This window comes from Berghia stephanieae, chromosome 1 (genome assembly GCF_034508935.2).
Source record: "Berghia stephanieae isolate SIO BIC M18660-M18661 chromosome 1, UCSD_Bste_1.3, whole genome shotgun sequence".
Taxonomy (NCBI): domain Eukaryota; kingdom Metazoa; phylum Mollusca; class Gastropoda; order Nudibranchia; family Aeolidiidae; genus Berghia; species Berghia stephanieae.
Window position 1 is genome coordinate 64,942,157 of NC_088360.1, and position 72,089 is coordinate 65,014,245.

Genomic DNA, 72,089 nt, shown 5'->3' on the forward strand with positions numbered 1-72,089 from the left:
GTCAAGCACCCTGGTATAAGCCGTGTATTTAGTCCACCGGAAATAAAAATATTTAAAAAGGACCAATAATTATCGTCAAACTTGTTACCTTAATCGATAATGACGACATGGCTACTGAGCCTATTGTAGGTTAGGCATCATCAGAAATGGACAGGCATAACATTTGTGGCAATTTGACGGCTAATAATATCATTTACAGCGTTTTATTTACTCTCGAAAAGTCTTGATTGAGAGTTGTTCGAAATCAGGAGCCTGAAATGTAAACAAATTCTTACCATGGTTGTCAGATAGCCATTGACCTGGCCAATTTGGCCAAAATTGACCACACAGAGAATAATGTTTCTATAATTAATTTAAAATTAACATTTATATCTATTTTTAATGTTTCCTAGTCCGTTAGAATTTTTATGATTATCAAAACCGATGAGTGTTCCAAAGAGATCACAGTTTTAGTATTGTTTGCCCAAGTAATGTTCTATTTGGTCACTTTTCACATCGATCACTGGCCTCGAGCACGCCTGAGTCCTCTCTTGGCAAAATATTCTTAATTTTCAAGTTCAACACGTTGAGGCCATTCCTGGTGACTCGAGAAGTTTGATCGACCTTTATTTTTTTAAAAAAATATTTACTTTTACTCACTTTTAAGATTATTATTTTAATTTAGATCAGAGACGTCAAAATGTATTGCCTTGTGTATTTCTTGTACGTAGCAATATGAATCCGGAGAAAAACGAAACAAAAACGAACAAACAAAACAAAACCAACCAAAAGGAAAAAAAAAAAGAAGAAAAAAAAAAGAAAAAAGAAATAGAGAGAACAACTTTATAGTTATAGGGTCTTGAATGTGTTTAAGGGAGCGTCAGAGAGAGAAGGGGGGGGGGGGTGGGGTGGGAGAGATTAGAGATAGAGAGAAAGAGGGAGAGAGAGAGATAGAGTATATATATATATATATATATATATATATATATATATATATATATATATAGAGAGAGAGAGAGAGAGAGAGAGGAGGAGAGGAGAGAGAGAGAGGTTTAGGACTGCTTTGTAGCTACTTGTACTCGATTTTTCTTTTTTTTCTTTTGGTTCCTATCCTTATTTATAAGGTTACAGTTTGAAACACTTTTGGTGTAGATAATATCGGCGTGAGCAGCAAGGAAGATGACTCTACATTCTTTTAAGGACTCTTTTGTTTTTAAAGATTTGATGGCGCTTATAAAACATTGAGGTCATTTTAGGGCTAGTAGAAAGGAATAAATGTGATACCAGTCGAAAAATTTATAGTTTTACAAGATAGAGGATAAACAATAGACCAGCCCTTCAATTCAAAGGACTAGGAATGATTTTGAAAGAAAAGGATCTTGGAAGGAAGAAGAAAAGGTCAAGACTGCCCGGGGCGGAGGGGGGGGGGGGAGGCCTCGAGGCCAGTGATCGATGTGAAAAGTGACAAAATAGAACCTTACTTGGGCAAGCAATACTAAAACTCTGATCTCCTTGGAAAATTCATCGGTTTGGATAATCACAAAAAAATTCTAAAGGACTAGGAAAAATAGAAAATAGATATAAATGTTAATTTTGAATTAAATCTAGAAACATTATTCTATGTGTGACCAATTTTGGCCAAATTGGCCGGGACAATGACTATCTCGCAGCCACGGTAAGAATCTCGTCAATGTTTGATAAATCGGTTTCTAGAATTGGGATCTATTTCAGGCACCCGGTTTCGAATAACTCTCAATCAAGATATTCTGAGAGTAAATAAAACACTGTAAATGATATTATTAAGCCGTTGAATTGCTACAAATGTTATGCCTTTGCATGTCTGATGGTGCCTATAATAGGGCACAGTCGTACTCGAGGCCAGTGATCGATGTCAAAAGTGACAAAATAGAACCTTACTTGGGCAAGCAATATTAAAACTCTGATCTCCTTGGAAAATTCATCGGTTTTGATAAACACAAATAAATTCTAAAGGACTAGGAAAAATAGAAAATAAATATAAATGTTAATTTTGAATTAAATCTAGAAACATTATTCTATGTGTGACCAATTTTGGCCAAATTGGCCGGGCCAATGACTATCTCGCAGCCACGGTAAGAATCTCGTCAATGTTTGATAAATCGGTTTCGAGAATTGAGATCTATTTCAGGCACCCGGTTTCGAACAACTCTCAATCAAGATATTCCGAGAGTAAATAAAACACTGTAAATGATATTATTAAGCCGTTGAATTGCTATAAATTTTATGCCTGTGCATTTCTGATGATGCCTATTATAGGCTCAGTACCAAAGTTGTCACTATCGATTATAAGTATAGACAATAATTGGGCCTTTTAAAATATTTTTATTTCCGGTGGACTGAATACACAGCTGTGTTTTCAGTTCACTGGTGGACTGAAAACACAGTTCCCTGGTATAATACAGAAATAAAATTGACTGGTTTAGCCAGGAGGCGGACAGAAAGAAAATGGCTCAAGTCCAGAGACGCTGTGGATAAGAAAGTGTACATCGCTGCTATAAATAATGCGAAAGCCGTCAATTTCAGGACCAAAAAAAAATTCTATGATGACAGCCTGAAAAACGTCAGACGTTCAAGACAATTCTTTGTTTTAACCAAGGGACAACAGACACAATCATCTCTCCCATCATTAATCGATCGGGCAGATCTACCAACTCGCTTTGGTCAATATTTCAAAGTCTGGGTTTAACCTCAACGTTAGCAAGGTACAGTAATCAGTACATCTACCGCCGAACAACCCTTTCGTATCAAATCAAAACATCGCTTGGGAACAGGGGCGGTTCTAGCCTATTTACAGTGGTGGGGCAAAGATGATTCGGTCATATATATATATATATATATATATATATATATATATATATATATATATATATATATATATATATATATATATATATATTTATATATATATTATTTTTTTTTTTTTTTTTAAATTTTATTTTATTTTTTTTTATTATTATTTTTAAAAAAAAAATTTTTTTAAATTATTTTTTTTTAATTTATTTATTCATATATTTATTTTTTATTTATTTATTTATTTTTAAATTTATCTTTTTATTTTTTAAAAAGTTATTTATTTATTTATTTATTTTTTAATTAATTTTTTTAAAATTATTTTTTTTTTCACCTTTAAAAAATAATATTTCAACCACAAATAATCACATTCACAATGAAATGACAATACCAGTAGATTTTAATTATTCCAAACGTAATCAAAAATGAATCACGAAAGAGAATACAACTAAAAAATAAAGCGACGAGACATAATGCGACAACACCTTGACAATACAAGTCCATTTCGTTCACTCGAAATATTAAAGATTTGCTTTAATCCCTCAACGGCGAGATTAATATTTCTGTTACATTACTGGTTTTCAGTAGTATGTAGTAACCTTAAAGTTTTAATCGAGCAGCAACAACAGCGATATGACTCGAGTTTCATTCAGAGCTCAAATTGCATTTCACTGCTGTCTTGATGATTAGAATGATTGTGCCGGTGGTGTTAGTGGTTGGAATAGTGGTAGCGGTGGTGGTGGTGGAGGAGGATGTAAATATGGTAGTGGTTTTGGTGGTGCTGTTGGTTAGAAAGATAGTTGTGGAGACGATGGCGGAAATTTTATGATGATGTTGATATTGTTTTTATTGTTACTGTAGTACTTGTTGTTAATATTGTTGTTGTTGTTAATGATGAAGATGATGGTGATGATGATAATGATGATGATGATGATGATGATGATAATGATGATTATGATGACAACGACGATGTTGTCGACAATGATGGTTACCATACAATATTACAAAGTTTATTCAATCTTAGCTTTCGACAATAAATCATACAATTTGATGACCACATATTTGAAAGTGGAAAAAAAAATGGTAAATGGAACCAAACAAGAAACTGATACCATTAATAACCACACAAAAAAATACATAGTAATACCACCAATACGTACAACAATAATAATAATAATAATAATAATAATAATAATAATAATAATAATAATAATAATAATAATAATAATAATAGCAACAATAACAATAATAATAATAGCAACAATAACAATAATAATAATAGCAACAACAACAATAATAATAATAAATAATAATAATAATAATAATAATAATAATAATAATAATAATAATAATAATAATAATAATAATAATAATAATAACAATAACAATAATAATATTACCATCATCATTACTACCACCACCATCATTACTACTACCACCACCGCTACCACTATCACTACCACCATCACCATCATTAGTACGTTTCCAATCATTTTTTCTTTTCATTTGATATCTATCAAAACAGACGAAATTCCGGTCATTTTTTTAAAGGGTAGTTAAAATATCTACGATTTTATTAGCCCTGAAAACTACGATTTTTATTTTCCTATTTCAAGTAGGCAGGTCTGCTATGACAAGTATCAGTATCAGTTCCATAATCAAAATAAGACAAACAAAAACAAAGTTTATTTAATCTTAGGCTTTCGCCAATACTTCATACAATACAATTAAGACAAAATAATGATACCAATCTCTCCTCATGCATTCGTTAGACTATAACAATAACGACCGTGTTATCTTTACTCCTTACCCAACCAACCCCGAGCTTCCCGCCTCTTCATCGCGAACTATCTTCTTCAGGACGGGCAAGTACGGAATCTGCCCACCCTTCCGTATTTCCTCTATAACTTAGTTAGAATTCAATTCTCTCCTTTCTCAGAAGAGTATTTCTCGTATACTAATTCAATTGTTGAGAAAACCAAAAATGGTGGTTGTATTTTATATATTTATTTAGTCGTGACTTTTGAATAAAAATGTTTTGTTTTATTAGACGGAATACAATAGAAAATGACATTGTTTTGCAAAATTATTTTGTCTGGCAATAAAAATACAGCGGTTATTACTTTAAAAATTAAAAAAAAAAAGAACTAACAAATTAATTTGTTAAAAAACAAAACAAAACAAAAAAACCCAAAACAACAACAACAACAACAACAACAAAAAACAAATAAGAAAACAATTTAAATAAATGAGTTTTGAGAAGCACGAGAAAAAAAGAAAAGTTTAAATGGATAAATAAATATATAAAAACAACACAAATTAATACTAAATTGATATAAAATTAGTAAATAAATAAATTTAATTCAATACTGGAACCTTCCCAAAGTCATTACATCAATGGTACCAGCACAAGTAAGGCAATAAATAAGAAAAAGTTCGTTTGCCAAAATCTCTATTTAGTTTTCACTGGTTAATAAGGTGGGCTCATTTGAATTAGCCCGACCTAGTACTAGAGAGGCCAGACAGCAAAAATCGGAGTTCACCGTCAGGCGACGTGACGATGAGATGACGATGTGGGCGGAGTGGAGTGGTTGGGGGGGGGGGGTGATAAAAAAGAACAGGAGCGTATCCTGGTTTATGCATTCAGGGGTGCAATCTATCAAAAATACACACAAATTGATTTCAGTACGAAGTATAAAGTTTAAGTAGTATCTTTTGAAATTATCTAATTTAAATTTGATTATTTCAGACCTGGTAATACAGCATATAACTTAAAAAAACAGGCTGGTATTTGCCCACCCTGCCCATTATTACCAGCCGTCCCTGCTTGGGAAGCAACATAGAAACCGTATTCATCTTCGTCATCGGAATGTCAACGAATAAACTACAGCTCCTACAATACTAAAACCAAATGATATCGTCGTTATTCCTAGGCGAACGGATGAATGTGAACCATCTTTCTCAGCAGGCCAATCTAGTTTCGAATATGGAGCAAATCGCCCGACAGCAATCATCGATAACGACAACAATGCTTTGGCTACATCACCGCCCTCTCCTCCAACATATGATCACGAGACATAGGAGAATGATCGTTCGACCTGCCCGTTATAGGGATTGTTAGTTTAAATCATGGCCATTAGGTTTGAATAGCAAACCGATCTGGGCCCGTTCTAATGAACGCGTAGCGCTTAGTCCCGGACTATCTCTGACTTTAGTAAATGACTAGAAAAAATCGGATTTAATGTGAGCTGACTAAGCTAGTCCCAGACTAAAATCACGTCACCTTCGGACTAAGTTTGGCCAAGATTTAGTCACTTGCTCGAGTCGGACTTGATCGTTTAGTCTCTGACTAGTAACTAAGAAACGGCGTCAACAAAGATGGCGGCCAATGTTAGACGACTCGGTTCGCGAGAAAAAAATACATAGAAAAAGAATTATAACGAAAAAAGTAACCTGTTGATATTTGTCAATGCTAATGGAAACGGTTTAAAAGGTCACAGATCGTCGAAAGCACACATTTTTGTCCGGGAAACTAATCTGATGAAGTTGAGTGATTCAGTGAGTCTGAGTCTGAGATTTCAGCTTCGCTTGGTTAGAAGTTTAGATTTAGATATTTAGAGAATAACAAACACACAACTAGAGAGGTGGGCCTTTGGCCTACCAACCTCCGCTGCACGTCCAACTCGCCTTGAGCATGCTTTTACGTAAAATATAAAGATTTTTTTTAAAAACCTACCTCTGTTTCAAAAACTAGCATCTTTCAACTTTCTAAGAAACATTTTGATTTTTCAGAACTTTAGTTCGTTAAAAAATACCGGCCAATCTGACCCGTTGAGTCGAATGAAAACGAAATTTTGTTGTTTACACGGTTCAAAGGAAATGCCGTAAATAAGCTTTCATGGACTTCCTGTGTTGTTTTTATAGTGTCACGTGACCGTTTTGAGAAATTTGTCGTCTGCTACAAATAATTAGACCGGTAGGGGGTAGATATTTTCGTTGGAGCAGAGAAAAAGTGAGTATTATTTCTTGGACTTGTAGAGAGGCCTAGGGTCCACCAGCAGACCAGTTGATTGAATGAAAGAGAAAAAGGCCTTTTTTATCCGCCGCCACCACCACCTTGAAAGAGTGGATGGGGGGGGGGGGGGGGGGGTGCATGCCGACGAGAGGGAGACGTGTCGATTGGTGACCTTGGTGACGTCGAGCATCTCAAGGATGCTGGCAGTTGCAGTTGCAGGTGTTCTTAACCCCTTAACAGCGAAGCTAATTTTTTGCTTTTAGATAGTAGTTTGCTTTTATCTTTATTATTGTTAACGGGGAATACAGCGTTTCCACCAAGAGAGTAGTCAGACTATCGCAACTCGGACTTCAATTGTCTATAATAGTTTTGCCGTTACTTGTCTTTTGATGATAGAAGATTTGGTGTTAGGTCAAAGATCGAATTTCGCCGCTAAAAGGTTGCATTGCTACTGGGTTTGCTCTCCCCCCCCCCCCCCCCCCCCCACCCACTTTTTTTTCTTCTTTTTTTTTCACCTTAGTATTGTTGATTGCTGCTATTTCCTTTTTTATGATTAGCAAGTGCCGTAGGAGTCTCACAGGATGCAGGAGTACTGCAATTAACCCTTTGCCAGTGACACTGATTTTTTTTTGTTTTTCAAATAATAGTCTTCATTTATATTATTTTTTAACGCAGAAAAAAAACCGTTTCCACCATAAGAGCAGTAAGAATATTGATAAAAAGCGCTTTGAGCACGTTGGGTGGATATTGCTCTATATAAAAGCTCAAGTTTTTAAATTGTAATTTGTTTTTTGTCTTTTGATGAAAACGGTAAGATTTTATTTTTGGTCCAAGTAAGATTGATATTCGCCTTTAAAAGGTTAAGTTGTTTTGTTTTTTCAGTTTTTTTGTTTTTTGTTTTGTTTTTCAAATGCGGATACGCTGCTTCTTCCTTTTTTTTTCCTCAACTGGCAAGCTATCGCTGTACTTACCCGCATGGCTTGCACACACAAAAGGATACAAAAGTCACAAAACCTTACATCTAGGTCACAAAATCAGACAACTAGGCCACACATCAAGACATCTCTGTTTCGTTTGTTCCAAGATAGCAAAACAAACCAGACGTCTTGGAGTTCGAAAGAGCTTTCCATAAAATATTTGGTATTTGCAAGACCCCCGAAACCAATTCCCTATACAGCTCTTGTGCACCGTTACTTATGACCTTGATTTCTTTCGTACCCACCCCCAAAATCCCACTTATTGTGTGGTATAGGCAGAACATACAAATAGCTGGACTGCCACATGCGTGACTAAATTGGCCAAAGAGAGAATCTATACTTTGGCATTAGACACCCATTACCTGATGTCTTGGTTTTTAATCCTAGCCTAGTGAGAGAGAGAAAACAAAACAATCATACATGTATCTGCAAACAACAGAACGTTTTCATTTTACATTGAGATGGGAAGGGGAAGGGATAACATTATGACAAGAGAGAGAGAGAGAGAGAGAGAGAGAGAGAGAGAGAGAGAGAGAGAGAGAGAGAGAGAGAGAGAGAGAGAGAGAGATGGGCGGGGGGATGGGGGGGATAGTAAGGGGGAATGGGAAAAGATGAAAGAAACAATGGGTTGCCTGATGACGTAGATCAAAGAATTGTTACAGCGGTGTTCACGGAGCGTACTTCGTGAATTTTTAACCTTTTACAGTGACACTGATTTTTTTTCTCCAGATTGCTTATGCAGAATAAATCGTTTCCACCAAGAGAGCAGTAGTAAGAGTATATTTCGACTCGGGCTTCAATTAAACTATAAATCGCAAAGCTTGTCTTTTAATGATAACATTAAGACTAAGATCTGGAGTTTGGGGAGTGTAAGATGGAATCTCGCCATTAATGGTTAAAATTGTTTTGATTAAACAAAAACAACTCACACACACACACACACACACACACACACACACACACGAGCGCGCGCGGTCACGACAGCGAGGAACATCACTGACAGAATGTTGCAACGGTAAACCGTTTTACGTGTACATAGATCCTGAGGCTAGATGCCCCGTTACCGTGTACGTAGGCACTCCCAAAAAAAAAAAGGAAGAAAGAAAGAGACACACACACACATACTCACACACACACACACCACACACACCACACACACACAGTCTCGCATCCTCTACGAACTAATTTTGCGCACCAATTTTTACTGCACTTATGCACCAAATTGCATACCTATCTAGGGACACTTTTTTCCGTATCTTTTTCTCAATAAACTTTTAAAAAAACCTTTGTTTTGCGCGGCAGGCGGCAGGCACCAACTTGGCACCAACTTGGCACCAACCATTGAACAGACGAAAAACACACACGATTTAGCGAGGAATGAATCATGAAAATATTTAGGATATAATTTCAAACACAACTTTTGATATTCATCAAGGATTGTCTAGTACCGAATGTTTTTTTATAGAAAACAAATGTATCTTCAAATCTAAACTGCTTTTGACGGTAAGCGGTAAGTTTTTTATTTATTTTTCTGTCCAAACGAATGATTTGTCCTGGTATAGAAGTAGAAGCTAAGTATTGGTAACACCGGCGCAGCTCTCTAGCTTATTTCTTAATATGAAAATTATGTTGTTTAGCTAAAACACTCCCACCCACTTTTATTTTCTTTATTTTTGTGCCAAGCAAAGCAATGCGAAGTTACTCGATCACATGACGTTGTAGAAATAGTCAGTAATGATACAATAAAGTAATAACAAAATCCGTGTATAGATTATTGCTAACGTTTAATAGTGGATAGAACTTTGATTGATTGTATGGATCAGAGGTAGTGTTGGGTTATTCGATCGCTTTTACTCGATCGACATCCGAGCGCGAAGCCACGAGTCACCGTCCGATCTCAATTCCGGAAGAGCGAGTTGATAAAACGATCATTCGAGTTGACGAGTAGAGACGAGCTTGAGACGATCTTGAGACTTGAGACGAGCTTGAGACGATCTTGAGACTTGAGACGATCACGATCCGAGCGAGTTGAGGGGTAACGAGTAACGAGTGTTTCGAATCATATCAAACGATCACAGTTTGCCATCCGATACCAATCGCCAACGTTTGCACACGGTAGTCTGTGGTTCTTCCACAGCCCTCATTTCTTGTCAGATGTTAGTGTGTCTGGGTGGCAGGGAAATTCGTGTAGGTGTATCACGCGTGTGTGACAAGACTTCATTAAACCTACTAAAGGTTGAATATCACACACACACACACACACACACACACACACACAGACAGACAGACAGACAGACACTATGGCTATTTCTATGACACACACGCATCCATCTATCAATGAACACTACCCTACAGTAAAGTAAAACGTTAGCTTTGAATATGGAATGTTTCAATGTTAGATGCCTGTGTAATTTGTTAGTTCCCATCATCATCATCATCATCATCATCATCATCATCATCATCATCATCATCATCATTAGGGGCAGCGTGGCTCAGCGGTTCGGTCTTTGGTTCGCACCCCAAAGGTACCGAGTTCGATCACCCGCCGCTGCACTGTGTGGCCTTGAGCAAGTCACCTCGTCCTAGCTCAATTTGCGGCGCTGCACTGTGGCTGACGCCTGGGTTATTCCAGTCTTCCCTTAGAATAGACCGTAGAGAAAAACCTCCCCTATGGGATGAATAACGGGAATTTTATTTATCATTATTTTTATAATTTATTTATCTTCACCATCATTATCAGCAGGAGCAGCAGCCCAGCATCATCATCACCTTAATAAAATAAATATCAACACATGTTAATGTAATCATCAATCAAAACAGCTCGCAGAATTCACAAATTGCTCCTAAAAGACCATACCTAGGAAGAAAAAAACAAAACAAATACTATTGCTAACTTATCTGAAAAGGAATAGTTTCAAAAGAATCCTAAAATTATTAAAGCTCGGGAGCGTCTTTGATTTCTTTGTCTAATTTATTCCATACTTTTGGGGACCCGACAGAGAAAGATTTTCAGCTAACTATAGTTTATAATATGGGAACATTAATCAGTCGTTTATATTGGAATCGGAGTGGTCAAGCAGGTGTATGAATTCAAAGCTCATTTCCACGGATCAATGAACTTCATAATAATTCAATTTTCCCCTAGCAGGCCATACAAACCTACATCCATTTCATAAAGTACCAGTCGCCTGTTTCGGGTCTTTTTTGTACTAAAACTCTTAATAGTATCCGTCACTGCTTATAGATAGTTATACATTCACACCTGAGTCGAGTAAAGTAATGTGTGGTAAGTGCCTTACACAAGGACTTAACTTCGGGATCAGAATTTTCCAGGATCACTGTCACCCACTCGACCACTTACAACGCTTAACATCGCTTGATTTATGACAAGAAGAGACACCTTACCGCTGAGCCACAGAACAACTAATAATCACAACATTAAGGATCGCAACAAATGCATGCTTTTAATCTTTTTTTTAAAAAGTACTTCTTCAGAGCTATTGGGCCCGATGAAGCCGGAGTTCAGTCCGGTTTCCATATCGGAAAACTTACGAAAGCAATTGCCCATTAGTCTATCGCAAGGAACTTTCCGCCAGATTTAACAGACTTTGCTTCCCAATCACTACTAGGTAGACAAGGGGTCAGAATATATGTATCTACTTCACCCGGAATCGAGCCCGGTTCCCTTGCATGTTAAGCGAGTGCACTACCTACTGAGCTATTGGGACCCCAAACTTTTAATAGGATGCTAGTAAATCGAAAAGTGCTTTCCGTTGATCTAAAATAGCGTCCACCCAGCTACATACCTACTTCCACTTTAATGGACTGAGCAATAAAAAAAATTAAAAACAAATTGACTGAACTCAGAAACGACGCCGATCCCTATTGTGCGTTCCAAGTTAGGTAATCCCATACATCTTTTAAAAAGACTAAGGATAAAACTACCCCTTCTTCCCATTCCCAAAAAAAGGAAACAAAAACAAACAAAACAAAAAAAAAAAAAAAAACACCAAAAAAAAAAAAAAAACAAAATGAAGAGAAAAAAAAAGAAACCAAACAAAGTAACTAAATGTAAATAAATAAATAGTCTCGGGTTTGGTGTTTGGATGTCAGAAAAGCACCCCCCCCCCCCCCAAAAAAAAAAAAAACCCAAAACAAAAAAACCCCCCAAAACTCAACAAAACAACAACAGCCACAACAACAACAACAGCACACACACACACACACACACACACACACACACACACACACACATACATACATACACAAAGAAAAACTAAACAGGAAGTAACAATGTTAAATATTCATATTCCTGCCCAAATTTTAAAGCAACCTAACTAAGCCGAGAGCAGGAAAGGCAACAACCGTAATATCACCTGTTTAAATAAAATTAATAGCAGTAGTAAATAGGCTATAAGATAAAGATTTGAACATGTGTGATGAAAGGTAACCGACAAAGCAAGAAAGCGCGCGCCTCGATGACGACCAGTGACAAATGTGAGGTGGGGGCGGTTATGTAGGTTACACCCGACAACTTTTGGCGCGACATAAATATGAAATATGTCAAGGTGAATATCGCTGTATTCCTTCTCTGATTAGGGGGGGGGGGGGGGGGGGGGGTTGACGTGCCACCCCATCACCAAATCAACAACTGATGCAGTTTTGATGGCGTGTGTGTGTGTGTGTGTGTGTGTGTGTGTGCCTGTGTGTGCGTGCGTGTGTGGGTGTGTGCGTGTGATGCGACGAACGATCATAAAAAAAATTAATCAAAATAAATAAAATCAAGGCTTCCAAACAGCCAGATTTTTTCTTGGCCAAATAGTCAAATAGAACCTCACATTATCAAACACCACAATCATCCTGACTCCCTTGAAAAACTCATTGATTTTAATTAATAAAACAATCGACTACAGTTGGATAAAACTTATCTTTTCATTTTTTTTTTAAATAAAAGATTTTTTTTTAAAAATGAATAATAATAGAAAAACATTTCTTAGTAACCAATTTTGAACTTGGCCATCTGGCAGCCCCCATCATAACCAGCTGCAGTCAAGCCAGCCACAGACATAAGAGAGGGAGGGGACTGTGAAGTTTCCTGTGGCAACCGAGATGCTCGTGTTTTTTTTTTTTTCAAACGAATCACTGCTCGATGACGTCACTGACTCGAAACCCGCCCGAAACCGACTCGATTTTAGAGGACTCGATCGAAAACCCGCTCGATTTGATCGTTTCAAACTCGACCCAGCACTAATCAGAGGACGAACCGTACAAGACTAAGAAAACGGAAGTAAACATTGAATACAATAGAAGTGCGTCGTAGTGCTTAAAATGTAAGACAAATGTTCGTGCGAAGCACCGACATAACTGGTCGCCACACTACCCCTCCCCCAGCGGGGCGCAACAGTTGTTCAGCGGAATCTTGGTGGTAGCCGAGATTCTCGACCTGATCGAGTTGTTGTCGCCAGGCGTCCCGTGACAGGGGTCGAATTCACGCGTTTCAGTTGCGTGTCATCTGAATGAGGTAATGTCAATGGTTTTGGGTTGGCTGTTGTGTGGCTAATGTTAGTGTCTGAGTGTGAGAGGTGTGCAGTTTTTAGTCGATCGATGGAAATCTTTTCAGAGCGACCTTTCATGTCCAAAATGAAATATTTGTCCCTTTTGTCAATAATCCGATAAGGGCCGTCGTATGGACGCTGGAGCGGATGTCTGTGCGAGTCAATTCTCACATAAACGTAACCAGTAGATGCCAGGTTGGATGGCACATATGTGGACTGTTGGCCGTGAAACTTGGGGGGTGGTGGTTTCATGGAACGTATTGTGTTTTGTAGCCGCTGAACGAATTCTGACTTTTGTGTAGATGTTTCAGGACCAGTCGACGACAAAAACTCTCCTGGAAGACGAAGGGTTGAACCGTAGACTAAATCAGCGGGGGAACAGCCAGAGTCCTCTCGCCAGGATGTACGAATCCCCAGCAACACAATGGGTATCTCCGAATACCAGTTTGTGCCTGTGGTCCGGGCTTTCAGTGCTGCCTTCAGTTGGCGATGGAATCGTTCAATCATCCCATTTGCTTGAGGGTGATATGCGGTTGTTCGGTTGACGTTGATGCCCAAACACCTGTTGCACTCTGTCCAAAGTGCCGATGTGAATTGTGCGCCACGGTCGGAAGTAATGTTTTCAGGAACACCAAATCGGGAAATCCAATGGTGTATCAAAGCTTGAGCACAGGTAGAAGCATGAGCATCTGGAAGAGGAATTGCCTCTGGCCACCCCGTGAAGCGATCGATGACTGTAAACAAGTAAGTCATACCTTGGCTGATGGGTAGTGGTCCAACGAGATCAACATGGAGGCTACTAAATCGATTCGTTGGTAGTGGCCGGTCGACAAGTGGTGCTCGGGTGTGCTTATGCACTTTGGAAGATTGACAATGATGACACTCTTTACACCATTTACGTATGTCTCTTTTCATCCCATGCCAAACGAAACGTTGACTGAAGGCGCGTTGTGTGGGCCGTGCGCCGGCGTGGGAGAGACCGTGAATCTGGTCAAAAATTTGTCGAGTCCATGACGTTGGAAGAATGGGGCGTGTTCTCAAGTGTAAGACCTGTGGTAGATTTGCGATAAGATTTCATTTCCTGTGAGTGAACCTGGTCATATGCAAGTTTAGTGAAATCAGTAATGGAACAAATGGCTGAGTCTGTGGGCGTCATAATATTAAAACGCGAGAAGGCATCAGCTACCACGTTAAATTGACCTGTGATATGCTGAATATCAGTGGTGAATTCGGCGATGTAAGACAAGTGTCTTGTTTGTCGAGGCGAGCGGTCAGTTTGACTGAAGAGAGCGGAGACAAGTGGTTTGTGGTCTGTGAATAATGTAAATGCCCTACCTTCCAGGAAATGCCTGAAGTGTTTGACAGCGCTGTAAGCGGCGAGCAGTTCGCGGTCAAACGCACTGTATTTTTTTTCTGTGGCTGAGAGCTTCCTAGAAAAGAAGGCAAGCGGGACCCAGTTATGACCTTGCTTTTGTTCAAGTTGTGCACCGACAGCTGAGTTGGAAGCGTCAACTGTAAGACTTGTTGGGGCATTTGGTAGGGGATGGTGAAGGAGAACAGCGTGTTTCAAAGCCTCCTTGGCCTTTTCAAACGCCGTATTGCAGTCATCAGACCACACGATGGATTGTCCTTTGCCACTTGCCTGAGAATGTAGTGGGGCAAGGAAGTCTGCCACGTGTGGGATAAATCTGTGGTAATAGTTTAGCAAGCCAAGGAATCGCTGAAGGCCGGCACGGTCAGTGGGAGGGGCACTGTCACGTAGAGAAGCCACCCTGTCCGGTAGTGGAAGAATCCCTTCAGCAGTCACACGGTGGCCAAGAAAATCCAACTCGCTAACACCGAAAACGCATTTCGCCTTGTTGATCACAAGTCCGTTTGTAGAGAGGAGTTGAAAAAGTTCCCGTAAGTGTTCAATATGTTCTTTATGTGAATGACTGGCAACCAAAATGTCGTCAACATAGACGAAAGTGAAAGGTATGTCTCTCAAAATGCCATCCATGAGTCTTTGAAATGCTTGGGCAGCGTTCTTCAAGCCAAATGGCATCCGCACGAATTCCCACAACCCAAATGGCGTAATGATTGCTGTTTTTGGAATTGACGACTCTGCCATGGGAATTTGATGATAGCCCCTAATCAGGTCGATCTTGGAAAAGGTGTTGCATCCAGAAAGGCGGCTATTGAAGTCGTGAATATGAGGTAGAGGATACCGATCATCTTTGGTCACAACATTGAGGTGTCTGTAGTCACCGCAAGGCCTCAGTTGGCCATCCGATTTGGAAACTACATGTAGAGGGGATGCCCATGCTGATTTAGAGCGACGGATGATTCCCATCTGCTCCATCTTGAAGAATTCAGCCTTTGCTGCAGTCAGTTTTTCTGGATTGAGACGGCGCGCTCGAGCGTGGACGGGTGGCCCATTGGTGATTATGTGATGCTCCACGCCGTGTTTGTTGCGAGATGAGTTAAACTGGGGAATGACAAGGTCTGGAAACTGTTGAAGGAGGTCAGAGTATGCAGTACTTGGGTGCACTGAGAGGCCGGCAAGGCTTATGGGTGAATTAGTATATTTAAGTGGAACAGAAATGTTGTCCATAGACAAGAGTCGTTTTCCTTTTAGATCAATTATCAGGGCGTTAGAAACAAAGAAATCCGCACCCAGGATGGGACGTGTCACATCTGCCAGGTAAAATTCGTGATTGAGGACTTGATTAGATTTTATTTCGAAAGTGATGGTGCGTTTACCCCAGGTTTTGATTGATGTTCCGTTTGCAGCAGAGAGTGTAATAGAAGGTGTTAATGTTCTGCGGTCTTGAGTTGAGAAACATCAGCACCAGTATCGATCAAGAAAGATTGTCCCAAACGTCTATCATAAATGGAAAACGTGTTTGAATTTGGATTGCTGACCGATTCCACGTTCATCGGCCAGCCGAAGCGTTTCCCGAAGAAGGCAAGTTTTGTTTGTTTCCTTTGAGTTTGAGTAAACTGGAAAATTTACAACCATCTTGGCAGCGACGGGCGTCTGGTCCAAATCGTTGATGATAATAGCAAATAGAGTTGGGCATGCTATGTTGAAGAGGCTGTCCACGTTGGCGGACTGTCTTAATTGCAGCAACAGTCTCCTCTGACTGTGGTCGTGTGGTTGTTACATCCTGCTGAGGGTAAGTCAGGAATGGTGATGAGGAAATATGTTGCACACCGGACATGCGTGTCTCCCAGATCCTGTCAGCTGCCTCAGCCAATTCTTCTGTGTCTGTAAGATTGTGCCCGGCTAAAATGCCTCGAATGTCCGGGGGAAGGTTCATGAGAAATAATGCACGTTTCAGAGTGACAGGGTCATCATTCAGTGCATTTATCTTGCGCAGTCGAGCAGTTGGGCGTTTGTCACCAAGACCATTAAGATTAAGGAGTTCTGTGTCTTTCTGGGTCTGGGATTTGCCGAAGGTCTTGATCAAGGCTTTTTTTAAGCTGCTATATTTATCAAGATGTGGTGGGTTTACTAGCAGTGACTGAATTTCTTCTGCAGTATTTATGTCAACTGGGACCCTGGTCAACAGCAACATTTAACATGTAGGACGAGACATGCGCCTGTTAGGCGATATTACAATTTTTCGGACAAAGGCACGGCTGCTAACGGCCAGGTACTCATTTTACACATGAGTACAGTGAGAGAATGTGAGTAAAGAGCCTTTTCCAAGGACTCAAGTATGTGCCGAGCGCGACGCTCGAACCCAGGACCTTCCGATCCGAAAGCGAGTGTCATAGTCATATCACTAGACCACATCCGCACAAAGACATCATGCTGAAAGTAATCGCATCAAATAGTTCTTCCTTCAGAGCTGCAAGGCTGGTGTTGCGGGATTTTATCTCTGTTTCTTTAGTGTGAAACGGACAATAGTAATTGCTTGCTACCCCTTGGATAGGACACAGGTTTATTGTAAAGTACTTTCCACCAGATCTAACAAATACAGATTCCCCATCATTCCTGGGTGGTCAGTGGGGTCAAATAAAAATCTCTACTTTGCCCTTAGCATGTAAAGCGAATACCCTAATAATTGAGCTAGAGGGACCAACTTCACATCAAAGACCGTTTAAATATCTTTAAATATTTGAAATGAAAAAAAAAATAAAAATTTAATGAATAACAGTCCTTCAGAGGCATGAAGCCCAAAGAGCCAGGGTTTATCCCGGTTTCTATGGCATGAAACAGACAATAACAATTGCTTGCTACCCTTTGGATAGGAAGGTAGTCTATCACAAAGTACTTTCATGAGATCTGACAGACTTAGCTACCCAATCACAACCCTCCGACTATCACTATCCTCCCCCCCCCCCTTTCTACCACTTACATTACATCAGAAAAAGGGGCAAGTTGGAACAATGCAATGGTTTATTCCTCTGTTTCCCTCTCCTCTGCCTCCATCCATTCTAACCCCACCACTCTCAGCCGCTACCACTACTAAATGCTCTTCAAAACCAAGTAATAATAAAGCACCGTCCCAATGATAAGAAAAGACATCATCAGGCTTCACATAAACGTTCATTACCCAATCAGTTTTCATCAGGCACAGTTACTCAATCAGTCAGTTGTCACACATCATTCGCTTTATTAGGCATAGGTCTATCAACATATTGATCAGTCAGTCACTTGCCTCCCACTAGCCTTTTGTTGAGTCGTCATGGTATGTTACACAAAGTACATGGTTGTTAAAAGGTCACCCAATGACTACTACTCCCCCACCCTCATCCCATCTCCATTCCCTGACGCCTGGGTTATTCCATTCTTCCCTTGGAATAGACCCTGAGACAAATTTCTCCTATGGGATGAATAAAGGGAATTTTATTCTTTTTATTTATTATTTTATACGAGGCCATTGTGCGAGAGCTGTACTGTACGTAAGTTGACTACACTTCCTGATTTAGATTTTATTGCAGGTTTTATTATATGCAAAATTTTCCTTCTCCCATTTTTAGGTCGTCTCTGATGCAAATTTATAAGTTACAAACTTGGTTCCTAAGTGGCCTGGTTCAGTGCATGATGCAAATTTTTTTTAGGAAATCTGGGCTATTCTTTGCATTTGAGAATCCACATCGCAGGGCTTTGGATGGTGTGATCCTCGGAGACAGTGGTTATATGTTAAGAAATTGGCTAATGACCCCAATACCAAAACCCCCAAAATAGAGGAGAAGAGGCATTTAACGCCCATCGTGTCACAAAATGCACAATTGAAAGGTAAGTTTTACCAGTCATATAATCCCACCCTCCAGGAAACAATAACATTTTGATAATTTTTTAAATTTAATATTTCAGGTTTATTTTTATATCCACTTTACAATACAATTTGCAAATGATCAATGAAAATGAAAGAAAATTAACCCAAAAAAAAGTTGTAATTGTCATTAGATTAACCATTATAATTCTTCGCCTTCTAATTCTAATTAAATGACTGAGAAAAAAAAAAAAAGAGGGGAGAGAGAAAAGAAGAGAGAGAGAGAGAGAGAGAGAGAGAGAGGAGAGAGAGAGAGAGAGAGAGAGAGAGAGAGAGAGAGAGAGAGAGAGAGGAGAGAGAGAGAGAGAGAGAGGAGAGAGAGAGAGAGAGAGAGAGAGAGAGGAGAGAGAGAGAGAGGGAGAGAGAGAGAGAGGTCCATTTAATTTTAATTGGTTTTAAGTGTACATGTACAAGCAATTATTGTCATTTCAACAGAGTCATTGGAGGGGTTAAAAGAAGATGGAATTGTCTCCATGACGAGCTCAGAATGACGCCTGACAGAGCCTGCAAGGTTATTTATGTGTGTTTTTGGCTCCACAACTTTGCTGTTGATGCTGGCCTACCCATGGAAGAAAACAACCGTAATGATGATGATGACAGCAATCATAACTTTTCTCCTATTGGGACTCAGAAAGGAGCATCTGAACAGAACGTCTTGCTGCTGGCAAGGCAGCCTGGCTGACTTTGATTAATAGTGCTTTTAGAAATATCGTTGAACCTCTCTAATCAGGAAATAAATGTAATCAGTGATGTAGTACATCAATACAAGTATACTGTGTGCAGTATTCTTTTTGTGATGAGCTACATAAATGTCATACTGTTTTAAATATTGTTCAAGCATATGGAAACATATTTCTATATCATATAACTACAAGTCGCCTATCAGGTATCTAGTACTCTTTGACTATCCCATTTTACTCCTTTTTACTGGCGCTGATGTGTTGCAAGTGCTGTAAAACCCTTAAAAACAAAAACAAACCTGTTTTGCAGGAAGTATTAAAGTGCATTCACTGTAATTTTTTCTGGAATTGGTCTGATATAAATTGGAAAACTAAACAAGAATTCTCATGCCTGAGTCGGTTATCAAACAGAAGACAAAGGGGCATTAAAATTTTCTTTTTTTTTAAGGCAATCAAATTTTAACTGCTCTATTGTCATAAGACAATTACATATTGTAAGACCTTTTGTATAAATCATTATACCAGCCGCTTAGCCAATGCCCAGGATAGTCCCAAGTCACATTTGTGATAAGGGTCTTAAATCGCCATGCCACTGTACAAGTTTGTGACAATAGGCCAAAATAACAATCTGTATTTATTCCAGAGGATTTGTTCTACCAATAACATAAGGAACAATGGAGTGATTGTAGTAAAAAAAGGTCTTAAACACTGCACGCATGCGATTTTAAGTAAATTTTAACAAAAACATATCAGCTATATCAAAAGTACAGATTGAGATAAATACAGGACTAAAACCCCTCTAAATAACAATTAAAAAATCTCAAGAACCATTTTAAAAAATGGTTTAAGGCAATTCATAAGACATGTTTTAACTGCGATTTTCTAAGATATTATGAGGCCAATTTTTTCTACACTACGGACAAATGTATTGCAACATGTCTCCATGGATTGCTTTAAACCATTTTTAAAATTGAATCAAAATACATGTGATTGAATTAATATTCAAATTCAAGACATTAGAAACCAATTGGGTCATAGATAAAAACTAAATGATGACGTCATTTGTGAACGCTCCCAGGTGTGATTTTCATACATGAATTAATTTCCTATAACTGTCATCTGCATTTTTTGCGGCCGCAAATAAGGGCGATCCGCACATTTCCCAAAATTGGCAAATCGTGGAAAATTTTGGGGAAATTGGCAAATCGTGTGGCAAATTTTGGGGAAAAAAAGAAGCGAAAACAAAATAACGAAAAAAAGGTGCGAAACTTGAGAAATGATGCAGCTTTGCCTGGCCCCTAACCAAGGGAAGCTATTCTCTACGGATAATGGTCTCGTGCTCGCAGTGTATCTGCATACACTGCAATTCCCAATTTTTGTGACATTCCTCAGCATGAGTTCACGAGGTATATTGAGAAACTGGGGCCCAGTGCTGTGAGAGAGTCTGATACTGGAATTATAGATCTGACCCTATTTTGGAAGTCTGTGGCAGATTATGTTCTAGCTCTCGCTGCATTGGCGTCCCGGTATGCCTTCTCATCATGCTCGTCAGCTGATGCTGAGCAAAGCTTTTCTCTTTACAATCTTGTCTTGTCTTCCAGAAGGCGTAGACTCACAGAAAACAACATCAAAGGACTAGTTTTCCTTTACTACAATAAGTTTATCGATGCCTCTTTTTTTGAGTAGTAAAAGAAAACTAGGCCTTTGATGAGTCTGACTGAAAGTGTACGTTTGTGTGTGTGTGTGTGTGTGTGTGTGTGTGTGCGTGTGTGTGTGTGTGTGAATACACGTATGTGTGTGTGTGTGTGTGTCTGTGTGTGTGTGATTGTCTGAAAGTTTGGGCGCATAAATCACTTTACATTGTGTAAATTAATAAATGTAGCCTCCTTAAATGTAATAAATTGTCTTTTATATATATATTTTTTCTGTATCGCATGTTAATTTTTACTGAAACGCTTAGTTCTCCTCGGCAAATTTTGGTCTTTTTGGCAAATTTCTTGGCAAATTTTGGGTTTTTTGGGGGCAAATTTTAGGTCCCAATTTGGCAAAAAATGCAGATGACAGCTATAATATCAAAACATATAAAAAGAATAATTTAATTATAAGTAGTGTCATAATTAATATGCCTCATCTTTAAATTTCATGTATTCAATTTTTAGGGTATTTTGTTCAACAATGGAGTTGTTTTTTTTTTTATAATGGAGTTGTTTTTCAAAATTTCTGACTGCAGCCATTGATCCACTAATGGATTGTCAGTGATCTGTCATCTCCTCTTGGGGCCAGCTTGCCGTAATCTTTGGCTGATGCCATCTGAGGCATTCCACTCCTCTGGTGTATGGGGAAGAGTTTCTGTTGTCTCCTTTTGAAACTGATTTGACAAATCATCTACTACAACTACTGACTCCACCACAGAGCAATCAACAAAACTGATTTCATTAATCTCATTCATATCCATCTGTCTGGCTAGTGTTGAAGCTGTGGAGGAAAAATAATCTTTAGAACATCTTTTTCACTTCATTGAAACAAAACAACATTTATATCTGTGAATTATGAAACTGGCCACATTATGAAATCAAGTGGTGCTGAAATAAAAAACGTCATTTCATTTTGAAACTTTTCTGATACCACATTGTCTTCAGGTCAAAGTCAGAATTTGGAATGATAAAAACTTTTGAACAATGTTATCTCCTTAAGCAACATGAATTGCTGGCCATTTAATTAAGATGATTTTAGAACTACATCCCACTTTTTAAACAAATCCTTATAAACTGTTCGTCAGTGCTTAAAAGTGTTAATATAAATATATTTGAGAAGACGATGGACTCAGCAACAGTAAACATTTTTGTTTTATTTCCTTGTAAATCATCTTTTTGTTTGAGTATTTTTCTCTAAGGGGGAACCAGTATTTTTTTTTACATATGTAATATGTGATAAGTAAGCATTTGAGTGTGTTCCTCTTAATGGGGATCTGTGCTTGTGCCTGGACGACACTTTTAGGTGACTTCAAACTAAGTACACCGATGGCATGCTCTTGGAATCTACATCCATTCCATATAAGAACCATTCCCTTTTTGTTTTACTTATTAGTGCTTTGAATTGTTAATCTAGAATTGTTTGACTATCCATTTGCATCCTTTTTACTGGTGCTGAAATGACCTAAATGTGTCGCAAGCAATTAAAAACAGAAGAGAATTTATAATTCTAGAACATTTTTCTATCCCATTTTCTTCCTTTTTACTGGCACTGATATGACCTTAATGTGTTGCAAGCGCCGTAAAACCATTAAAAACAAACAAATAAAGAACGTTGATTAAACAAAATCACACAAACACACTTATGTTATACTTCGTGGTCCCACTGTCACTTCCATGTCCCCCATTTTGACCAACTTGTTACCCGTGATAGTCCTTTCAGTACTGTTGTCAATGTTAAATACACTGTTAGTGACTATGTGGTCTTGTGGTATGACACTCGCTTTTGGATCGGAAGGTCCTGGCCCTGAGCCTCGCTCGGCGCATAGTTGAGTCCTTGGAAAAGACTCTTTACTCACATTCTCTCACCGTACTCAGGTGTAAAACGAGTACCTGACCGTTAACAGTGTTGTCTCTGTCCGAAAAATTGTAATATCGCCTAACAGACGTCATGTCCCGTTCTAAATGTTGCTGTTCGTCATGGACCCCTTGTAAAGCGCTTTGAGCATTAGTGTTGCATTATAAAGCTCTTTAAGATTTTCTTTAGTTTCGTGAATTCTATTATAATTAAATGATCATTTTAGAAAGAATTATGTCTTTAGTCTGTTATGGTGTAATTCTATTAATAATTAAGACTTTGTACAAAAATTTGGCTTACTGATTAGGTAACCCAGATTACGAGATGTCAATAAATTTGCTGGCGATTCGGAACAAACTCTCAGTGCCCATTACTGTAAAGAAAATTGTTGATAAATTTGAATTAATGAAGTATAGAATTCACAAGTTGCACTTCAAGTCCAGATTACCCATTACAAACTTAATGAGAAGGAACACAGTGGTGTTTTTTTTAAAAGGTGAATTGTTATGAAATTATAATGATTTTAATTCTATTTATATCAATTTTAATATGATACGATATCAATCGATTTTTAATGTAAAATTTGCATCATATAATTACGGGTCTCTGGCTCTTTTTTTTTTAAACCATGAAATGAATCCAAGTGTAATCTTATTTTCTGATCTTGAGACCCATGAATCCCAGAAATAACAAATCTGCTGGGAATAGAACCCATGACACTTTGATTCATATGCAAGCATGATAACTCGCTGTGCCATTGGCTTGCCCTATATAAAACACTAAATGAAACAAAATAAATCTTTACAGGACCCAATTCCAAAGTGGAATTTCAATACAATGTTGCGTGATGCCACTTTGACGATTTGTGATCAAAAATACATGGCAATCCCTTATGACACAAAAGCTCTTGCTCCATCACTTATTTCAAATTTGAAATATTCATATAGTTTTGTCTGCTACTTCAGGATTGATGGTGTAAAGTAAATTTCAAGATTTTAACTACCATTGAATTATTAAATGTGAATAATCTTGTTTTGATACTCGACTTCAGTCTTCATTTATTGTTTTAATGTTTTTAAAATTGATAAAAAATCAAGAGGAAACGTGTCCCACATGCAGTTGTTAGATATGCAATAGAGGTGATATACTTTTGAGACTTAACTACCAAAAGAGGATAGTTATGTTAGAGAAAAATATTGTTCAATGAATCTGTGCATAGGCAATTGTAAGGATGAGTCAATATTAGACGATCACAAAAGATGCATGCAAACATAGTACAAATTACTTGTTTAAAATATTGTAAGGTACTATCTTTATTCATGTCAGGCAGCCCCAGAGACCAGCGATCACATCGTCCTCCACTCTCCAGTCACTAAACTTGAAGGTGGCCACGAAACCGTCCTTAGGGCAGAGGAAGACTTTAGAAGCTGGGTTGACGAAAAAAATTTGGAGGTGTAGCCATATGCTACTACTACTACTTTATTCATGGAATGCCTAGATGACAGCCTTTTACATTTGTATACAGAACAATGTATGGAACTATTATAATTGCAGAAATTTACCTTGAATACCATCAACAATGGTACTACACTCGCCAAAAATGACGAGTACCGGTACTTGTTCAGTAAAGATTGAAGAGGGTCCTGGTTTCCCCCTCCAGTCTGCTTTACAGAATCAACATGACTTTGGACTATTCTTTTCTTGTCCTTGAATTTTTTTTTAGCTCCATCACCGAACGGTTTTTGAGAATTCCGCATTGATTCTCATTCTGATCTTTTCCCCGACCTGAAAATGAAAAAGGAGAAAAAAAATATGTAAATCAATGATTATGTAATGAGATTGGTGAGGACATTCATTTTGCACTGGAATCAGTTCTATTGATTGCTTTTTGTTGCCATAAAATCTTTATTTATTATTTTGGTTGTAGCAAACTTTACTCGTATAATTAGTCTGTATCCTTTAAATTATTTGCATAAAAAATGTCATGCTTTTGAGTGTAGATTATTATCAGTCATACCTCTTAAATTGGCATTTTATCATTAAATATTTGTAGGGTCTGACTGGAGAGGGTGAAGATTTATTTCTTGCTTATCAAATGTACTAGGGTAGGTCGCCCTAAATCTGTATGCTTTTCTATACCTCAAATTCCAACAGCTCTAACTGCAGATTGGTTAAACTAAACTCTCAACTGTTTGAGAAACTCAATTATTTGACATCTTTTGTTAGTTTGATGTAAATACATATGAGGTATTATCAGTTAACCTTGCTTAAAAACCGAAAATAGATACCAAACCCCCTCACCCCAAATATGTATGCTCATGCCCCAAACCTGTAAACGGCTTGCCCTAAACCAGAACAGTATTAAATTAGTCTACTAATTTTTCAAAAGTTCATAATTTTTTTTAAATATGATAATGTTGTGGTAGAATTTCATTTATTATTAGTTTTTAAAAATATTTTCTAAAAGACAAAAAAAATAATTGAGCATATATAAAGAGCATTATCCTAGCATTTATGTTGTTGCGGTTATAACTTTTGACGCGTCAGCGATTTTCTGTTATTTTTTGCACTGAAAAAAAAGAAAGAATAAATAAAGACACCGCTTGGGGATTTATTTTAAAAAGAAAAAAAAACAACCTTTTACTTTTAGAAAGAAGTTTATTTTCACTTCCACTTCATTTCGAATTTTTCTGGTTGTTGACTTGTTCTAAATATTCAAGTGAGTTGAAAGCTTAAAACTTTTGTCATTTTTTGTAGCAACTGACACAGATGCTAGATTGTATACTGCTAAACATGCTAAAAGCTCTGTAAGGGGCTCCAAGCCAATAGCAATACAGCAATATCACAACTTTTCCCCGACAGAGTCATTACTTTTAATGGCCAATTACTCAATAAGGAGCCTTTTTCAATGACTCGACTTTGAACCACTCAGGAAGGGACTTGAATCTTGGGCCTACTGGTCCAAATGCAAGTGTCATACTACAAGACAACAAAGCCCCACTTAGTAGGGGCAAAGAGGTAGGGTGAAATTTATTGCCTAACATCCGCACTACAGTACATCTATTTATATTGTTTATTGATAAATTATGGGTGCCATGTCGGCTATTATGATGCTTTAAAATTTTCATTGAACATGCCAACCTGCTTTTTTTTTTTTTTTTTCATTAATTTTCTTCTTTTTTTTTTAGAAATCCGAGACCGGGTTGCCACCTTGCCTGTTCTTGCCAAGTAGTAAAAGGGTGGATTAGAGAGCAGAGCAGGGAGATAGGAAGTAGATAAACACAATCCAAAGTAGTCTAGAGGTATACAAATACAAAGCAACATTGTGAGTGGCAGGGACCTACAGTAGGCACGCAAGAATTTTTCAAAATAGTGGCTATGGGTATTAATTTAGCGTAGAATAATAAAGGGGAGTGAAACATTAACTAGAGTGAAAAAATATCGCTCTATCTTAACTGGTTAAAAAGTTATGACTGTTTATGTGGTGGAAAATCTCTATATAGCTTAATAGGAAAAAATGTGACCAAAGCACAGCATCCCAATGGATAATCAAGTATAATTAGGAAACAGCTTCAGATACAACTTTGAAATTTTTACATGTGGTAAATCAACATCTCTGTAATACATTGCAAACAGAAAATGAATTATTTATTGAGAAAGAAAAGTATAGTTGAGAGCTGAGACAGCTGAAATCAAGGAAAAATAGATCACGACATACAAATGAATGACCTATTGGAATTTTGGAAAAGTCAATAATAAAATATTTATTCATATGAAGATAGACCAAATACACCACTGAATCGGCGTCATTTAGTTGTTCACTTTGAACTTTTCAAAATGAAAATAGACCTCATAGAAGCAAAGATGTGAACTGACAAATGTTTGAGGTGGTGTATTAGCCTACAGATGCCCAGTGTCAGTGACCGTGCTGTAGCCTATTTTTATTTAATTTCATGATAGACCAAATACACCACTGAATCGGCGTCATTTAGTTGTTCACTTTGAACTTTTCAAAATGAAAATAGACCTCATAAAAGCAAAGATATGGACTGACAAATGTTTGAGGTGGTGTATTAGCCTACAGTCCTACAGATGCCCAATGTCAGTGACCTTGCTATAGCCTATTTTTCTTTCATTTCATTAGTGACAAAGAAAAAATATATGTACTTCTCTTTTTTTCGCACTGTCACGGAGTGCTGCAATCTCGACATAATTGTATTTTCCAGGAGGGCTGCAGTTTCAGGGTTTGAAAAGTTATAGTTTTTCTCTTGTTGAGCTCCATTTTCGTCAATGAATTTCAAAAGGAAATAGAATATAAACAAAACGAAAGCGGATGTGGTGCTGATTACATCTTTTGCGTCAGAAGAACCCATACAGCAGCACAAAACAACCGATAGAGTCAAGGGCTAGGTCAGGACTTGCCACGCCCATTTCTAGGCTAAAGCCCAGCTAGTCCGAGACTAAATAATGCTCATTGAATCCGATTTTTTTAGACACTTACTAAGCTTGGGCTAAAGACTAGCTAGTCATTTACTAGACTAGTAAATTACTAAAGTTAGTCCGCGTTCATTAGAACGGGCCCTGATCTGATGCTAGGGACCGTCTGATTAACAGACTGAGCTTGTCATGGTATTTCAGGATAGTATTTAGCTGATCAACTTTCAGGTAAACGCAATTTATTTACCCGTATTACTAGTGCTGAAGAAAATTTATCAAAATCGAAATGAAGACATATCCTGGTCAAGAAACAATTACAACTAATAAGTTTAATCAGTGCATACATTTGAATAATTGAAAGTCAAAGAGGCTGTTAGGTAGGAATTCTTTGGATTATACCAGATGCAAGTTCCAGATACAAGAACAATTTAATATGAACAATTTAAATGGTTTAAAAGCTAATAGAGAATGTAAAAACTTAGTATAAATTAAGCGGGGATAATTGGAAAGTAAGGAACAGTTGAAATATCTCTATCATTTAATATATTATACATGTACTTAATTAGACTTTTGTAATATTATTGCATATTGTTCAATTTAATGATGTAAACACAGGGCTTACAAATTTAACTTAAAACTTAAAGTAAGGTGGAGGTAGTGATATGAAACTACATTTATGTACTGTAACACTTCACTTATATTGAGTCTTTGACTTTGTTTGCATGCGATTTCTGTTACGGTTGACTTGGGTTCTTGGCATTAAAATTGCTACAACCTCATCAAATTAATGTGACTTATTGAATCGTACTATTATACCCACTGACAACCTCATTATAACACTACAGTTACCAATGTATCTCACTTCATGTGTAGGAAAGATTGCTGAGAGCATGGTCAATAACGGTTGTATTGGTGGCTGGAGACATGTAGCCTACTAAACTTGCTATTTAGCTGGTAGGCTTTAGGGTATGACAACGAACAGAAGACCAATTCTTTAGATTAAGTCAAAAAATCATAGATGGCTTCCATGATGGTACTGTTGCCGTATTTGTTGATCTCGAACAAGCCTATGATAAAGTATGGAAGAAAAGGTTGTTATAAAAAATGATGCGACTACGGAAATGATGGAAAACTCCATTTCTGGATTAATCAATATTTTACGTAAGAGAATAATCCAAACAAAAATTAATAATGAACTGTAGAACAGAGAAGTATTAGAGGAAGGTCTCCCACAAGGATCCTGCCTCAGCTGTAGTCTTTCTTATTTTCATAAATGATCTACCAGAAATATTACAGTTACAGACAGAAAAGGCCCTATGTCCTGATGATTTCGTAATGTGGTACACTAATAAACACATATCAAGAGCTTCATAAAGAATAAAGACTAATGAAGCTTTAGAAAGCTTAAACACCGTCTGTTTTTGTTATGTTTTTTTTTAGGGTTTTATGGCGCTTGCAACACATTTAGGTCATATCAGCGCCAGTAAAAAGAAAGATAATCGGATAGTAAAAACATTCCAGATGTACAGTTAAAAGGGCTTGAGGAAAAAGTAAGACAAAGGGGAATGGTTCAAATAGGAAACATTTAGATTTTAAGAGAACACTATCAGTGTACTTGGTTTGAGAGCACCTAAAAGTCTCACCTTGACAAGCACAAGATCCCACTTAGAGGAATATACTCAAATGTTGACAAATCACAGGTTAAACATTAAAAAATAACTAATGATTTACAAGGAAAAATATCATCTCCCAATCTATACATTCGACTGTTTTCCTCCCAGGCAAGAACTCCGACCAGGGTCAGGACAAAACCAATTCCAAGAAAAAGACAGAAAGCATGTTGGAAAACAGATAGAAGGGATAGAAGATACAGAAGTGCCTTCCTGACCATTATGGGAGGCCAGGAAATCACCTTCTGTGATAAGCGAAAGTTAAAAAGTAAATTGCAATAAGACAATCTATTCTATATTAACAAAAGGCCATCTTATTTCCAAGAAAGAAATAATACTCTCCATCCAAGGCCATTAACCCGAGAAAAAAGAAAACCCCACATATCAAGGCATACAGTTCGACAGACATCTTTCTTTGAACAAACACATACAATGTAAAACCCGAAGCCAAAAATAGACTCCAGATACTGAAAAGGCTAGCCACTACGAATACTCTTCAACAGTCGTAACGTCACTTCCTTCCTAATGACGCATGGTAACTAAGTAACACTGGCTCTAAACTATCGGAACAATCAATGGCGGACGCCCGTATGAAATAGTTCTCCAGAGGGGAAAAAACCCCATAAATTTGATCATGTTTTGACTTTTACACATTCTGATAACAAGGCATATGAAAGGTTCTAGCCAGCATGAAAAATAAAAAGTAATGATTTTCTTTGTTTAGAACCAAGATGGCCACCGTTGCCGGGCGGCGTGACATCAGACTATTGAATCGTATTGAGGAGCAGACAAAAAGACGCTTCGACGACTTTATTTAGGCTACGTCTGTTCCGTCATAGTCATAGACTACAATTTAGCCCTCCAAAATATAAGACAACTAAAAACACATCAGAGACCCCCCAAAAAAAAAAAAAAACCAAAAAAAAAAAACCCCAAAAAAACAAAACAAAAACAACAAAAAAAAAAACCCCAAACAAACAAACAAACAAAAAACAAAAAACAAACAAACAAACAAACAAACAAACAAACAAAACAAAACAGAACAAAGCAACAAAACAAAAAACAAACAAACAAACCAACCCCCCCCCCCCCCAAAAAAAAAAAAATAAAAATAAATAAAAAATAAAAAAAAAAATTAAAAAAAGAAAAGAAAAAAAACGACAAGAAATAAACAAACAAAAAACAACAAATCTTGGATGAAGTACAAAATCAAGACCTTCACTTCCATCTCCGGTGCATTGAGATCAACATCCTCAGCAGTATGTCAAATACACACGGATGTGGAACCTCTTGGACAGTGCAGCGAATCAGCAGTGCTAGAACTGGAGACATACACAGAGATGGCTCATCATAACCCAAGAAAGAGGAGAGCTAACAAAATAACTTTGCTCGTGTCACCGGAGACAGCTACATACATGTAGTTCTCTTGTTTTGGCTTGTTTACCATGCTTCAAATTGATTACAGTATCTTATAAAAATTTATCGTATATTTCTTGAATTGATTATTTTGTTGTTTGTTATTTTAATTTTTTAAAGCAATATGGAATCAAATACTGCTGAGGAAAAACAACAGCGATCGATTGTAAGAATGCACGATACAATCGTCCTGATCTTTCAATTTTTAAGGTTTTCTCTCTTCTAACCTTAATGAATATATATATATATATATATATATATATATATATATATATATATATATATATATATATATATATATATATATATATATACAGAAAATACACACTTCAGTATCGTATGATCCTTTACGAATGAATAAAATTGATTTTGTCCAGAAATAGTAAAAAAAAATTATAATTAATTATCGGAGCTTCCAAACAATGAACTGATTACTTGAAAGACGCACGCGAAAAGTGATCACGTGAGCGCATCGCGTCCTCCAAATGGCTCCATTCGGCATTGAAGTCGACGGAATAATTCATCTTGATAATGTCATCCCCTATATCGCGGGTTATATTGTTCACAAAATCCGTAAATTTATATGAATTGATTGTATTAAAATTTTGTATTTAAAAAGTAATCTAACGTGAAGCAATGCCATTTAATTTTTTTTTTTTTTTTTTGCATCCACATCGACGTGTACAAAGAAAGAAAAGAGAGATCGAGTGGGGGGATAGGCGAAGGAGGAACGATGAAGAGAGAGATAGAGAAGGGGGGTGGTCTTCTTCTTCTTCTTCTTCTTCTTCTTCTTCTTCTCTCTCTCTCTCTCTCTCTCTCTCTCTCTCTCTCTCTCTCTCTCTCTCTCTACCTCCACGATTTCCACCACCACCGCCTCTAGATCTCTAATCATTATCATACTTGCCATAGCAAGCTCACTACGAAAATGTTTTTAGGTCTTCTGAATGTATTTTAATTCTTCGGTGGATGGCAACTCTAAGTTGTAGAGGCGGCCAGGAAGTGCTTTTTTAAAGGGGGGTGGTGATGGAGGGAGAGGGATTGGTTATAATTTATGATGTTGCAGTCGCGGACTGAGTATATCTGTGTCGTTGTCCCCTTTTGTTATTTTTTCTTTTCTTATCCTTTAAAAAAAAAACAAACAAAAAAAAAAAAACACAATAATGTATCAGAAAAGGTGCAAGGAGAGAGAATATTTGACACCGTATCCCAGATGAAACGCGTTTGAGACCACCCATACATAGAGAAAGATAGATAGAGAGAGAGAGAGAGAGAGAGAGAGAGAGAGAGAGAGACAGAGAGAGAGAGAGAGAGAGAGAGAGAGAGAGAGAGAGAGAGAGAGAGAGAGAGAGAGAGAGAGAGAAGGAGAGAGAGAGAGAGAGAAGAGAGAGAGAGAGAGAGAGAGAGAGAGAGAGAGAGAGAGAGAGAGAGGCAGACAAAGGGAGAAAGTGAGAGGGTGCCAGAATAAAAGAGGAGGATAGCAAGATAATTAGGGGCGGTTGCTGGCTGTTTATATAAGGCGGCATTGATCGAAAACATTCTCTCACCGTACTCTGGTGTAAAATGAGTACCTGACCGGAAGCAGAGTTGTCTGTGTTGGAGGAAAATGTTATCTCGCCCAACAGGCATCATGTCTCGTCTTCAAGTTTTTTAAATGTCATGAGCTTACTCAGTCGAAATTGCGCGATATCAATGTTCTAGTGGGTTTATTTTTTTTTTAGAATGTGTGTATTTTGTGTATAAAAATAAGAGGTGGGGTTATGTGTGGTTTGAATTTTAAAGAGATGTACTCATGTAACCAGCATTTACGATGGGCATATATTATGTAAAAGAGGTCCATTCGTCGATTTTCCTCTAGAGAAAAAATTCTATATCACTATCACCCGATCATTGAAGTCTATGGATCCTTTCATAGTTGTTTCGGTATGGATTGCGATACACTATCATTGAGATTTGTCAATATCATTTTTGGGTAGACCTATTCGTCCTTAAGGTCGAATAGCATCAACCGCTATTGCCGTACGTAAGGACAAATAATGTTGCTTGCACTATTCGTACTTCACACTAAAGCTGGGCAATATTCCGTTTCTGTTTTTACCGAGCTAGATTCGATTCCACGTAATTACATGATATATCGGGTGTGTCTTTTTTACGAAACCCGCCGAAACCCGCCGAAACCCGCCGAAACCCTGCGAAACCCGCCGAAACCCGCCGAAACCCGCCGAAACCCGACGAAACCCGACGAATCCCGACAAAGTTATGGGAAGTAGGTGGCTGTGGGGAGTGAACCTAGAACTCAGGGAAGTGTACACCATTGGGGAGTGAACCTGGACTGGGTTTCGACGGGTTTCGTAAAAAAGAACCAGTGCTATTTTATGAAACCCGCCGAAACCCGCCGAAACCCGGCGAAACCCGACAATATCCAGCAAAGTTATGGGAAGTAGACAACTGTGGGGAGTGAACCCGAGACTCAGGGAAGTGTACACCAGTCGGGAGTGAACCTGAGACTAAGGTTATCGGCCGGTTTCGGCGGGTTTCGTAAAAAAGAATTAGTGCTTTATTACGAAACCCGCCGAAACCCGCCGAAACCCGCCGAAACCCGACAATATCCGGCAAAGTTATGGGAGTTTGGCAACAGTGGGGGGTGATCCTGGGAGTCAGGGAATTGCACACCAGTGGGGAGTTAACCTGGGACTGTGTAAAAAGGATATCAGTGGGAAATAAACCTGGGACTAAAGGGAGATGGATACCATTGAAAGTTGAAGCCGGATATGGGAGTTGATTACCAGAGGAGAATGAACCTGACACTATAGAAGGTGGGCGCCAGTGGGGAGTGAACCTGGGACTATGTAAAAAGGATATCAGTGGGAAATAAACCTGGGACTAAAGCAGATGGATACCATTGAAAGTTGAAGCCGGATATGAGAGCTTGGTACCAGAGGAGAATGAACCTGACACTATAGGGGGTGGGCGCCAGTGGGGAGTGAACATGGGACTATGTAAAAAAGGATATCAGTGGGAAATAAATCTAGGACTAAAGGGAGATGGATACCATTGGGAGTTGAAGCCGGATTTGGGAGTTGGGTACCAGAGGAGAGAGAAACCTGACACTATAGGAGGTAGGCGCCAGTGGGGAGTGAACCTGGGACTATGTAAAAAGGATATCAGTGGGAAATAAACCTGGGACTAAAGCAGATGGATACCATTGAAAGTTGAAGCCGGATATGAGAGCTTGGTACCAGAGGAGAATGAACCTGACACTATAGGGGGTGGGCGCCAGTGGGGAGTGAACATGGGACTATGTAAAAAGGATATCAGTGGGAAATAAACCTGGGACTAAAGGGAGATGGACACCATTGAAAGTTGAAGCTGGATATGGGAGTTGAGTACCAGAGGAGAATGAACCTGACACTATAGGGGGTGGGCGCCAATGGGGAGTGAACCTGGGACTATGTAAAAAGGATATCAGTGGGAAATAAACCTGGGACTAAAGGGAGATGGACACCATTGAAAGTTGAAGCTGGATATGGGAGTTGAGTACCAGAGGAGAAAGAACCTGACACTATAGGAGGTGGGCGCCAGTGTGGAGTGAACCTGGGACTCAGGGAAGTGCACACCAATTTGGAGTTAACCTGGGACTGTGGGAGATGGATAACTGTGGGTATCCGAGCCGAACTATAGGAGTTGGGTACCAGAGGAGAATGAACCTGACACTATAAAAGGTGGGCGCCAGTGGGGAGTGAACCTGGGAGTCAGGGAATTGCACACCAGTGGGGAGTTAACCTGTGAATATCTAAAAAAGGATATCAGTGGGAAATAAATTCGGCTTCAACTCCCAATGGTATCCATCTCCCTTTAGTCCCAGATTTATTTCCTACTGATATCCTTTATACATATTCTCAGGTTAACTCCCCACTGGTGTGCAATTCCCTGAGTCACAGGTTCACTCTCCACTGGCGCCCACCTCCGATTGTGTCACGTTCATTCTCCTCTGGTACCAGACTTTCATATCCGGTTTCAACTTTCAATGGTATCCATGTCCCTTTAGTCCAAGGTTTATTTCCCACTGATATCCTGTTTACATAGTCCCAGGTTCACTCCCCACTGGCGCCCACCCCCTATAGTGTCAGGTTCATTCTCCTCTGGTACCAAGCTCTCATATCGACTTCAACTTTCAATGGTATCCATCTCCCTTTAGTCCCAGGTTTATTTCCCACTGATATCCTGTTTACATAGTCCCAGGTTCACTCCCCACTGGCGCCCACCTCCTATAGTGTCAGGTTCATTCTCCTCTGGTACCAAACTCTCATATCCGGCTTCAACTTTCAATGGTATTCATCTCCCTTTAGTCCCAGGTTTATTTCCCACTGATATCCTGTTTACATACTCCCAGGTTCACTCCCCACTGCGCCCACCTCCTATAGTGTCAGGTTTCTCTCTCCTCTGGTACCCAACTCTCAATCCGGCTTCAACTTTCAATGGTATTCATCTCCCTTTAGTCCCAGGTTTATTTCCCACTGATATCCTTTTTACATAGTCCCAGGTTCACTCCCGCTGGCGCCCACCTCCTATAGTGTCAGGTTACTCTCTCCTCTGGTACCCAACTCCCAAATCCGCTTCAACTTCCCAATGGTATCCACCTCCCTTTAGTCTTAGGTTTATTTCCCACTGATATCCTGTTTACATAGTCCCAGGTTCACTCCCCATTGGCGCCCACCCCCTATAGTGTCAGGTTCATTCTCCTCTGGTACCAAGCTCTCATATCCGACTTCAACTTTCAATGGTATCCATCTCCCTTTAGTCCCAGGTTTATTTCCCACTGATATCCTGTTTACATAGTCCCAGGTTCACTCCCCACTGGCGCCCACCTCCTATAGTGTCAGGTTCATTCTCCTCTGGTACCAAACTCTCATATCCGGCTTCAACTTTCAATGGTATTCATCTCCCTTTAGTCCCAGGTTTATTTCCCACTGTTATCCTGTTTACATAGTCCCAGGTTCACTTCCCACTGGCGCCCACCTCCTATAGTGTCAGGTTCATTCTCCTCTGGTACCAAACTCTCATATCCGGCTTCAACTTTCAATGGTATCCATCTCCCTTTAGTCCCAGGTTTATTTCCCACTGATATCCTTTTTACACAGTCCCAGGTTAACTCCCCACTGGTGTGAAATTCCCTGAGCCCCTGGTTCACTCCCCACTGGCGCCCACCTTCTATAGTGTCAGGTTCATTCTCCTCTGGTAATCAACTCCCATATCCGGCTTCAACTTTCAATGGTATCCATCTCCCTTTAGTCCCAGGTTTATTTCCCACTGATATCCTTTTTACCCAGTCCCAGGTTAACTCCCCACTGGTGTGCAATTCCCTGACTCCCAGGATCACCCCCCACTGTTGCCAAACTCCCATAACTTTGCCGGATATTGTCGGGTTTCGGCGGGTTTCGTAATTAAGCACTAATTCTTTATTACGAAACCCGCCGAAACCGGCCGATAACCTTAGTCTCAGGTTCACTCCCGACTGGTGTACACTTCCCTGAGTCTCGGGTTCACTCCCCACAGTTGTCTACTTCCCATAACTTTGCTGGATATTGTCGGGTTTCGCCGGGTTTCGGCGGGTTTCGTAAAAAAGCACTGGTTCTTTTTTACGAAACCCGCCGAAACCCAGTCCCAGGTTCACTCCCCAATGGTGTACACTTCCCTGAGTTCTAGGTTCACTCCCCACAGCCACCTACTTCCCATAACTTTGTCGGGATTCGGCAGGTTTCGGCGGGTTTCGGCGGGTTTCGCAGGTTTTCGGCGGGTTTCGGCGGGTTTCGTAAAAAAAGACACACCGTGATATATCCGTATCGTCTTAAATTTTTGACAAACCCTACCTCCTCTGTTACTGAGTCAAATAATCAGTTGAGTGTGTATGTGTATGTGTGTGTGTGTGTGTGTGTGTGTGTGTGTGTGTGTGTTAATTTCGAGGGGTTTGTATTTTTTGTTTGCTTTTTGTTTTCTTCTGGGATATAATTTTTTTCCAGAATGGTGATCGTTTTCTTATTAGGAACTATTTTCGTGTTCTCCTTTAGCAAGTATCCCATTCAAATGCCTGCTAGTTAGAGAGTTTGGGTTGGCTGGGCACAGAGGAAGATTCGTCAAGTTTTCTTTTCTTTTGTTGTTTTTTTTAGGGGGGGGGTTGATTTTTTGTATTTTTTTCTTCTTCTTCTTCTTCTTCTTCTTCTTCTTCTTCTTCTTCTTCTTCTTCTTCTTCTTCTTCTTCTTCTTCTTCTTCTTCTTCTTCTTCTTCTTCTTCTTCTTCTTCTTTGTGTGTGTGTGTGTGTGTGTGTGTGTGTGTGTGTGTGTGTGTGTGTTTCGTCTTTATTACATGTTTTTCCTATCTATGATAGTGGTTTAACACTCAATAACTATTTGTTTTAAATGACTAGTATTAAAATTGTCAAAAATATTATATTAGTCGTAATAATACAAGCAGCCCAAAAGACATCAACGTTTTGTATCTCTTAAGAAGCAGTTAAAAAAAAAAATAATCTTGATAATTCAATGAGTGCCATCAATATTGGCTTGAATTTAGTCAAAAATTTTCATTTATTTGAACGATGTCGATACATGTCCTTTAACTTCAGAAAATTTTGTTATAAGTTGTACCGTCTTGAGCATAACAGAATAACAGTATAACAGAGCTGTATAACAGATGGTAAATTTAATTCATGGAGAATTCAATGCGTTATTAAAGTGGCAGTAATGGTATAGACGGTATGGGATTTGGCGACTTTACAACACGCAAATTAATTCCAAAGCCGAAGGCACAACGTTGCATTTAATCTAATCTACATATACGATGTCAAATATATTAAAGATTAATAAAGGACACTAATGTCAAGTCCTCAATATTTTCAGTACTTCATTCGTTAGCTAATACTATTAAGTATTTGGTATCCACTTTTGCCCTGACGAGAAGTTAGAATGTCAACGGGCTGGGATTTGAAATGTCTACGGGTTGAAACTGGGTGAATTAGAATGATACAGAACATAAAAGCCCAGTTCGGCCTAAGAACAATAACTCGCCTATGTTCTTAAACTCAGAACAAGGGGTAATGTTGTCAGGGGTGTTGGGATTGTTATTTTGATCTGGGTATGGGTATATGGATAACAACATCAATATTAGAAACGTCTCTAACGTCTGATAAAGCTAAGATTACTGGCCACATATTTCTACCTTAAGTTAAACTTTGAAAAATAAAAACACGGAAATATATACATAATAAGCTTTATATATTTTAAACAATGGTTACAAGAAAAAATACACGATTTTTCTCAATAATTCTGTACTCAAACAACTTTGTATGCAAATGTTGTATTCCAGATGTGTAATTTGGCTTATCACCACTCAAGGTGGTAACTCAATAGATCTTACTACAACTAACGTGTGATACGCAGTGTTACAGACCTGCCAAGCATTCGACTTATTGTATTATAGTGGGATGGCAGAATACCATTTCGAAAGGGATTTGTGCTGCGTTGTAGGTTAACAAATCATCCCCATCGACGTGTACAAATACGCAGGTCTGACATCCGAACCCACTTTTCAACCTAGTTTAACATTGTTGTATAATGGACAGTATTTTGCGTCTTTTTTTATTTAGATTTCCATTACAACAATGAGCCCATAAGGAAATGGGTTATCAGACCTGAATAAAAGTGCACGTCGATCCACATCAATATAAAAAAAAAACATCACCATCACAGACAATGATCACTACCACAAACACTTTTACAACAGCATCATTACCATCAGAATCGCTACCACCATAATTTGCACAATATCATACGTATCAGCACCCCCATCAACATCATTACCACAGCATTATACCTACCATTACCATGGTCATATCAACTATTGCCACCACTAGCAAAAGCATAAACATCATCTCAGCCACCACCACTCCAGAAAACAATCGTTTTAAATACCGGTATCACAGGCGTACACTATAGCGTCACCATTGCCTTCAATTTTATCACTTCAGCTTCTTGATCATTGACTGCAAATAAATTACGGTCATTATCGTCTCCGCCACTTTATTCTTATTATAACTATCAACATCACCAATGCATCAGCTTTATAACTACTACCACCACCACCCTCACCACCACCATCATCATCATCATTTCAATCACGACCATCACAACAACAACAAAATTAACAGCATCATCACTGCTACCACCACCACTAGCACTACTAACTACTATCACCACAACATCGACTACAACCACCAGGGCCCAATTTTATGTAAGCGGACTAGATTTAGTTATTTACTAGTCTAGTAACTGAGTTGCTGGTCTTAAGCTTAAGCGGAGCAAATGACTAAAATGTGGGATTTCATGAACGTTTTCTAGTCTCTGACTAGCGAGGCTTGCCGAGAAGTGGGCGTTGTTAGGATAGTGACCATGGAGCTCTTACATACCGGACGTAGAATACGCAGTGAAACCTCGTTTTGTCAAGGCTCAAGATTTCTACTTTCTCTTTCTCATCCAATGTTATCAGGCACGGCGTGTCTTGATGAGAGTCTGCTAAATTTGATTTTTTTCCCTTTTTAGAATGATTTTTATGAAGTGATTCTTATTTCCACAGCATTCTAACATTTCAGGATTAATTTGTTTGTGATTTCCAACAGGATTTAATATAAAATGGGGAGGAAGTGCTCAGTCGTAAATTGTCGAAGTGGATATCGTCCCACTCGCGATAATCCACCATCGGCATCAGATGAAAAGATTTCTGTTTATCGTTTTCCAACTGACGATGAAACAAAAAGGCTTTGGATTTCACGTCTGCCTAATGTATTGAAATTTGAGGATGTGACTGATAACATGGGCGTGTGTTCTTTACATTGGCCGAAAGACACTGAAATGATTCGAACCGTCGGAAGAGCCTTTCGACCTGCTAATCCACCTTCTATTTTCCCTAACGTTCCAAAATCTTGTATCCCTCTACAGGCTGGCAGACATACTTGTCGTACTACAGACAGAGCAACAGCAGAGTCAAGAGCTGTTGTTATTGATGAAATGGCTGAATTTCGTGCAAGAGATTCGCTTGATGGAAAGGATTTTCATGAACGCTTTATTAACATGCTTCTTGGCCATCCTGTAGGAGGTGTTATTGGATTTGAAAAGGCAAGAGGGCTCTACACTTTCTGTAGTATACGTAGAGATGGTCCAATCTGTGATTTTTCTATGTTTTTAAATATATTATCTTCCTCAGGTTCTCTGGCTTTATCATTTGAATGCTACAAGGGCGTCAGAAAAATAAAGAATTATCCAGACTTTATTTCTAGTGACAAGCAAGTGAAATGTTGGAGTGGGCTTGATGCATTGATTAAGTATGTCATTTCCAATGATGAAGATGTTCCACAGGTGAAATTTCTACAACGTAATGTTCACATTCCTAATGCCTCTAAAAATAAACGCATTTACTCCACAGAGGACCTTTTTACTGCTTTTAGTTGGTATTCATTGTCTCGTTCTCTTTATTCACAGCTTAGGAATTATTTACAATTACCATCCATTTCTACTTTACAGAAAATTACTGCTGTCAGCAAAAATATGAGTGATGCAGCTTTATTTACCTCTATTTTCAGGAGCATCAGTGAGCGCAGCCGGGGATGTATATTGATTGTGGATGAAATTTACATCGAAGCCTCTTTGTCATATCGTGGTGGTGAAGTCTTTGGTTATGCTCATGATTATCCTGACAGAACAGCTACAACAATGCTTGGTATTATGGTGAAATGTTTTTTTGGTTCAAAATCTTTCCTTGCCAGACTTGTTCCGTGTCATTCATTAACTTCTGAATTTCAATTTCAACAGGTTGCTGAAGTCATTACAACTGTGGAGGAATGTGGAGGAAATGTTGTCGCCATTGTATGTGATAATAATAGAGTAAATCAGTCTTTTTTTTCAGAAATTTGACAGAGATGATGAGCAAAAGCCTTGGATTGCTAAATCCCCAGTCTCAACTAATCACAAACCTCTTTTTTTGATTTATGATCCAGTTCACCTGTTAAAGAAACATACGTAATAATTGGATTTCAGAAAGAACTGGTACCATTGCTTTTTCACCTTTAGATAGTCCTGACCCCACAGACAAGAAAATGGCTAAATGGTCTGATTTGATCGCACTATATGATCATGAAACATCTGAATTTTCACTGCGCATGTCTAAATTAAATAATGTTTGTCTTAGGCCTTCTAACATCGAAAATCAGAAAGTTTCTCTTGTTCTTGATGTCTTTTCAGAAAAAAACAAGTGCAGCCCTCAAGTCTTCATCAGCTTCGACACAGTCATGGAAAGGTACGGCTATATTCATTGATATTGTGATATGTTTATGGAAAGTTTTCAATACAAAAGATCCTCTCCGACAGACTCGACTTCGAGATCCTGATATGGCAGTAATCAGGGATGAGGAGCATCACCAGCTGGATATTCTGAACTCATGGGCAGATATTGCATTACATCTTACTCCACTTTCTAATCCTCGTATGCATTCTCTTACAGCAGATACAGCCAAAGCTCTCTTCTGGACCTGCAAGTGCTTTATTGATTTGGCACATTTTCTCTTGTCCTCAGATAACACTCTCCATCATAATTATGTCGCTCTTGGTTTTTTTCAACAGGATGATATTGAAAGCCATTTTGGTCACTTACGCAGATCAGCAGGGTGTAACTATTACATTTCAGTAGAGAATGCCTCACATACCAATACCATTGATCGTGCCAAGCTCATGCTGGAGAGCATGACAACAGATGTTGATTACAGTGGAGCACCGCATGCTTGTAATTTATGTGACCTTCCATTTTCTGACAATGATATTTTGCTTTTAGATTCACTTCCAGACTTTCCTAGTAAACTGTTAACTGATGAGACAATGCCTCTTTTTTATATTGCATCAAAACACCCGGATCTCCAAGGTAACATGTCATCGTTTCCCACTGAGACTACTTCTTTTACAGCAACGCTTTCTCGTGGTGGTTTGAGCTGTCCTTCAGAAGGACTTTTTCAATTTGTTCTCTTGTGTTTTGGATTTTTCAGACAGACAGTGGAGCTATCATGTACGCGTAGATATCTCAATTTATTCAAAGAATTTCCTCGTTTTTTCAGATTGGACTGTTCCATACCAGACGCTGCAATTTCAAGACTCGTTAATATTTTGCTAAAGAATTATTGCAGGGAAAATGTGGAGGAAAGAAATGTTGAGCGGAGTGCAAGGAAGATATAAAAGCTGACATCAACATAAGACATCATTATCAAGCATCCTTTCTCCCCCCCCCCCCCCCCCCCCCCCCCCCCCATGCCCCAATGTTAAATTTTTATGTCCATGAATGTGAATATTAATTCTCGAATTTCAGAGACACTCTCAAATAATTTTCTTCTTATATCCTCAGAATTGCCAATATTACTTACAGGGCCATGCATGTATTTCTATGTATCTATTTATTAAAGAAAAAAAATAAAAAACAGACAAAAAAAAAATTAAAAAAAAAAAACAACCTTAATGCGGCCACATTTTGATTGTGACGGTCACAAGCCCGTTAAACGCAGAGTGAGGTACAAATTGTATCATGAAATGGAATCATCTGGATTATTCTTCCAATGGATTAAGATTAAGGTGTATTTCTTATTTGGATAAATATTTCTGAGGATTAATTTGTGGTTGTGATATTCATGACATGTAAGTAGACACCCTTAGATTTGGATATTTTTCACTTTCTTTTTCTTGCTTGACTACTTGTCAAGTTGTATTCCAACAATGTGAATAATAGCATTTCTATCCCTCACTACTATTACTCTTAATTCAGAAAAGCGAGTGGAGCAGGCACCCATGTTGGTAACAACAAGACACGAAGTGAATAGAAAAGTGCCAGAAGACAATAGAGAATAAAAATTTTTCGCGGCGGTGGTGGGGTTTGAACCTGCGACCTTATTGGTACGACAACTCCGCCTGGCAGGTGAGAGCGTGGCTCTACCGTGTGAGCTATCCACGAACACAAAAAATATTCGTTTCAAACTCAAAGTCATTACTAGATCCCTCTCTCACCCACTTCTTGAGACCGCCGATTCGTTCGTACACCACCATCGCGAACAATTTTGACCAGCCGTTAAGCTTAATAGCCAACATTCTCAACACAAACATATAACATAGAAACAATTGAGACATTGAGCATGCTCCGGTGCATGGGGCGAATTTTTAATTCAGAAAAGCGAGTGGAGCAGGCACCCATGTTGGTAACAACAAGACACGAAGTGAATAGAAAAGTGCCAGAAGACAATAGAGAATAAAAATTTTTCGCGGCGGTGGTGGGGTTTGAACCTGCGACCTTATTGGTACGACAACTCCGCCTGGCAGGTGAGAGCGTGGCTCTACCGTGTGAGCTATCCACGAACACAAAAAATATTCGTTTCAAACTCAAAGTCATTACTAGATCCCTCTCTCACCCACTTCTTGAGACCGCCGATTCGTTCGTACACCACCATCGCGAACAATTTTGACCAGCAGTTAAGCTTAATAGCCAACATTCTCAACACAAACATATAACATAGAAACGATTGAGACATTGAGCATGCTCCGGTGCATGGGGCGAATTTTTAATTCAGAAAAGCGAGTGGAGCAGGCACCCATGTTGGTAACAACAAGACACGAAGTGAATAGAAAAGTGCCAGAAGACAATAGAGAATAAAAATTTTTCGCGGCGGTGGTGGGGTTTGAACCTGCGACCTTATTGGTACGACAACTCCGCCTGGCAGGTGAGAGCGTGGCTCTACCGTGTGAGCTATCCACGAACACTAAATATTCGTTTCAAACTCAAAGTCATTACTAGATCCCTCTCTCACCCACTTCTTGAGACCGCCGATTCGTTCGTACGAAAAATTTTATTCTCTATTGTCTTCTGGCACTTTTCTATTCACTTCATATCTTGTTGTTACCAACATAGGTGCCTGCTCCACTCGCTTTTCTGAATTAAAAATTCGCCCCATGCACCGGAGCATGCTCAATGTCTCAATCGTTTCTATGTTATATGTTTGTGTTGAGAATGTTGGCTATTAAGCTTAACTGCTGGTCAAAATTGTTCGCGATGGTGGTGTACGAACGAATCGGCGGTCTCAAGAAGTGGGTGAGAGAGGGATCTAGTAATGACTTTGAGTTTGAAACGAATATTTTTTGTGTTCGTGGATAGCTCACACGGTAGAGCCACGCTCTCACCTGCCAGGCGGAGTTGTCGTACCAATAAGGTCGCAGGTTCAAACCCCACCACCGCCGCGAAAAATTTTTATTCTCTATTGTCTTCTGGCACTTTTCTATTCACTTCGTGTCTTGTTGTTACTATTACTCTTAAGTTAATAGACTTAGATTAAAAGTAAATGTCAATGCTAATGGAGAATATGAACTAACAACTAATAACAATGAAATATGAAATAGATATAGTCTTCTTAGTAATAGGCAGTAATCATGTCATGATAATCATCCTTATTATTATTATTATTATTATTATTATTATTATATTATTATTATTATTATTATTATTATTATTATTATTATTATTATTATTATTATTATTATCTTATTATCATAATAATAATAATAATAATAATAATAATAATAATAATAATAATAATAATAATAATAATAATAATAATAATAATAATAATAATAATAATAATAATAATAATAATAGTAGATCTTTATTGTCCATAAATATGGCAATGTGTCATAGAACTAGAAATATTCAGATTTTATGGGGTTTCTTCTTGATATTTCGTACTGTTTACAAAATAATAACTATCAATTTGAATTGCCCTTAATTAACCCATCTGTGATTTAAGCAATTATAATCAAGGTTAGCTATCATCAGAGTAATATGTATTTAAACTAGAATCATGAAAAATATAATTTCTCAATAAAAATAGTTGTAGAGAGGCACTTTTAAAAAGCGTTTTAAACGTTTCGTAATTCGTACAGATTCATTGAGGCCCAGTTTTTAGGCCCCCAATAGAATCGATTCTCTTCCGGGCTATGTGACCTACTGTCTGTTCACCTAGATAGTGACTAATTCAGATATTTTGTGCTTGTAACATCAAGCTCTCTAGTACAATGGTAAGTAAGACACCAGCCTTCATATTTTCAACGCAAAAGATTCCCAAAGAAGAAATTAGCAACACCTCCGTTCCGTTTCATATTTGAACTTAATTTTCCGTGATTAATGAAATCACGTGATATTGACTGTCGACTGATCAGTCAACAATGATGTCCATGGTCGACTGTCAATTCTATATTTAGGCCAATGAAAGTTTCAGTGAAAATCAAACGAATTGAACTTTAAAAACAACAACAAAAGAGAACGGAAAATATGTTTTGACGAATCACAGTATTTCAGTCAGTTGCAATGCCAACAGAATAATTTTTGTCTCCACTATACTCTAATCGTTATGTTTTTGTTTTTTTGTTTTTAGGTTTTTCTTTGAAGCGAACCCTTCCACTTCCGAGTCTCCGTTCATTCGCAATCTGCGAACCGATTAGAATCCGGCTTTTCCCCCTAGTTTTTACTCACAAAAATTAGTACTTTCGACGGTCTGCGCCTATCTTACATTTAAAAAAAAAAAAGTAGTGTCAATACCAGCAGGACCCCTTTTGCCTCTGTCATTCGTAACCGAAGTATTTTCCTTCCGAATCGAAGATCTCTCAATCTAAAAATAGCTTGTCGACGATATGACGTATCCTAGTAACTAGTCTCAGACTAAGCTTGAAGTCCGGCCTCAGCAATAAATGACTAAAACTTGATCAAACTTAGTCTGAAGGTGACGTGATTTTAGTCTGGGACATACTTGGTCAGCTCGCATATAATTCGATTTTTTCAAGTCCTTGGCTAAAATCAAAGACTAAGCGCTAGTCCACGTTCATGAAAACGAGCCCAGAGCTTCATTATCGCCATCATCACAATAAGTAACAAGGTCACCACCATCACAGATTTTTTGAATTGCAAATTTCCGAATATTTTTTTTTAATTCGTGGAAGTTGGCAGTTCTATAATTTACAGGCGGCTTAGACTTACGGACGAATAATTTTTGCGAAGGGGAATGACGGATATTGTGACCCATTTATTATTGAAAAACTCGATGCTGCTATTTGATTTATTTTTTTTTCTCTTCGTCTTGCCATAGGTTAAAAAAAATAAAGAAAAGAAGATATCGGATAGACCGTAGACTATACAGCTTGGGTAAGAGGGGGGGGGGGGGGGGGTTGACAAGACTTGATAATGAGCGTGAACTAAAACATCGTGATCATTAATCATTGTCACAGTCACAGGGTGAGAGCATTTAACGAACGGGGTGGTTGTGGTTTCTGTAGGTGGAGAGAGAGAGAGAGAGAGAGAGAGAGAGAGAGAGAGAGAGAGAGAGAGGAGAGAGAGAGAGAGAGAGGAGGGGTGGGGGGGGGGTGATGGATAAAAGAATTTAACTTTGTAATATTATTTAAGTTTCTATCTTTAGCAGCAGCTAAAGTACAGAAAAGTTGATAATGATAATAATGATAATAATAATAATAATAATAATAATAATAATAATAATAATACTAATAATAATAATAATAATAATAATAATAATAATAATAATAATAATAATAATAATAATAATATAATAATAATAATAATAATAATAAATTAAGTGAGAGAGAGAGAGAGAGAGAGAGAGAGAGAGAGAGAGAGAGAGAGAGAGTGTGTGTGTGTGTGTGTGAGTGTGTGCGTGTGAGTGTGTTCGTGTGTTCACAATTTCAGAAATTTTATCTCATTGTATTTCATGAAAAAAATTTATTTTATGAATCGGCTGAATATAGATATGTGGAACGTTAAATATTACAAGAGGTCTGTGTGTTTATAAAAATGAAAGAAGTGTCATTTTGTTACATCACATTCTGTCGATTATACTTTCATAATTTATTTAGCTTTCCTATTTATGAAATTAAAATTAAACCAAATTTGATCTGGATACCTGATTTCTACTCTGATCTATGTTTCTCATAGATTTAAGATTTTAATCCAAATGAGAGCGATCTATAATCAAGTTTTAGTCCAACTGAGTCACGTGATTTAGTTCTGTCTAACGGTTGATCATTTCTTAATAAAAGTAAAAACGCTGCTCTGTCTATGAAAGTTGTAAACATACTCATGGTCAAATTGGGAAAGTAACATATTGTGACGTTGGATATTTCAAGAACTGTGAACGCTTTATTATCGAGGCCATTTTGAGCACATCTGCAATGTGACCATTGACTCGGGCACGTGGAAAATTAATGTAGGTCGTCCCCATTGAAAAAGAAAAAGAAAGATTACAGAGTACAGAGTGGTGAGGATGTTGGGTGGGGGAGGAAGTTGGGTGGTTCAATCCTTTGGCGTGTCCAACCCTCCCTATTTAATTGTGTCTACCAGGAACCCGAGACAGGTGTTGCTGTCTCGAAAGGACGTTCCCCCCACTGGGATCAAGGTTAGTTTACCAGCGCTTATAGTGTCATTAGGTTATTTCATGGAAATTTGTAAAATCTGAATTGACCGTTCCAACACTTGTGGTGCTTCGTTTTACAAAGAGATGAAAAAAAAAGTTGAATGAAATATTGTTGATGTCCCGTTCCAAATATTGCGTAGATCTGACTTTAAAAGCTAATCAAGAGTGGAAGTTATTAATATTTTGATCAATATTATTGACAAGCAGAAATTATTGTGTTTTCTTAGATTGAAAGGAAGATTCAATTTAGGATTTGATACTAAAAATGTATAAAACAGACAAGATACAGTCTGACTTATGCCCTTAAGTTTTTGGTTTGGTGTATTTGTGTGTTTTTTTTTCTCTCTCTCAGTTCCTTTTTTTCTTTAAACGTAGCTAGTAGGCTACGAGTTTACATCTTCTGTAATCGTGCCATAATTATACATAGAACATACGAAAACATACACGCACATACAAACATAAATACGTACATACACATAGATACAAATATAACGGCGATTGCGACACATATATTTAGGTCATATCAGCGACAGTAAAAAAGAAGAAAATAGTTGAGTCCTTGGAAAAGGCTCTTTACTCACTTCTCACCGTACTCGGGTGTAAAATGATTTAACAGCGTTGTCAGAAAAAAAATATAATAACGCCTAACAGGCGTCATGTTTCGTTCTACATGTTGTTTCTGTTGATCAGGGACCCCATGTAAAGCGCTTTGAGCACATTTAGTGGCTATTGCGCTATACAAACAAAGAAAGAAAGAAAGAGAGAGAGAGAGAGAGAGAGAGAGAGAGAGAGAGAGAGAGAGAGAGAGAGAGAGAGAGAGAAGACGACGACGAAATAGAGGAATAGACAGAAAAGGAGCGAGGGACAACCCGACATAGGGAACATTAGAGATTTATGGGGGAAAATATGAGAGAGAAAGAAAGAGAAAGGAAGAAGAATGAGATACAAGGAGAAAAGAAATGTGACAGAAGTCAAGAAAGAAAGAGGGAGGGTGGGAGGGGGGGGGGGGGAAATAAAATTTAGAGATAGATAAAGAGAGAGAGAAAGGTTTTTAGAGAACAAAAGAGGAAGAAATTAGAAGAGATAGACAGATATATAGAGAGAGAGAGAGAGAGAGAGAGAGAGAGAGAGAGAGAGAGAGAGAGAGAGAGAGAGAGAGAGAGAGAGAGAGAAGAAATTAAAGCGGATGATAGCGAGATAAAGAGAGGAAAATACAAAGGAAGAGACAGGTGGAGGGATAGAAGAAATTAGAGATAAAAGGGGGAAAATATGACAGAGGAGAGAGAGGAGAGAGAGAGAGAGAGAGAGAGAGAGAGAGAGAGGGAAGAGAGTATGGAGAGAAGAGAGATAGTGAGAAAAGAAAGGGAAAGAAAAACAGAGAGAGAGAGAGAGAGAGAGAGAGAGGAGGGTGGGAGAGAGAGAAGAGAGTATGTGAGAGAAAGAGAAATACAGAGGGAAAGAAAGACAGACAGAGCGAGAGAGAGAGAGAGAGAAAGAGAGAGAGAGAGACGGAGAGAGAGAAAGAGATAGAGAGTGTGAAGAAATGAAAGCGGATTATAGCGAGATAAAGAGAGGAAAATATAAAGGAAGAGAGGTGGAGGGAGAGAAGAAATTAGAGATAAAAGGGGGAAAATATGACAGAGAGAGAGAGAGAGAGAGAGAGAGAGAGAGAGAGAGAGAGTGTGTGTGTGTGTGTGTGTGTGTGAAGAAATGAAAGCGGATGATAGCGAGATAAAGAGAGGAAAATACAAAGGAAGAGACAGGTGGAGGGAAAGAAGAAATTAGAGATAAAATGGGGAAAATAGAGAGAGAGAGAGAGAGAGAGAGAGAGAGAGAGAGAGAGAGAGAGAGAGAGAGAGTGTGTGTGTGAAGAAATGAAAGCGGATGATAGCGAGATAAAGAGATGAAAATACAAAGGAAGAGACAGGTGGAGGGAGAGAAGAAATTAGAGATAAAAGGGGGAAAATGAGAGAGAGAGAGAGAGAGAGGAGAGAGAGAGAGAGAGAGAGAGAGAGAGAGAGAGAGAGAGAGAGAGAGAGAGAGAATAATATGCTTTTTTTCTACTCATACTCATAACGATGCTTACGTTTCAAACGTCGTTAAAAAAATGAAGACGTGAAGGACTGAACACTCCGATTTTGTAATTCCAGTTAATTACATAGATAACATGGGCGCACACAAAAAGCCACGGAAGCAGTGACATATATATTTATTGACATTTTCTTCATCCGTATCGTTTGATTACAACAAACCTGTTCTTCCAATGATAAAACTGATATAGTTTTGATATCTCCCAAGTCAGACCCCAAGGTGTGCAAAACTAAATTTGCCGGCCTGACCTAGTTATTTTAGCAGTAAAGAGTATCCGTTGTTTGTGGTGGGAGGTGGATAACCGTGGTTTTAAAACAGAAGAAAACAGTCTTTTATATAAAATACTTGGGCGGCCTGTTGACTTTTTGGCTCATGGTAGCCCCATACCCCACACTCAGCTCATTGTCGCATGTCATCTCGCCTCGCCTGGGGCAACAAGAAAAAGAGAGCCGTCTGTGATGACGCACAACCTTCGTACAGTAGGTACAGGTACTATCATGGTTAGTAAGGCAGGAGAGATGCGCGAGTGTTAACGAAAAGCAGCATATTATGTAAAAAATTGAGACGCAAAGCAGTATCTGCTAAATTTGAAAAATATAGGGCGGCACAAAACAACTTCGCTCAATAGACCGACCGCTAGTGAAGATAATGATAAGGAGAAGGAAAAGACTGGGGTGAGACATGAAATTGAAGAACAAAGAGGGAGGGGGGAAGAAAGAAGAAGAAGAAGAAGAAGAAGAAGAAGAAGAAGAAGAAGAAGAAGAAGAAGAAGAAGAAGAAGAAGAAGAAGAAGAAGAAGTGAGAGAGAGAGAGAGAGAGAGAGAAGAGGAGAAGAGAGAGAGAGAGAGAGAGAGAGAGAGAGAGAGAGATTGTGAAGAAAAATAAAGAAAAGAGAGATCGAGTTGGGGGGAGGGGAAGGGGATAGGCGAAGGAGTAACGATGAAGAGAGAGAGAGAGAGAGAGAGAGAGAGAGAGAGAGAGAGAGAGAGAGAGAGAGAGAGAGAGAGAGAGAGAGAGAGAGGGGGGGGGCAAAGGGAGAAAGAGAGGGTGACGGAATGAAAGAGAAGAGGAAGATAGAGAGATAAAGAGAGGAAAAGACGGGGAGTGAGAGAGAAAATTAGAGAGTGCGCCTAAAGGAAAAATGAAAGAATATAATATATTATATATATATATATATATATATATATATATATATATATATATTATATATATATATATATATATATATATATATTAGTAGTAGGCATCCTTCCGTCTCAAGAGACGATTGTTTGCGCCCTGTATGGCTTTGGCCATGTCAGTCTTGTTGAGAGCAGCGACGGGTGTGACTCAGCAGACCAATCCTTGCATGGCAGTGTCTACCGCAGTTGTTGCACATGTAGTTTGACTGTGTGTTTGGTGTTTGGATCTGCTGCCTCTCTTTCCTCCTTGCTCTCCTCTCCTCAAACTTCTTTTTTCTCCTCTCCTCACCTCTCTTCACTTCCTCCATCACCGCATATCTCCAGCCGCTGCGGTCGTCAGCAAGCGATTCCCATGTGTTAGAGTCGACGCCTGTCAGATTCATGTCTCGTTTGCAGACATCTTAGAAGCGGCAGAGCTGGCGGCCAGTTGGTCGCCGTCCAGAAGCTAGTTCACCGTACATGATGTCTTTGGGTATGTGTCCATCGTCCATACTTTGTACGTGACCAAGCCATCGCAAACGTCGCTGGCAGAGCATGAGATGCGTACTGAGGGAGTTCGCTCTTTCTAGCACTGCATTGTATGAGTCTGTCCTGATGCCGAGAATTCGTCGTAGACAGCGAATGTGGAAGTTTTCCAGGCGGTTCTCCTGTCGGGCATATGTTGTCAAGGATTCACTGCCATACAGTAGGCTACTGAGTAGACTTTGAGTTTGGTGTTCAATGTGAGTTGGTTGTTGGTCCACACTCTCTTGCTCAGTTGTGCCATGACAGCGGCAGCTTTGGCGATGCGCTTGTCTAATTCTGCATCAAATGAGAGGTTGCTGGTGATGGTTGTGCCCAGGTATGTGAAGTGATCAGTGACTTCTTGCTCCTCGTTGTCAATGCGAATTGCTGGTATAGAGGGGACATCCTGACACATTACATTTGTTTTCTTGATGCTGATCGTCAGCCCGAATTCCCTGCATGCCCACGCATTCCCACGAAAACCTGTCCATCAGCCACTGGAGGTCTTCCTCGGTATGCGCGCATAGAGCTGCATCATCTGCAAATAGCAATTCCTTTATGAGGTCTGCGGACCTTGTTCTTTGCTCTCAGCCGTGCCATGTTGAACAGCTTTCCATCACTTCTGGTGTGTAAGTGGACTCCTTCCGGGGACTCTTTGAATGCAAACTTCAGCAGTAAGGAGAAAAATATACCAAACAAAGTCGGTGCAAGGAGTAGCTGATTGTGCCCTTCATGTCGTCGTGGAAGGAGGCAATGATGCTAAGCTGCTGTGGAGGACAGCCAATCTTCTTTAGCAGCTGGAAAAAGCCCTTCCTGCTAACAAGTTCAATAAATGCAATGTAGATGCAATATATAATACGCTGACTGAGGACGTGGAATAAGCCCACAGAAACGAACGTCTCGGCCATATAATGTGAGTGACAATTTGTATTATATATATATATATATATATATTATATATATATATATATATATATATTATGTTGTGTGTGTGTGTGTGTGTGTGTGTGTGTGTGTGGAGAGAGAGAGAGAGAGAGAGAGAGAGAGAGAGAGAGAGAGAGAGAGAGAGAGAGAGAGAGAGAGAGAGAGAGAGTGTGTGTGTATGTGTGTGTAAAATATGTATATCGAAAGGTAAAGAAAATGAGAGAGGACGACGGAAAGAGAATGAGGAGATAAATGGATAGAGATATACATGACATTCGTTTTTAGATCGGAAGGTCCTGAGTCCGACCCTCGCTCGATGCATAGTTGAGTTCTTGGAAAAGGCTCTTTACTCACATTTTCTCACCGTACTCAGGTTTAAAATGAGTTGTAGCATTGTCATAAAAAAATAATATCGCCTAACAGGCGTCATGTTTCGTTCTACATGTTGTTGCTGTTGGTCAGGGACCCTTGTAAAGCGCTTTGGGCACATTTAGTGGCTATTGCTCAATATAAAAGCTCAATTCTTTTATATATAGAAAGAGACAGAGAGATAGATAGATAGATAGATAGATAGAGAGAGAGAGAGAGAGAGAGAGAGAGAGAGAGAGAGAGAAGGGGGGGGGGGGGGAAGAGAAAGACAGTGTGTGAAGAAATGAAAGAGGAAGGATAGGGATAAAGAGAGGAAAATGCAAAGGAAGAGACAGAAGGAAGGAGAGAGGAAATTAGAGATAAATGGGGAACAATATGAGGTAGAAAGAAAGAAAGAGAGGAAGAAGAATGAGAGACAAGGAGAAAAGAAATGTGACAGAATTCAAGAAAGAAAGAGGGAGGGGGGGGGGGGGAGGGGAGAATAAAATTGAGAGATAGATCAATCTTTTCTCTCTCTCTCTCTTTTTTTTTTTTCTTTTTTCATTTTCACTCACTCTCTCGTTATATTCGTTATAGGACCATTAGTTCGGTGATTAGTTCTCATCGCAGTCCCTCATACTTCTTAAAATAAACTTTTAAGGTTACACTTATTTTTGGCATGGCGAGAATTCATTTGACCAACAGGAAAGATGTGTAAGTTATCAAAATACAATAGCATTGTATTAATTAGTTTTCAAAAATAAAGCGATGGTGTAGAAATAGTCAGTGATGATACAATAAAGTAATAACAAAATCCGTGTATAGATTATTGCTAACGTTTAATAGTGGATAGAACTTGGATTGATTGTATGGATCAGAGGACGAACCGTACAAGACTAAAAAAACGGAAGTAAACATTGAATACAATAGAAGTGCGTCGTAGTGCTTAAAATGTAAGACAAATGTTCGTGCGAAGCACCGACAGAACTGGTCGCAACACTACCCCTCCCCCAGCGGGCCCCCTCGTGGATCTTTACCTTGCAGTGGTGAGGGGGCTTGAGGCACACGGGAGGGCAAAGGTGTAAATCCCGGTCGACCGTCACGAGACCATCCCGGGTATCGAGCCAACGAGCCACATGAGCTGCTCGCCCCGGTGTGTGACTAAATTTGATCCAAACCCGGTGCCCGAATAGCAGCCCTATCCCGGGCGCCACACTATTATCCTTATGTCGAGTCCCAATCAGTCCCGTCAATGGCGAAGCGTTCATGTCTCCAGGGTCGTCGGCACGTCCGAGAAAAAAGCAAACGTCCCATGCATCAATCGATTCGCGGCCTGCCGATCGGAAAATGCGACGGCGGGGACGGCGAACTGACGCACATATTGTCCCTGAACGTCGAGAGCCAGAGTATGGCAAAAAATGAGCTTTTATCAAAGCTATTGGCCGTTCACTGCGTAGATATCCTCCTGTTACAGGAGACCCACCTTTATTCAGGCGCGCAATCTTCCCGATTCCAGATCCCAGGCTATACGGTGGTCCAACGCGAGGACACTTCGAGGCTCAAAGGAGGGGTTAGCGTTTACGCTAAAGAGCCATCGAAGGTAAGGGTCATTGAGAGCGTAACGGACAGCAATGGGGTGAACCGAATTTCCGTGGAAGTAGGTGGACTGTGTTTGCATAATATTTACAAACCACCTAGAGCGACTTGGACTACACCACCGGTACCGGTGGTCAGCCATCCTTCCATCTGTCTGGGAGACTTTAATAGCCACCATCACGAATGGGGCTACCGAGACTGCAACGAGGCAGGAAGACAACTCCGCTCATGGATGGACTGTAATGATCTACACCTAGTGTACGATCCTACAGCCAAGGGTACCTTCCGGGGTACCCGCCATAAGAAGGAGTATACTCCAGACCTCACCCTCGTAACGAAAGGCGCGAACCGTGAACCGCTGCAGGTGAAGCGGACAGTCCTCGGGGACTTTCCGCATAGCCAGCACAGGCCGGTTCTTGTCACAGCTGGGGTGACAATACCGAGGTGCAGTCTCTCCCACTTTGCAGATGGAATTTCAGGAAGGCTGACTGGGAGGAATTCAGTTATTATATCGAGCAGGTCTGCCCTGCCATTCCTCCCAAGTCCAAGAATATACCCAGATTTAGTAGGCTACTGGTTAAAAGCTCTCAACGCTCTATTCCACGGGGCAAACGGAAATTCTACACCCCTTGCTGGACAGCAGAGTCGGAAGAGCTGTACCGAGAGTACCAGCAGACCCAGTCCCAGGACGCAGCCGATAGACTACTTCAGTCTCTGGCAGAGGGAAGGAAGCAACGGTGGCAGGAGACCGTGGAAAGTCTCGACTTTACACACTCCAGCCGCCACGCTTGGCGTTTGATAAAGAAATTGGACCCAGATCGGAATTTGGCGAAGGCTGCACCGGAATGCGAGGCAGACACAATTGCCAAGAACATTAAGAACCGTAGTAAGCGGGTCCCTAATCAGGCTTTTGAGCGCGGTGTCCGCAAGGCGTACCGTACGATTTTGGACTCGCTACCTGCGGAGGAGTCGGACTGGACGGCCCCGTTCAGTCCCCGAGAAGTGGGTGCAGCCATTAGCGAAGTGAAGAACGGCAAAGCAGCAGGGATAGATGGTGTATATCCCGATATGGTGACGCATCTGGGCCCCAGGGCACGGGCCTGGCTAGCAGAGGCAATGTCTGACATCCTTGCAAAAGCACGCGAAGATAGTTGCCATCCTGAAGCCAGGGAAGCCGGCGAAGGAGGCAGACAGTTACAGACCCATATCGCTGCTGAGCTGTCTTTACAAATTGTTGGAGCGTGTTCTATTAAACCGATGGGGGCCGGTCCTAGACGCTGCCCTGCCACCTGAGCAGGCAGGCTTCAGGGAAGGGAGGTGCACCACGGAGCAGGTCATTGCCCTTACAGAGCATATTGAGCACGGGTTCGAGAGAAAACAGCAAACAGGTGCTGTGTTTATAGACCTATCAGCGGCGTACGATACGGTCTGGTGCGATGGGTTAATGCTCAAACTTGCAAAAATCATAAGGTGCAAAAAGACCTTGAAGTTGTTCTCTTCGATCTTAAGGGAAAGGCAATTCCACGTCGCGCTGGGAGACGTCACGAGCAAAGTAAGGAAATTGAAGAATGGGGTCCCTCAGAGGTCGGTACTAGCGCCAATGTTGTTTAACGTTTACATTAGCGATATGCCGAACACTTCCTCCCTGAGGCTGGGATACGCAGACGACTGGGCACTCGTTACTCAGAGTAAAGTGTGGACCCGTCTCGAGAGCGTACTCAGCGAGGACGTCACCAGACTCAAATCCTACTTTGACAAGTGGTACCTGAAGATGAACACTTCAAAACCGTGGTCACTGCATTTCACTTATGCAGTGGTTGGCACACCCGTAAACTGAATGTCCTAGTCGGGGACCAGCCACTCCCATATGAGCCGCGTCCAAAATATTTAGGGGTGACGTTGGATCGCAGCCTTACCTATCGGGTTCATCTCGAAGGGGTTGCCCGGAATATAGAGAAACGCAACAGTCTTCTGAGGAAGCTGGCGGGATCGACTTGGGGCGCTAGCCAAGCGCTCCTGAGAACATCCGCCCTGGCACTATGCTATTCCCCCGCGGAGTATTGCGCTCCAGTGTGGGGTAGAAGCAGAAACGTTGAGAAGGTGGATGTAAAACTTCGCAAGTCGATGCACATAGTGTCGGGAACGCTAGCAACAACCCCAAGAGAATGGGGCCCGATAATGGCAGCGATCCAGCCCCCCGATGTCCGGAGGGAGACCATTACGGGAAACTGGCTGAGTAAGATCAAAGAGAGAGGGAATGGGGATACCCCTCTCATGCGCATAATGAACGGTGCCCCCGTTTCGAGCCGAAATAAGTCCCGGCAACCCTTGTACGCAGAATCCCTGACTACGGACAGAGCTGCACATACGAGATGGAAGTCGGTTTGGACGAATTCAATCCCTCGTGGGGGCGGGGACCTACACTCCTCTAAGCTTGGTGAGAAGTTGCCAGGCTTTGATACCAGTAAGAGGAGACACTGGGTAGCTGCGAATCGGCTTCGGTCGAGGAGCTGCCTAACGGCCGGTGCGTTACATCAGTGGGGTCTAACTTCCTGTCCAATATGTCCACGCTGTGGGCAAGAACCCGAAACGGCAGAGCATCTAGTCGAAAGGTGTGTTGTGACGATGCTACCAGGCGGGTTCGCGACGGTGCACGAATGCGGACCGGACTTTGCTGATTGGGTCGATCGTCATAACATAATAGTGTGAACCATAAGAAGCAGCAGCCCCCAGCGGGGCGCAACAGTTGTTCAGCGGAATCTTGGTGGTAGCCGAGATTCTCGACCTGATCGAGTTGTTGTCGCCAGGCGTCCCGTGACAGGGGTCGAATTCACGCAATTCAGTTGCGTGTCATCTGAATGAGGTAATGTCAATGGTTTTGGGTTGGCTGTTGTGTGGCTGATGTTAGTGTCTGAGTGTGAGAGGTGTGCAGTTTTTAGTCGATCGATGGACATCTTTTCAGAGCGACCTTTCATGTCCAAAATGAAATATTTGTCCCTTTTGTCAATAATCCGATAAGGGCCGTCGTATGGACGCTGGAGCGGATGTCTGTGCGAATAAATTCTCACATAAACGTAACCAGTAGATGCCAGGTTGGATGGCACATATGTGGACTGCTGGCCGTGAAACTTTGGGGGTGGTGGTTTCATGGAACGTATTGTGTTTTGTAGCCGCTGAACGAATTCTGACTTTGGTGTAGATGTTTCAGGACCAGTCGACGACAAAAACTCTCCTGGAAGACGAAGGGTTGAACCGTAGACTAAATCAGCGGGGGAACAGCCAGAGTCCTCTCGCCAGGATGTACGAATCCCCAGCAACACAATGGGTATCTCCGAATACCAGTTAGTACTGCCTTCAGTTGGCGATGGAATCGTTCAATCATCCCATTTGCTTGAGGGTGATATGCGGTTGTTCGGTTGACGTTGATGCCCAAACACCTGTTGCACTCCGTCCAAAGTGCCGTTGTGAATTGTGCGCCACGGTCGGAAGTAATGTTTTCAGGAACACCAAATCGGGAAATCCAATGGTGTATCAAAGCTTGAGCACAGGTAGAAGCATGAGCATCTGGAAGAGGAATTGCCTCTGGCCACCTCGTGAAGCGATCGATGACTGTAAACAAGTAAGTCATACCTTGGCTGATGGGTAGTGGTCCAACGAGATCAACATGGAGGCTACTAAATCGATTCGTTGGTAGTGGCCGGTCGACAAGTGGTGCTCGGGTGTGGCCTATGCACTTTGGAAGATTGAAAATGATGACACTCTTTACACCATTTACGTATGTCTCTTTTCATCCATGCCAAACGAAACGTTGACTGATGGCGCGTTGTGTGGGCCGTGCGCCGGCGTGGGAGAGACCGTGAATCTGGTCAAAAATTTGTCGAGTCCATGACGTTGGAAGAATGGGGCGTGTTGCGCCTGTTGAAGTGTCACACAAGACTGTGGATGAACCAAATGGAATGTTCTCAAGTGTAAGACCTGTGGTAGATTTGCGATAAGATTCCATTTCCTGTGAGTGAACCTGGTCATATGCAAGTTTAGTGAAATCAGTAATGGAACAGATGCCTGGGTCTGTGGGCGTCATAATATTAAAACGCGAGAAGGCATCAGCTACCACGTTAAATTGACCTGTGATATGCTGAATATCAGTGGTGAATTCAGCGATGTAAGACAAGTGTCTTGTTTGTCGAGGCGAGCGGTCAGTTTGACTGATGAGAGCGGAGACAAGTGGTTTGTGGTCTGTGAATAATGTAAATGCCCTACCTTCCAGGAAATGCCTGAAGTGTTTGACAGCGCTGTAAGCGGCGAGCAGTTCGCGGTCAAACGCACTGTATTTTTTTTCTGTGGCTGAGAGCTTCCTAGAAAAGAAGGCAAGCGGGACCCAGTTATGACCTTGCTTTTGTTCAAGTTGTGCACCGACAGCTGAGTTGGAAGCGTCAACTGTAAGACTTGTTGGGGCATTTGGTAGGGGATGGTGAAGGAGAACAGCGTGTTTCAAAGCCTCCTTGGCCTTTTCAAACGCCGTATTGCAGTCATCAGACCACACGATGGATTGTCCTTTGCCACTTGCCTGAGAATGTAGTGGGGCAAGGAAGTCTGCCACGTGTGGGATAAATCTGTGGTAATAGTTTAGCAAGCCAAGGAATCGCTGAAGGCCAGCACGGTCAGTGGGAGGGGCACTGTCACGTAGAGAGGCCACCCTGTAAGGTAGTGGAAGAATCCCTTCAGCAGTCACACGGTGGCCAAGAAAATCCAACTCGCTAACACCGAAAACGCATTTCGCCTTGTTGATCACAAGTCCGTTTGTAGAGAGGAGTTGAAAAAGTTCCCGTAAGTGTTCAATATGTTCTTTATGTGAATGACTGGCAACCAAAATGTCGTCAACATAGACGAAAGCGAAAGCTATGTCTCTCAAAATGCCATCCATGAGTCTTTGAAATGCTTGGGCAGCGTTCTTCAAGCCAAATGGCATCCGCACGAATTCCCACAACCCAAATGGCCTAATGATTGCTGTTTTTGGAATTGACGACTCTGTCATGGGAATTTGATGAGAGCCCTTAATCAGGTCGATCTTGGAAAAGGTGTTGCATCCAGAAAGGCGGCTATTGAAGTCGTGAATATGAGGTAGAGGATACCGATCATCTTTGGTCACAACATTGAGGTGTCTGTAGTCACCGCAAGGCCTCAGTTGGCCATCCGATTTGGAAACTACATGTAGAGGGGATGCCCATGCTGATTTAGAGCGACGGATGATTCCCATCTGCTCCATCTTGAAGAATTCAGCCTTTGCTGCAGTCAATTATTCTGGATTGAGACGGCGCGCTCGAGCGTGGACGGGCGGCCCATTGGTGATTATGTGATGCTCCACGCCGTGTTTGTTGCGAGATGAGTTAAACTGGGGAATGACAAGGTCTGGAAACTGTTGAAGGAGGTCAGAGTATGCAGTACTTGGGTGCACTGAGAGGCCGGCAAGGCTTATGGGTGAATTAGTATATTTAAGTGGAACAGAAATGTTGTCCATAGACAAGAGTCGTTTTCCTTTTAGATCAATTATCAGGGCGTTAGAAACAAAGAAATCCGCACCCAGGATGGGACGTGTCACATCTGCGAGGTAAAATTCGTGATTGAGGACTTGATTAGATTTTATTTCTAAAGTGATGGTGCGTTTACCCCAGGTTTTGATTGATGTTCCGTTTGCAGCAGAGAGTGTAATAGAAGGTGTTAATGTTCTGCGGTCTTGACTTGAGGCGGGGTATACAGAAACATCAGCACCAGTATCGATCAAGAAAGATTGACCCAAACGTCTATCATAAATGGAAAACGTGTTTGAATTTGGATTGCTGACCGATTCCACGTTCATCGACCAGCCGAAGCGTTTCCCGAAGAAGGCAAGTTTTGTTTGTTTCCTTTGAGTTTGAGTAAACTGGAAAATTTACAACCATCTTGGCAGCGACGGGCGTCTGGTCCAAATCGTTGATGATAATAGCAAATAGAGTTGGGCATGCTATGTTGAAGAGGCTGTCCACGTTGGCGGACTGTCTTAATTGCAGCAACAGTCTCCTCTGACTGTGGTCGTGTGGTTGTTACATCCTGCTGAGGGTAAGTCAGGAATGGTGATGAGGAAATATGTTGCACACCGGACATGCGTGTCTCCCAGATCCTGTCAGCTGCCTCAGCCAATTCTTCTGTGTCTGTAAGATTGTGCCCGGCTAAAATGCCTCGAATGTCCGGGGGAAGGTTCATGAGAAATATAATGCACGTTTCAGAGTGACAGGGTCATCATTCAGTGCATTTATCTTGCGCAGTAGAACAGTTGGGCGTTTGTCACCAAGACCATTAAGATTAAGGAGTTCTGTGTCTTTCTGGGTCTGGGATTTGCCGAAGGTCTTGATCAAGGCTTTTTTTAAGCTGCCATATTTATCAAGATGTGGTGGGTTTACTAGCAGTGACTGAATTTCTTCTGCAGTATTTATGTCAAGAGAACTGAAAACATAGCCGTACCTTGTCTGATCCTGAGTAATTTTCTTGGTGTTGAACTGTGCCTCCACTCTTGCGAACCAAACCTCCGGTGATTTAGTCCAGAATTCCGGGAGCTTGATGGAGACAGAGTTGATTTGTTGTTCACGGAAGTTGGTGGAAGCAGCAAGAGCCTGTAGTTGGCCTGTCAAATTCGCAACTTGTTGTGAGGGTCTGGTTGAACCATTTTACGTATTCGCGTCGGGGTCACCAATGTAGAAATAGTCAGTAATGATACAATAAAGTAATAACAAAATCCGTGTATAGATTATTGCTAACGTTTAATAGTGGATAGAACTTGGATTGATTGTATGGATCAGAGGACGAACCGTACAAGTACAAGACTAAAAAAACGGAAGTAAACATTGAATACAATAGAAGTGCGTCGTAGTGCTTAAAATGTAAGACAAATGTTCGTGCGAAGCACCGACAGAACTGGTCGCCACAATGGCTATTGATTCTAGCAGGCCTTTGAGTGATTAATATTCACTGACGTTCTCCTTGCTATAAGCTTAAAACAATTAAGGTAACAAAAAATATCCTTTGGACAGGACTGTAGCCTATCATATCACAATGTACTTTCTGCTCAATCTCAGAGACCTAAATTTCCAATCACGGCGCCACAATACATATGTTTGTGTGTAGGGGAAATACACTTTTAAGACACACTCTCTTTATTCCTCTCTATCGTCCTCTTAGTCTCTATCTTTCTCATTGTTACTGTATCCGGACCGCCATTTGGTAATTCGTTCTCATAGAAGTCCCTCTACTAAAACCTCTAATCGTTAAAGGTGCACGATTTTTTTCGGTACCTTCATTAAAGTACTGTAACGGGTGAGTGTTTTATTTAACGTAGTCCTTTACAATCAGAAGGGACTCTGAGCCGCAGTATATCATGATGTAAAGGGTTTTAAAAAGACAAAGGAAATTGCTTACTATCCTTATGTGAATGACCATTCTATCTAATGTTATTTGATTTTGTACTCTATTACTACTTGTCGCTACCATCACTTTTTAATTGTATGCAAGACTGTGTGTCTCTGTGGTTGATATCAACATTCCTTTACTCGTGCATGTTACAGGGGTACCGCACTAGGACAGGACTGTCCTGTCCCAAATCTGTAACATATATAATTTAGAGAAACCTACCGCACCTATTGGGACGGGACAAAACAGTCCCGTTGTGTCCCAAGCCGTTGTGAAATGCTATAAAATCAACGGGACAGGACTGTCCCAGTCCTGTGTTCATATCGTTTGTGATAGTAGAAAAATATAGCAGCCTTCCGCACTAGAACAAAAAATCCCAGACTTGGCGGCGCCGTGTCAAAGTCGCAATGCTTGTCTTTAATTTCTGCATCCCTACTACTACTACTACTACCACTACTACTACTACTACTACTACTACTACTACTACTACTACTACTACTACTACTACTACTACTACTACTACTACTACTACTTCTACTGTTGCTTCTGCTGCTGCTAATGCCACTAATATATTAATATGTCATTGTCTCAAGTGAGTAAAGAGCTACTCGACTATGCATAAAGATATATGTAGAATGAGGCCCCAGAATTTACTAGTTACTATAAATGAAAAACAATTAACGATTTGTTTACAATGAAATAAAAATAATGATGAAATTTAATTAAAAGAGATAAACAGTGATCGTGGAAGTTACAAATAGAGATGTGAATATATTACGTAACTTATGATAATATGTCAGGTTCGTAAGTTTACGTTTCCAGGCAGTTGACAGGCTTGGATGATATATTCGTCTGATAACAGGCTCGGGCTCGTAAAATTCCACTTCCAGGCAATTGGTAAGGGGTTATTGTGTAAATCTTTGACAGCGGGCTCGGGTTTGATCCTTGAAGATTATACAATCAAAGTTAAAAGCTCCGGCGTCTTAATGGTGTAGATATAATATCTACAAAGTCCCAAAAGATAAAAATCTTCCAGTATATATAAGGAATAGAGCGACTGGCCGTCCGGCATAGATTGTGAAGAGAAGTGAGTGTAGAATGTTAGACCTATCAGCTTTTATAATAAATGGCTACGTGACAGAATGTAGAACGAAAAGTATTCACTAATTAGAAATTAATTCGAGGGAAGTCTATAAAAGGAAAGACGATCTAATATTAGAAGGTAAAGTTTATCTAAGCCTACCGAAATATAACTGGAGTGAGATGAATTCAGTTCTTAATAAAATAAAATTTAATAAGATAATTGTGAACAACCTTTACTGTGACACTTACATCCCTTATATTTTGTATTTATTTCCAATTCCATTGTATTTATTTTCCAACAATAGTACACAATTTATTTTATTTCACTTTCTATACTGCATTACACAGATCCTCCCCGCCTCCCCTCTTTTGACTTAATTAATTACGCACCTTTTATAAATTTCTATTGCTCTATTTTAATTCGTGCTTCCTCACAAAGTAGCATACAATTTCCTGCCCATCAATGTTTTTGTTTATGCATCTTAACAACGCCACTACCACATTATCTCATTTGTCTGTAGTGTTTCATTCATCCTGTTTTGTTGATGAAGGGGAAACCCGAAATGTCCATTTTATCTGTTTTCGTATATTAAACTGAAGCTTACATTCAATTTCACAGTTATAATTTATTTCAATTCTGAATATAAAAAAGCAAGAATAATTCAAAAAATAATTCTATGTGATGAAACTACGTACAGAATGGATAGCAACATAAACATTTTCGGCAATTTAATAACGTATGTTTATAAATATAATTTAAGAAGTGTCACACTTTGTGACACAGCAGTAACGTGTCTAAAACCGGTCGCGCATCTATTCGGTAACAGACCCAGCTATCCAATGAAAGAATATAATGTGTGAAGGGGGAATTCTCTCTCTCTCTCTCTCTCTCTCTCTCTCTCTCTCTCTCTCTCTCTCTCTCTCTCTCCATCTATTTCTCTATCTATCTATCCATCTCCATCTTTCCATCTCTTTCTATCTATCTATCTATCTCTTTCTCACTCTCTCTATTCTTTTTCACTCTCTCATTGTATTCGTTTCAGGACCACCACTTCGGGGATAAGTTCTCATTGCTGTCCCTCTTACTTCTTATAATAAACGTTTAAGGTATCAGTCAGGGACGGCTGGTAATAATGGGCAGGGTGGGCAAATACCAGCTTGTTTTTTTTCAAGTTATAAGCTGTATTACCAGGTCCGAAATAATCTAATTTAAATGAGATAATTTTAAAAGTTAGTACTTAAACTTGATACTTCGTACTGAAATCAATTTGTATGTATTTTTGATAGATTGCGAATCACCATGCACCCCGTAATGCATAAACCAGGATACGCTCCTGTTCTTTTTTATCACCCCCCCCCCTTTCCCAACCACTCCACTCCGCCCACATCGTCATCTCATCGTCACGTCGCCTGACGGTGATTTTGCTGTCTGGCCTCTCTAGTTCTAGGTCGGGCTAATTCAAATGAGCCCACCTTATAAACCAGTGAGCACTAAATAGAGATTTTGGCAAACGAACTTTTTCTTATTTATTGCCTTACTTGTGCTGGTACGATTGATGTAATAACATTGGGTATCCAGTATTGAATTAAATTTATCAATTTACTAATATTATATCAAGTTAGTATTAACTTGTGTTGTTTTAATATATTTGTTTATCCATTTAAATTATTTCTTTTTTTTTCTCGTTTTCTTTAGTGCTTCTCAAAATTCATTTATTTAAATTGTTGTCTTATTTGTTTGTTTGTTTGTTTGTTTTTGTTTGTTTTTTTTTGTTGTTTTTTTTTAAACAAATTAATTTGTTCCCTTTTTTAAAAAAAATCTTAAAGTAATTACCGCTGTATTCTTTTTGCCAGACTAAATATTTTTGCAAAACAATGTATTTTCTATTGCATTCCCTCTAATAAAACACTTTTATTCAGAAGTCACGACTAAATAAATATATAAAATACAACCACCATTTTGGTTTACTCAACAATTGAATTAGTATACGAGAAATACTCTTCTGAGAAAGGAGAGAGTTGAATTCTAAGTTATAGAGGAAATAAAGACGTTTAAAGGAAGGGTGGGCAGATTCCGTACTTGCCCGTCCTGAAGCTAATACATACATAAGATAGTTCGCGATGAAGAGGCGGGGAAGATAGGGGTTGGTTGGGTAAGGAGTAAAGATAACACGGTCGTTATTGTTATAGTCTAACGAATGCATGAGGAGAGATTGGTAGCATTATTTTGTCTTAAATTGTATTGTATGAATTATAGGCGAAAGCCTAAGATTAAGTAAACTTTGTTTTTATTTGTCTTTTTTTTTACTATGGAACTGATACGTGTCATAGCAGACCTGCCTACTTGAAATAGGAAAATAAAAATCGTAGTTTTCAGGGTTAATAAAATCGTAGATATTTTAACTATCCTTTACAAAAATCACCGGAATTTTCGTCTATTAAGGTATCAAATTTTTAAAAAACGAGAAAAACTGATTGGAAACGTAATAATGATGGTGATGGTGGTGGTGGTAATAGTGATGGTGGTGGTAGTAATGATGATGGTGATATTATTATTGTTATTATTATTATTATATTATTATTATTATTATTATTATTATTATTATTATTATTATTATTATTATTATTATTATTATTATTATTATTGTACGTATTGGTGGTATTACGATTGTTGTATTTTTTGTGGTTATTAATGGTATCAATTTATTGTTTGGTTCCATTTACCATTTTTTCCCACTTTCATGTATGTTGTCATCAAATTGTATGATTTAATGGCGAAAGCCTAAGATTGAATAAACGTTGTAATATCGTACGGTAATCATCATTGTCGACGACATCGTCGTTGCCATCATTATCATCATCATTAACAACAACAACAACAACATTAACACCAAGTACAACAATAGCAATAAAAACAATATCAACATCATCATATAATTTTCGTCATCGTCTCCACAACTATCATTCTAACCAACAGCACCACCAAAACCACTACCATAATTACATCCTCCCTCATCGTCTCCTCTTCCTCCTCCTCCTCCACCACCACCACCGGTACCACTATTCCAACCACTACCACCACCGGCACAATCATTCTAACCACCAAGAGAGCAGTAAAAATGATGCAATTTGAGCTCTGAATGAAACTCGAGTCATATCGCGGTTGTTGCTTCTCGATGAAAACTTTAAAGTTACTACGTACTTCTGAAAATGTAACAGAAATATCAATCTCTTTAATTTTTCGAGTGAACGAAATGTACTTGTATTGTCAAGGTGTTGTCGCATTTTGTCTCGTCGCTTTATTTTTTTGTTGTATTCTCTTTCGTGATTCCTTTTTGATTACGTTTGGAATAATTAAAATCTACTGGTATTGTCATTTCATTGTGAATGTGGTTATTTGTGGTTGAAATATTTTATTTTTTAAAAGTTGAAATATATATATATATATATATATATATATATATATATATATATATATATATATATATATATATATATATTGTGTGTGTGTGTGTGTGTGTATATATATATATATATATATAATATATATATATATATATATATATATATATATATATATATATATATATATATGACCGAATCATCTTTGCCCCACCACTATAAATAGGCTAGAACCGCCACTGGAACAGTTATTTTTGGCATGGGTAGAATTCATTTGACCAATTACAGGAAAGTTGTGTATGTTATCAATGATCAAAATACAATAGCATAGCTGCCAACCGTTCCGTTAAAAACGTATTTGACTTCCTGAGTCCGTAAGTCTGTATTTTTAGTTCAAAATCCGTATTTTGTAATTTTTCGTTAATTTGTGGTAAACAAGGCCATTATTATTATCACTATTACTACTATTATTGTTATTATTGTTGGTGTCCAGCGAGAGATGATGGGCAGGGTTTTAATCAGCACAGCATATTCTTCATTCCTATGTAGCTCTTTACTTTGAATTATGCCTTTCTATCATAAATGGTTTTCAACAATTAAAATATTTCCAATTGATTATATGACGCTTGTTTTTCACTAAAACCCTTCATAATGTATTGGAGATTTGCATAAAATATGCATGTTAGCCTCGAATATACTTTTAGTGTTCTCAGACGGTATTGATACTTTCACTATTTGTTACAAATATTTTTTAATTTAAAATAAAATCAAATCAACATCATTGATTGGAAGGTATTCAATCAGAAAATCAATTGCTTATATAGATTAAACATAACAAGGAATATTTCCCTTTATTAATTTATGAAAGGAACTGTGTTTTCAGTCCACCGGAAGAGATTATAATTATACGGGCTGAACTGTTTGACTGAGCGCGAGAAGGCGAGGTGGCCGGCTGATTTAGCACAGCGTAACTGTAACCCGGGTAGGGTGGGTTAGGTGTTCAATCTCCTTTCTAGGCATATTATTTTCTTTCTTCCTTTCTTTTTCTTTTTTTTTATACTCCCTTGGCAAACAGATTCTTAATTTTCAACTTCAACACGTTGACACCATTCCTAGTGACTTGAGAAGTTTGAACGACATTAAACATTTTTAATATTTTATATCTATTTACTTTTACTCACTAATATTATTATTTTGATTTAGAACACAGTGAGACGTCAAAATTTATTGCCTTGTGCATTCCTTGTACGTAACAATACGAGTCGGAAGAAAAACGAAACAAAAAAACAAAACAAACAAAATTTAAAGAAAATTTAAAAAAAAAAAGAAAGAAAACAAAACAAAAAAATGTTAAGAGAACAACTTTATAGTTATAGGGTCTTGGATATGTTTGAGGGATCATCAGAGAGAGAGAGAGAGGGAGAGAGGGAGAGAGAGAGAGAGAGAGAGAGAGAGAGAGAGAGAGAGAGAGGGTGGGGAGAGATTAGAAGGGCTAGTAGAAAGGAAACCAGTCAAAAAATTCTTAATTTTCAACTTCAACACATTGACACCATTCCTGGTGACTTGAGAAGTTTGAACGACATTTAACATTTTTCTTATTTATTTACTTTTACTCACTTTTAATATTATTATTTTAATTGAGAACGAGACGTCAAAATGTATTGCCTTGTGCATTCCTTGTACGTAACAATATGAGCCAGGAGAAAAACGAACAAACAAACAAAAAGGAAAACAAAAAGTTAACAGAACAACTTTATAGTTATAGGGTCTTGAATATGTTTGAGGGAGCGTCAGAGAGAGAGAGAGAGAGAGAGAGAGAGAGAGAGAGAGAGAGAGAGAGAGAGAGAGAGAGAGAGGGCTAGTAGAAAGGAAGAAATGGGATACCATTTTAAAAAATTATAGTTTTACAAGACATGATAGACAATGAACAATAGACTAGCCCTACAAGCCAAAGGACTAGGAATGTTTGTGAAAGAAAAAGACGTAGGCTGAAGACAAAGTCAAGACTATGGCTATTTAACAGCCACGGTAAGAATCTCGGGCTCCCGATTTCGAGCAACTCTCATCAAGACTTTCCGAGAGTAAATAAAACGCTGTAAATAATATTCTTAAGCCGTCAAATTGCCATAAATTTTATGCCTGCCCATTTTTTGATGATGCCTAACCTATAATAGGCTCAGTATCAATGTGGTCAATATTGAGGTAAGTATCGACGATATTTGGTCCTTTCTAAATATTTTTATTTCCGGTGGACTGAATACACAGCTGTGTTTTCAGTCCACTGGTGGACTGAAAACACAGTTCCTTTATGAAATATAAATTCAATCCCTTTAAAAAAGACATCTTGATCTGATTCTAATTTTTTTTTTCAAGCAAGCTTTATAACGATTTAAGTTCAAGAGAAATAAGTATACTCGATTTTTAGGTGTGTTTATATTGTCAAAGTAAAGAGGTAGGAATTTTCCAATATTTAGAGGTTCATTTTACTATAACTACTATTATAGCGTACTACTTAAAGACCATTATGTTGCATGAAAGGAAATATATGCAATCGTCTACTTTTTTAGCCAATCTCCCTAATTTTTACCCCAAAACGCCCTCTCAAGTGATGCACCTGGTTGGCAGTTATGCATTTCTAAACATCCTAAGTTATTTAATTTATTTTGCAATTTTGCTTGTGTGTTGGTCCTTATCCAAGTTGAGGCAGTTGAATTCTTTATTATGTCTGTTCTGAAATTTTGATCTCACTGTGGAAAGTGTTATTTCATAACGATTCAATTGTGCTGGAACATAGCAACATTTGAACTAGCCTCTGTTTAAACGTGTTAGTGTTAGTACACACATGTAGTAGCAGTAGTAATCATCATCATCATCATATCTTGTCGCGCCAGTGAGTCAGCCAGTCCCGGGCAGTCTGGTTGCATTCCCTCAGGTCAGCATTGGTGCAGTGAGGTCCCAGCGAGCATTCGGACAGGATGTGGTCCATGGTCTGTCTGGGGTGACCGCATGGGCATTCAGTGCCCGGTGAGATTTTCCATTTAAAGAGGTTGGTGGCGGTGTTTCCCACCTTTGCTCTAGCTCTGTTCAACGCCACCCATTATTTTCTCTTGAGGTCTGTGCCTGCTGGGAGCTTTTCTGTTGGGGGCTGGAGGGCATCGTTTGCTGTCTTGTCCCATTCTACCCATTTGTCCAGGCGGAGCAAGTAGCAAACGTTCACGTCGTGCTCCTGTAATCCTTCTCTGAAGGAGACTGATTGCTACACTACGCGACCAGAGAGCAGTAGTAATTAAATATACTGACTTTAATATGGTTCGATTTGATGAAAGGGGGGGGGGGGATGAGATTGTGACAGAAATAAATAGTACGAGTGACAGTATGAAAATGGTCAAAGCGGTGAATACGATCAAACGACAAAAAAACACATAATAGATTTATAATCAAAGATAACTGTAATCAGACCTTATGTAATGATAAAAAAAATTATTAACCCTATAAGCGTGGACTACATTGAGAAATACAAGCGCATTTAAGAAGTGGAACCATTCGATTCGACCAATTCAGAGCTTGAAACGCCTATAACGCCACAAGAAGTAAGTGAAGCCATACAAAAGCTCAATAACGACAGATCGCCAGGTCTAGATGGTGTTAGAGTGGAAGAAACTAAAATGTCTTGACGACGAAGACATGCAAATACTAGCTGATATGTAAGACAAAACAAGTTCTCAATCTTGGAAGTGGAAAACTCATTCTGCTAAACAAACCAAATAAAAAGAATGGCCCTTTAGAAAATTTGCGACCAATCGTTTTATTATCCACGCTAAGAATAGTTTTAAGCTCAACAGAATAGAATTAGAGAAAAGGTAGAGGAATATCTTTCACCTTCACAAAGTGGGTTTAGAAGAGATAGAAGCACTGCAGACATAGTATGGGCCCATCGATGGCTGAAAGCCAGAACGGAGAAATATAAGGAAGAATTTACCATACTTGGAATCAATATGAGTTCAGCTTTCGACACTATACTATATGCAGAACCAAATTGTTATCAATCCTTGAATCATTATTGGACAAAGATCACGCGAAGCTCATAAGATACCTATTATCAAATACTACATTACAATTTGAATCCGGCAGAGAATTAACAACAATATCAACCTCAATTGGATCCTCTCAAGGACACAGCTAATCGGACCCGTTCGCGCAAACAGTCTACTCACTCCTCATATCATGCATATATTTAAAGATTTTTATCTTGTTATTGGGACTTGGTCAAAACTCCAGTATTTGATTCTAATATCAAGACACCGGAACGTCAAGAGTGTCGTTCACGGACGTCCCTAACCATATCCTCTGCCTAGGAGTAGGACCTCACGAATCTAAACTACGTTATCCTCGAGATCCAGAAGTTATGTAATATTGTCATCCTAAAATTTGTAACCATGTGGTCCTTATTTACCTATAGAACATTCATCTAATTAAATTTCATATTTCTATATTTTCATCATCTTAAATCAATTCATCGTTTGTTCCCCTATTTTAAAAATAACTAGTAAATTCTGGGGGCCTTATTTTCACATCTTTATTCTATGAATGTAATCGAGTTAGCTCTTAAGCACTCAATTAGACCATGGCAGCTGTGATCTGAGAAGTGAATGTCGCTGAGGATGTGAAGAGCGTACTAAGAGAACACGGTTGAGAAAATGATGGCACATAATAAACTTCTAGTCAAACAGCACTCTGTTATTCAATTTTCAACAGCAGAAGGATGCTGCACAGCAAACATCCATCAAATAATGAAGGCTGTTCATGGCGATATGTAATACTGATGGCCCTGTTCGAAAGTGGGTTAGAATTTTCAAAGGAGATGTCCCAACAGAGACAAAAGTGTTTGATCACAATAAGCAATCAAGGAGCAGTTGACTGTATAATTTGGGTAAAACAAATAGATCTCGCTGATGAAGTTGGGATTTTAAAAGAATGAGTACACCATATTGTGACACCTCTCTTGTTTGTTTTGTTTTTTGTTTGTAAGGGTTTTACGGCACTTGCAACACATTAAGGTCATATTAGCGCCAGTAAAAAGGAAGAAAAAGAGATAGTTATAAGTTCTAGAATTACAATTAAAGCACCCAAGAAAAAGTAAGACAAAGGGGAATTGGATCAAATAGGGAACAGATGTATATTCCAAGAGCACACTATCAAAGTACATAGTTTGAGATCACCTAAAAGTTTCAGCCAGACACAAGCACAGGTCCCCACAAGGAGGAATACACTCAAATATTTACAAATCATATTTTACATGTAGACAAAAATAATACAGTACATAACCGAGACATGATTTACAAGAAAAAAATATCATCTCCCAAAACTAACTATATATTTGACTCTTTCCTTCTCAGCCAGGGCCAGGACAAAACCCAAGTAATCTCATTCCAAGTCAAAGACAGAAAGCAAGTTGGAAAACAGATATAGGGGGATAGAAGACACAGTAAGTACCTCCCTGCCCACTATGGGATGTCAGGAACCCCACCCAGTCACCTCTCTTGGATTACAGAGAAGTCTCAGCACGGTCTCAAGACAGCTAACCTCAGAAATGAAAGCGAGGAGAAAATACATTTGTACCCAACATTTGAAACAATATGACAAGTAAGGAGAGACTTTTCTGCAGAAAATTGAGACTGGTGATGAATATGGGTCCACCACTACTACCCGGAAAACAAAGTGCATTCAATGGAGTACAGGCATAAATCCCCTTCAAGCCCAAGAAAATTCAAAGTCATTGACTCTGCGAGAAAGGTCTTGTTAAAATTTTCTCTGACATGGAAGGCATAGTTCACATGGAATTTCTTGAACAAGGGCAAACAATATGTTTCTCAACTCTACGATCCCTCAAAAATTGACTCGCGCGGGTTTGAGGTGATAGAGATTTGATATTGCAACATGACAATGCATGACCATGCACTAATCGTCAATCCCAAGATGCATAATTCAGTTAAAACTTTGTCCCTTCTGACTATTTCTTGTTCCCCGAGCTCAAGAAGTATCAGGCAACGTTACAACAGTGATTTGGAGGTAGGGGCAAATGTTTGCTGATCACTGGGATTCTTCACTGACGACATGCACCAACTAGTTCAGCATTGGCAGTTCTGTGTTGCTCGTGATAGCGATTATGTGGAAAATAAATGGTACAATACGTAGATGAGATTCTCAGCTTTCTTTTCATGTATTATATTTGTATGTGTTATTAAAAACAAAAAAGTTATAACAAAATGGTACTAATATATCAGCCGGCCCTTGTATAATCAAATGTATCTGTCAATTAAACGAACAGATTCTATTGATTTATTTGCAAATCATTGTGAGCTGAAATTGGGAAGAAAAAAGTCATTTGATTATTCCATTTAAGAAGACTGTATACAATAAGGCAAAGAATGTAAAAATGTTAAACAGGTTTGTCATTCTTGAGATTTATGGTGGTTATCGTTATACAGTGTAATTAAATTCGGCTCAATGACATTTTAGCAAACAAGTTCCACAAGTTTCATAAAACAAAGAATAATGAAAATGGTTTATTAAACAATATCAGAAATTTAAAAGAGAATAGACAA

The 72,089-nt window shown here is 39.3% G+C and overlaps 2 protein-coding genes and 1 long non-coding RNA gene across 3 annotated transcripts; 1 reads left to right on the plus strand and 2 right to left on the minus strand.

The window, feature by feature from the left end:
• Positions 1-13,056: 13,056 nt before the first annotated feature.
• LOC144979535 (uncharacterized) lies at positions 13,057-23,889 on the plus strand. The gene is made up of 3 exons (XR_013646726.1): positions 13,057-13,321; positions 18,327-18,585; positions 19,058-23,889. It is a non-coding gene; the product is annotated as an uncharacterized LOC144979535 (long non-coding RNA).
• Positions 23,890-58,855: 34,966 nt separating this feature from the next.
• Positions 58,856-59,416, minus strand: LOC144977074 (uncharacterized). The gene has a single exon (XM_078921867.1). It carries the CDS (start codon positions 59,414-59,416, stop codon positions 58,856-58,858), a length of 561 nt encoding a protein of 186 aa, XP_078777993.1.
• Positions 59,417-59,795: 379 nt separating this feature from the next.
• Positions 59,796-61,147, minus strand: LOC144977125 (uncharacterized). Its single transcript, XM_078921994.1, has 2 exons — positions 61,140-61,147; positions 59,796-60,246 (listed from the first exon to the last, which is right to left on the minus strand). The coding sequence occupies exons 1-2, from the start codon at positions 61,145-61,147 to the stop codon at positions 59,796-59,798; spliced, it is 459 nt and encodes a 152-aa protein (XP_078778120.1).
• Positions 61,148-72,089: the final 10,942 nt, after the last annotated feature.

Coding starts and splice junctions, on each gene's coding strand:
- LOC144977074 (XM_078921867.1), bottom strand. CDS start 59,416: ATGAACGTGGAATCGGTCAGCAATCCAAATTCAAACACGTTTTCCATT.